A 72,089-nucleotide genomic window follows, 5' to 3' on the forward strand; every position below is an offset into this window, starting at 1 on the left:
AAAAGAAATTAATTGAACTCCAATTAAATAATAAATAACCTCTAAGTCAATATTGCACTTTGACCCCTCTATGCATAATTAGTTACCGGATAAATATAGCCATCAATCCGACTACTTAATTAATATATTTATTTTGGTACCTTTGATTATTTCTGGCTCGATCACAATAAAACATTTGTTTGACAAAAATAATAATTTAAATAAATAAATATATAATAAATCATTTTGTCTAAAAACACACGAAGGCCTTTGAATTTACTTTGTGATCAACCATAATCAATACAAAATAAATACAAGTAGCAATAATGCAAATATTGAAAATATAACCCTCTAACTATTAATTACATAACTACCCAAAGTGTCGGTCTAAGGATCCCGAAGAATCCGTCGAACAAATCAAAGTAATTATTAATTAATAAAAGAGTCTATACTTTTCTCATGCTTAAGAGTCAAATGCCATGACGGTGATAGGGAGTAATTGCATATGACGGCTCTCGCAATATATCTCAACCTAACGCTGATCCAGTTCAAGTCTTTATTAATTATGAGTCCATCCATAATTACCGACTATGAACAATTTATAATTACTATTTATATATCATGCATTGATTGTCATCACATACATATATATAAATATTTCTTGTAATTAAATGGACACTATCAATTTCATAGTGAATCGAAACATAATACATTGAATTCACCAATTATATAAATCATAAATATTTCAGATATGTCAGGAACATATGTCACTACAATCCAGATAGGAATTTGCTATGCCAGGGCATATAAATCCCAACAGCTCCCACTTGCCCTCATAGCCAATTCAAATTGCACCTAACTCCAATGTTATCCAGATGATGATCAAAATTATTGATCAATGACACCTTTGATAATGGATCAACAAAGTTGTGTTCCAATGCAATGTTCTAACTACAAGTGCATTTTCTTGCCGGACAATATCATGTAGAACATGATACTTCCTCTCAGTGTATCTTGTTCCTCTATGGAACCTTGGGTCATTGGTTTGGACTACTTCTGCACTATTGTCACAACATAGCTCAATAGGCAGGCTAGTATACTCCACAACCTCTAAATCAGTGAGATCAAACTAATAGGCTTCCTTTGCCGCCTTTAAGGCTGCAATATATTCCACCTACAGGTTTGAGTCAGCAGTTGAAATCTGCTTAACAATCTACCAACTGATCTCCCTTCCATTAAGTGAACTTACACTGAGTCATGAACCTCATAGTATCTACTTCTGATTGAAAATCAGAACTAGCATACCTGACTAGGACCATATCATCACATCCATAAATGAATATGATATCATTGGTTCTCCTTAGGTACTTAATGATATTTTTCACAATAGACCAGTTGTCAAGTCCAGTATTGGACTGATCTCTACTGACTATCCCTACTATGTAGCGGATGTCCTGTTTGGTATAGACCATGGCATATATGAGACTCTCATATGCCGAAACATATTGTTCCAGTCTCATTTGCTCAATCTCCTTTGATAGTCTTGAAAAACTACTTACTAGAGAGAGCCATCCATATCAATAAAGCAAGAACTCATTCTTTGAGTTATGCATACCAAACCTGGTCAAAACTTTATCAATGTAGGATTATTAAGATAAGCCTATTTTCCTTTTAACCTGATCTTGCAAAAGCTTGATCCTAGGAATATAGCTTACATCTTAAAAATCCTTCATTTAAAAGTAATTGAACAACTACCTTTTTATTGATGACACAACTTCCACATCATTCTAAATGAGTAGGATGTCATCAATATATATAGAATTAGAAAAATAATGACATTCCCTTGCACACTCATGATTTATTCACTAAGAAATCTTCTGGTATCTTTTTGTAGATTAACTTGCCTTCCATAGGAATCACCCTACTAGAAAGTTCTACAAGATCCCAGAATTTATTAGAATACATCGATTCCAACTCTGATTTCATAGTAACTCACCAAAACGATCTGTATCCACATCGGTTCACGCTTCCGTGTAGCTTACTGGGTCCAACTCATGTTTAACAGGGATGTCCATAATGGTCTCACCTAAAAACATGATTCTGTCGAATTGGATGATAATCCTCCCACTACATCAATGTACCGATGCAAGAATCTGTGTAGTAGATGATGCTAACGCATCAATAGGGAATTCATATATTATTCTCAATCTCTATAATAAGTGTGTTCACATGTGGTACATCTGGTACTCATACCAAATTCTCTAACATTATGCTACTAGGTATGTGATTCATAATATGATTCTCCTATAGATAAACAGTGAGTGAAAACAATTAACTTTTATCTTTGAGATCATAAAATAATCCGTCCTAGTGACATTTAGAGTAGCTATCAAATCTAGCATGCCTATGATCTGCTTCCAACTTACTTGTCCATATCAAGCGCACATGTGCAAGACTACCCCATATGTGCATATGATTCAAACTAATATTTAGTAAAAAAACACAGCTCAACGGTATCCTTGAGACAGACTAAGATGGAATGCAGTTCATAATGCGCATCGATGTCATTAACGCTAAACTCTTAAATGAAAGAGATAATGTAGCATAGCTGATCATAGATCTACCTATGTTAAGTAGAATTCTGTTATTCCTATTTGACACCTAAATACATTTAGCGTCAATTGCGGAAAACTGGTACATAATACCCTCATTGACCATATAGTCTTTGCACTATCCCAAGAAATACTCATATCCTCGATCAGATCGAAGTGTCTTGACAAGTTTACCTAATATGTGTTCCACATCAGTCTTAACCTTCTCAGAAAATACCAAGAGTTTAAGACTTGTGTTGCATCAGATAAACTTATCCAAAACGTGAGTAATCTTGCTTGGATGTTCATAAGACCACACGTGTCAGTGTGTACCGACTCCAATTGTCCTTTATGTCTATTTCATCTGGCTGATTAAGCCCTAAGAGTTATCTATCCTTCAAAACAGGGTTCACAAGTTTGGTTTAGGCTCCCCTGCCTCACTAGGTAATTAACCTTCTTTAACCAATCTTTGAATCTTATTTTGATTGATAACAACCCAAAAATAGACATTAAAAATACAATGAGTCAGGAATAACAAATTTTCTCTTAACATTCAATCTAGAAGATGCAACATTAGTTTCTACATCCTGCAAATCTTAAGAGTTTGTGATTATAGTATATTAACCATCTTTCAATACACCAGAAGTAATCGCATATCTATTCAATTTTATAAAACCAGTTTTACAAAATAACAACACAGTTTTTATAAACCACAAGTGAAACAAGAATAAGATAGCGTCTAACTTCTGTGCATAAAAATAGTTCTCTAATACTAATATCCTCATACTCTCTATTTTCAGATGTAATACTCCCACTGACTTAGCTACAACCTTGACATCAGGTTAAGTACAAATATATTCCATATCATCAAGGCTTCTGGAATCCTGAAATCCTTACAATAAATTGCAAACATGTTTAGTGGCTCCAGAATCTATCCATCAGGAATTAATAGACACAACCACATAACATGGCTCAATGATTAAATATATATTTTCCTATGCCACGTCATTGCTTAAACAGTTCGTCCTTTAGTGTTTTAGTTAGCGACAAAAGAAACAGTTTTCTTCGCCCTCAACATACACTGCCTTATTCCCTTTAACCTTTTTGAATACCCATGTTTTGTGCTAGTCTAGTCCTATTATCATCCTTCTTCTTTGCTTTGCCCGTCCACTTGGGCCTAGAAGAAGATGGTATAGACTAGGTTAGATTGATAGGAACGCCCATACTCTTGATTATCCCTTCATCTGTTACCAATTCTATAAGAATATCAGCGAGTGTGAACTCAAACTGATTCCTTATTTAGTTCACTCTAACAGAGTCGAATGAGTTTGGTAACAAGGCAATAATCATGTCAACTTGAAACTTACCACCCAAGTCAGCCTTATTGATCTCCAGCTAATTTTTAAATAATAAACAATCATTTTCCAAAATTTGATTTCAAACTGGAGTTCATGAGGCTATCTTGATGGTATTTAAATTTGACACAGTACTCAGGCATATGCTCTATCTAATCTCACCAAAATATCTCATTGACATTTAATATGATGCTTGAAGAAAATAAAATAATACAAATGTTAGCTTTGGAGTATATTCGAGCTAAACTCTAGAATATTGCACCAAGTCATATCATTTGCCTTATCTAATTTATTAAAAGCATTAATGTCAAATTTGGTATCTCAAAGTAAAAGAGATAGGTATAGGAGTAATAAATACATTTTGTACCCTTACGTTGTGAATAAAATATCTAAGTTCATTTTCCAGTCATTATAAATAAGGTCCAATATCATAAAATATGTAAGCAAGCAGATAAACTGGAGTAGACATAATTAATCTGAATATAAATGCATTCATACAATATGCAAGGTGAACTATTAATAATGTCATGCATATTTAAAATTAAAATGAGCTTGTTAACCATATAATACAATAAATCTCAATCGAACAAGAGATCATTATCATTATTGGTGAACAATCCCTTTTAATTAATGCGGGTCCCTCGACTCTGTAGCATAATAAATCAACTAATCAATATGTCAATAACTTATCCTGTTGGAGGAGTTCATTATTACTATTATTGAGATTCATTTGCTATTAAGCGAGCACTTCCATTAAAATAATAATATGTGGGTCCTTTAACCACTGCATGAAAAATCGAATAACCAATACGCCAATAACTTATTCGGTTGGCGAAGTTCATTATTGCTATTGGCGGGCAAATCCCATCATTTCCATATCTCTTAAGACAATGCCTTGTCTATCATATGAAATGATTCTCGATTTAATTTAGCCTTTCTAAAATCACCTAGTATAGACCACTTCGTTGGGAAGCTAACACTATTGATTTTAGATTGAGTGTATAACGTTATTAAAAACTCTAACGAAAAATTAAACATTAAATATGTTGTCATTATAATCTAGACTCTTTAAATCATGTGTAGGGCCTTATTTTTAAAGATCTAATTACAATGAACATTTAATATTTGTATTTTCATGAGACAACCATTCTTGTAATATTAAGACTCTTCAAATCATGCGTGGGGCCTTATTTTTGAAGATCTAATTACAATGGTGTTAATAACAAAGGCCATGGGGCAATGTATAAAAATCCCCGCTCCCACTCAATTTTTAATCATTCATAATTAGGGTTTTCATTTTATTCATTTACATGATATAATGCATGCAAAACGTCTTGATTTTAATCCAATTAAATTTAGAAAATATTTGGACTTTAAACGATTCACTAATATTTAATTTGAAGCACACTTTAAAAATAATTTTTCTGTTTCCCAATAAATGCCCTCAAATTAATTAGCAATCTAATCCAATTTATCTTCATAATTTAATTAATATAAATCAAGCCATTTAATTAAAAATCATGGATCCAATGCATGAACAATTATAACAACTATTAAATTATTCCATGCATCAAATAATAGACAGAAGCAATATAAATGGCCAATGGATTCAGCTTTTAACATTTAAAAACTATTCTTGCTGTACGGGCATCCTTCAACTGTCTGTAAACACCCATAGGAAGCTTGTACGCGTCAGGAGAAGTAAAACGCCGCTTGAAACGAGCCCGGAGGACCCCACACGCGCTGGCACGCGCCTAGGGCAAGCTGCACGTGCTCCCACGCGCTCCCACGCGCCGGCACGTGCCTGGGGCGCGTGGAATGCACACTCACGCGCTCCCACGCGCCTGGGGCGCGTGGGACGCGCCTCCACTCGCCTTCACGTGCGTGGAGGTCAAGCTACCTTGGCTGGCGCGTGCAATGCACGCGCCAGCATGTGCACTCTCCTGGCGCGTGTGGAACACGCGCCAGGCTCACCATCTTGACGCCACACCTGATCCGGGCCACCTCCGACGCCCCTTCTCGCCGCCGGCGAAGCTCCGGCCACCGGAAAAACGCCGAAAAAATTCCAAAAAATCCGGAAAAATCCCAGAAAATTAAATTTAGCCTCAAAAAATTCCCAAAAAATTTCAGAAAATTACTGAAGCATAATTTAACCCTTTCGGACCCTCTTGAAGCTTCATAGCATCCTTTGATGAATATTACATGGCTTTAATAAATACTTACAATTTGAAATACAATGGAAAAAATTAAATTACATCATTGAATTTTCAAACGGCTAAAACAAAGCCTTAATTACATTCATCTAAAAATAAAATTACATTCTATATACCTATAAGCTTCATCCATGGCCCAAACACACATCATCATCCATTCACAATTATACATACATCAACATGTATTAATATATATCAACATAATAAATCATACATCAACATATATCAATAATTTTATATATGTATATATAATTTGGATCCATGAATATGATTTTTATAAACACATGTTCTCTAGTAATGAATCAAACCATGTGCTCTGATACCACTGTTGGGAAACGTGCAAGTTTTAAAAACTTTTCGAGGGATTTTGATTCATAGATCTTGATTCATCACATAGAGACAAGTTTTATGCAAAAATAAAAATATGATGTATCATTCAATTAATGGATTGAATACTTACATCAAAGGTCTGAGTAAACCTTTAAAACTTTCCTCTAAAGTGAATGTTCTCACTTATTGTAGATCCCTTAGCAAGATGCCTTCTCCTTGGATCTCCATCTTCTTGGTAATTATTTTGCCTTTAGGAATCACTCATAAGCCTCCATGAATTACCTTGAAAAACTATGCTTGTGGGAGCCTCTATTAGATGAGACCATAAACCCTAATTTTCTAGAGAGAGAAAATTTATTCCTTTTTCCTTCTCATAAAAATCACCCCATAAAATATACATAGACCATGTATATTTATAGGCAACATAAAAATAAAAAAAAGGAAACAACAAATCCTTCTCCATCTCTAATTCATATGTCTCAAATCTAATATGATTCCAATATCAAGTTGGGCTATGAGTGAGAATCCATTGGGCCTATTATTTTATTGGCTACAATGAATTATTAATTGGCCCGGTCCATGGACCCAATTCAATTAATTCATAAATTAATTTCTACTCCACTAAAAGAAATTAATTGAACTCCAATTAAATAATAAATAACCTCTAAGTCAATATTGCACTTTGACCCCTCTATGCATAATTAGTTATCGGATAAATATAGCCATCAATCCGATTACTTAATTAATATATTTATTTTGGTACCTTTGATTATTTCTGGCTCGATCACAATAAAACATTTGTTTGACAAAAATAATAATTTAAATAAATAAATATATAATAAATCATTTTGTCTAAAAACACACGAAGGCCTTCGAATTTACTTTGTGATCAACCATAATCAATACAAAATAAATACAAGTAGTAATAATGCAAATATTGAAAATATAACCCTCTAACTATTAATTACATAACTACCCAAAGTGTCGGTCTAAGGATCCCGAAGAATCCGTCGAACAAATCAAAGTAATTATTAATTAATAAAAGAGTCTATACTTTTCTCATGCTTAAGAGTCAAATGCCATGACGGTGATAGGGAGTAATTGCATACGACGGCTCTCGCAATATATCTCAACCTAACGCGGATCCAGTTCAAGTCTTTATTAATTATGAGTCCATCCATAATTACCGACTATGAACAATTTATAATTACTATTTATATATCATGCATTGATTGTCATCACATACATATATATAAATATTTCTTGTAATTAAATGGACACTATCAATTTCATAGTGAATCGAAACATAATACATTGAATTCACCAATTATATAAATCATAAATATTTAAGATATGTCAGGAACATATGTCACTACAATCCAGATAGGAATTTGCTATGCTAGGGCATATAAATCCCAACAAAATGAACCTTGTTATTCAATCAAACATTCCATTTTTTTTTTTTATTGATTTCATTTTTTTTTTTAAATGTATGACCATGTGCAGTGTCCAAGTTCCTTAAACTCTCTAATCACCCCATGTAACAAGCGTTGAGCCAACGACTCCCAAACCAAATGGTCTTAGGGCGTTAAGTGTAAAGACACTCCTAAAGGCGTAATGACTCGGAATAGTTAGGCTACGAACTCAAACTAATCATACATCTTATATTCTTTCATTGTTTTCCTTTTTAATCAGTTGACATGTTGAAAGAATGCAGTTTTTTTTTTTTTTAGTGAGTGCTTTTATTTCTTTTCTTTGCAAGGTCATTTTATCAATAATGAAAGCTTTCAAAGCATACTAGCTCAATTGGGATAAACCAAGACAATAATCAACTAAGCATGTACCCCACAAATTGAATGCTAGTGTGCGCAAGTACAAGTGTAGAATTCTATAATCAACTCTCAAAGCATTTTCAACCAGCAAGATGATGTGTACCACAAGAGCAAACATGATATCAAAAATTAAAAATTTACCCTAAATGGCATCCTAGAGCATACAAGAAGTATTAGACTCTAACAACTTACTTTTCAAAGGCACTATGCTTCAAAAGTTCGAAATCATTGCCAAACACATCTCAAATCTCATCATGCACTTAAAGCTCAACTTAAAATAGAATGAATCATGATGACCTTACCCCCAAACTTAAACTGTACATTGTCCTCAATGTGCAATGAGAATAATGAAAAATAATGGAAAGAGTATACCGTGATGGCAAAGACTACGAAGTCCGGTAATGATCCAGTAGTAAAGATGTCTCCGCCAAATTTGGATGTAAAAACCTAACTGTATAACTATACTAGCAAACTCACATCAAATAGATAAGTAATGCATACAGTCCAAAATAATATATAACACGATGCAAAGAGATATGAGATGAAACCCTTTATAAAAGATTAAAACATGCAAATTCAAGTATAAGGGCATACCGATAACACATATTTTTTTATTTATTATTTATTATTATTATTATTATTAATTTTGTATGTTTTTTTTTTTTGTTTTATTGTTTTATTTATTTATTTTAAACGAAACAAAGAAAAAGAACATATATATACAACCTACAAAATAAAAAGATGAATTTTTTTTATTCATTTTTAACGTCTTCTAACAAGACAAAATGCTACAATAATTTTTTTTATTATTATTAAAATTTTATTTTATTTATTTATTTATTTTTGGTTATGTATTTTTTGGTTAATTTTTTTTTATTTTTTTGTTATTTAATTTTGTTTAATTAATTATTTAATTTTTTTTAATGTATTTTTTATTTAATTATTTTTTTTGTTATTTAATTTTGTTTTTTTTTTTTTTTTAATCAAGTGGAAGACGGCGAAGCCGAAATCGTCGGAAAGAACCCAGTTGCAATCACTGGAGAAAACAGCGATTCGCATTCTCGCCGGAAAGACCCGCAACCCATTCAAAATCGCCAGCGAGACAAGCAGCGACCAAGCTGAAATCGCCGGAAAGACAAGCGACCCAGCGAAATCGCCGGAGAACGACCTAGCTGGAATCGTCGGAAGGAACAGCGAAATCAAAATCGTCAGAAAAGAACCCAGCCGGCGCTGGAAAGACTCAGCCTCGACGCCGGAGAAGAACAACGAACAGTCACGACGCCGGAAAGATTGAACAGCCGCGATCCAGAAAAGAACCCAGCTGCGATCACCGGAGAGAAAACAGCCACGATCGCCGGAGAATAACCAGTCGCGACGCCGGAAGACAACCCAGATGCGATGCCGCTACTGTTTTTTTTATTTTATTTTTTTATTTCTTTGTTCAGACCTACAACCCGAACTCGGTGATTGTAAGTTGTGCTTGAAATGTTAGAGACGACGGCTTAAGGTTGGGGTGGGTTTGATTCGGTCGGAGCTGGTGATGGTAGTGTGGTGCTCGGCGTTGAGATATGAGAGGTGAGGGCTCAAATCCCCTGCTGTGAGTTACCCTGCAGTCCCCTGCTGTGAGCTGATGAAAGGCCTTAGTTTGGCCACGTGTGCTTCAGTTTTTAATATGTCTGTGGGCTCCACTAAAATGGTGCAAAACGCATTATTCCGTTAAATCTGCCTTCCGTTAAACATCCATCTCTCGGCATCTCTGAAAAAGCCCAAAAGAGCCGGCTCTACAAATTAATTGAGCCGTCTCCAAAAAATTGGGTTGAGCCGTCTCCACATTTCTTCTTGAGCCGGCTGTCCATTATTATTTTTTTTCTTTTATTTTTATTTTTTTTTGCTTGGCAAGGAGCCGGCTTCTAAAAATTCTGAGAGCCGGCTCCATATTTATTATGAGCCGGCTGCCAACTCAAAGAGCCAACTGCCAACTCAAAGAGCTGGCTCAACAACTTAGAGCCGGCTCCATTGAACTTCAAGAGCTGGCTCCATTAAATCCCAAGAGCTGTTAAATTTAGGTGTGAAATTAGTTTGGCAAAGGTGTGAAATTAGTTTGTTAGAACTGTGTGAATAGCTTATTTTGATGGTGAAGGTGATCAGTGTCCCTACTTATTAAACTTCACAATGTATTTTTTCTCATAAATATGACATAATAACATGTGAAATGTGTAATTGCCGCATATATGAGAAGACAAAATATTTGGATAACACATTGGTATCTAATGAAACCAACTCAGTTAAAAAAAAACAAATATGGAAGATTTTACATTCACTAGAATGGTTATTGAAGATTATAGAAGAAAATCCTACAATTAACCAAGATTTCAAATACGCTAGAATACTTAACTAATGTCAATTTTAAGTAAAAAAAATGATAATTTACACTAACGGATGACAAATGAAAGAATTAAAAAATGTTAAATTTAGGTGTGAAATTAGTTTTACAGAACTGTGTGAATAGCTTATTTTGATGGTGAAGGTGATCAGTGTCTCTACTTATTAAACTTCACAATGTATTTTTTCTCATAAATGTGACATAATAACCTGTGAAATGTGTAATTGCCGCATACATGAGAAGACAAAATATTTGGATAACACATTGGTATCTAATGAAGCCAACTCAGTTAAAAAAAAAAACAATTATGGAAGATTTTACATTCACTAGAATGGTTATTGAAGATTATAGAAGAAAATCCTATAATTATCCAAGATTTCAAATACGTTAGAATGCTTAACCAATGCCAATTTCGAGTAAAAAGAATCATAATTTACACTGACGGATGACAAATGAAAGAATTAAAAAATGTTAAATTTAGGTGTGATATTAGTTTTGCAGAGGTGTGAAATTAGTTTAGTAGAACTGTGTAAATAGCTTATTTTGATGGTGACGGTAATCAGTGTCCCTACTTATTAAACTTCACAATGTATTTTTTCTCATAAATGTCACATAATAACCTGTGAAATCTGTAATTGCCGCATACATGAGAAGAAAAAATATTTGGATAACAAATTGGTACCTAATGAAACCAACTCAGTTAAAAAAAACAATTATGTAAGATTTTACATTCACTAGAATGGTTATTGAAGATTATAGAAAAAAATCCTACAATTATCCAACATTTCAAATATGCTAGAATGCTTAACCAATGTCAATTTCAAGTTAAAAAATATCATAATTTACACTAACAGATGACAAATGAAAGAATTAAAAAATGTTAAATTTAGGTGTCAAATTAGTTTTACAGAGGTGTGAAATTAGTTTTACAGAACTGTGTCAATAGCTTATTTTGATGGTAACGGTGATCAGAGTTCATGTGATCAGAATTTTTAGAGCCGGCTCCTTGCCAAGCAAAAATAAATAAAAATAAAAGAAAAAAAAAATAATCGACAGCCGGCTCAAGAAGAAATGTGGAGATGGCTCAACCCAATTTTTTGGAGACGGCTCAATTAATTTGTAAAGCCGGCTCTTTTGGGCTTTTTCAGAGATGCCGAGAGATGGATGTTTAACGGAAGGCAGATTTAACGGAATAATGCGTTTTGCACGGCAGATTTAACGGAATAATGCGTTTTGCACCATTTTAGTGGAGCCCATAGACATATTACAAACTGAAGCACACGTGGCCAAACTAAGGCCTTTCATCAGCTCACAACAGGGGACTGCAGGGTAACTCACAGCAGAGGATTTGAGCCCGAGAGGTGAGGGGTGATGAGGGAAGAGTGAGGCGGCTAGGGTTATGAGGGTTAGAGAGATATGGGAAGGGCAAGATAAGGGGCTCGATCTCCTTTATTGAGGGATTGATACTTTTAGGACCCGTTTGGCATGCGTTTTACTTTAGGCGTTTTGTTTTTGGCTAAAACAGAAATAACGTTTTTACTATTAGAGTGTTTTGGCAAAAATTGGAAGCACGTTTGGGAACGATATTTTACTGTAGAAATGTCGGAAACAAAAATATGCAAAACACGTTTAGTAAGTCATGCGTTTCAAGAATTTTAAAAACAAAACATGTTTGCTAACTCCAACTGTTGTAAACAAAATAAAACAGAAATAAAAAATATGTTTGGTTATCATTGTTTTTAATTTATTTTTATAAATTTTAAATTTATTTATAAATTTATTTCTATATAAATAGTCTATATATTTTTAATAAATTTATTGAAATTTGAACACACAAACATATATATATATATATATATATATATATATATATATATATATATATAACCAAAGTGTAATTACAGAAGCAACTGCTTTAGCGAAAATGTAGAATCTTAGTTCTAATAATTGAACCAATATTTTCAACCATTTTGTATGTTATCTTGATCTGAAACTACACTTCAAGTTATTTGAAATTGCTTGGTATAGTTTGTTCCTTTGGTGATGATTGTCCATAGGTTTGTATTTCATTCATTTTGCTCATTTTTCGCATTAGCGAAAGAAGAAAAAAAAATACTACACAGCTCTGATAATAATTTTCGACTCTTGTAAGTCTGCACTGGTGGGAATTTAACTCCAAAATATAGATTCTTGCCTTCTCTTTTGTAAAAAAATGTAAACTCCCACCAAATTATATATATATTAATTTTTGCAATAACCTATTTACAAGTTATTTACAATAACCTACTTCAAATTTATTATCATTATACCTGTATAGTCCAATTCAATATTAAAAATAAATAATCTCTAGTCACATTTTACTATACTACATGAGAGTCAACATTTGTAAAAAAATTTGCAATAACCTATTAACAAGTTCTTTGCAATAACCTATTTCAATTTTATTATCATTATAACTGTATAGTCCAACTCAATATTAAAAATAAATAATCTCTAGTCACATTTTATTATACTACATGAGAGTCAACATTTGTAAAAAAAATTTGCAATAACCTATTTACAAGTTCTTTGCAATAACTTGCTTCAATTTTATTATCCTGATACCTGTATAGTCCAACACAACATTAAAATAAAAACAAACTCAATTGAAAGCATAATTGAAATAGAGTGTATAACATTTACAAGTCCTGAAATATTCAACCAACAAATTAAACACATTTAAGTTGTACATAAAATGTTTGGAACAAAGCATTAACAATACGTAGTTGTCACTAAAAATTAATAAGAAGTTCATAAAGTGGATAACAATGGTAACGACACATCATCTTCATAACAGCACATGTGGCCTTCAAGAGAGCATCAACACACTTCATATCTGCAATAATAGCATTTAAGTTGAATTATATATCTGCAAAAAATATTTATATTACATATATATATTGCAAGCTCACAATAGCAACAAATATATTACATATAAAAGAAAAAATATACCATCACCTTCAGAAGGATCAAGAGTGCTGAAGAGAATTCCAAATCTGATCAGCAATAGTATTACGCAATTAATCCATTTCTCGAAGCTGAGCCGAAGGCACATGCTCAACAATCTCATCATCTTCACCATCACTTTGAGGAAGATCATTACCATCAAATATGTCATCAGGCTGATGCTGATTTTTGATAAAATTATGTAATGTGCAACAAGCCATTACAATCAATACTTGTGTTGAAAACTTATAAGGAGGCATTGCCCTCAAAATAGCGAATCTCATCTTTAATAACCCAAAGCATCGCTCAATTATATTTCTCAAAGATGAATGCCTATGATTGAACACTTCCTCCCGACCACGAGGTTGTCTAGTCCTACGGTATTCCTGAAAGTGGTAAGTATGACCTCGAAATGGGGCCAAATAACCAGGCTTATTGGCATACCCTGAGTCCACCAAATAATACTTACCTGCCATGTTTAGAATACATAAAGATATATACAGTATGATAAACTAACCATATATTAAGTGAATTTATAAAAAAATATTCCCTGCTGGTGGAGCTGGAAAGTTCATTGCCTCATTTTCAGTATACTCATTTAGGATTCTCGAATCATTAGCTGAGCCTTCCCACCCAGCTAGCACATATGTGAACCTCATGTCAAAGTCACATATAGCCATTACATTTTGTGTGGTATAACCCTTTCTACCACGAAATGGAAGTTGTGTACTTGCTGGCAGAGTTGCAGGAATGTGGGTTCCATCTATAGCTCCCACACAATGCCTGAAGTAAGGGTAAAACCTAGAAGACTCTCTAATCTTATTCGGAATCACAGAAAAATTAGGAGGGGTAATGATATGGGTGCCCAACTGACATACTGCATGCAATACAGTATGGAAGTGTCTAGAAATGGTTTCAGTGGAGTGTTGAAATCTCTCTGCTACAACACGATTCCTTTGATTATGAGATAAAGTGAGCAAAAAGATTGCCACTTGTTCATAAACAGTTAAAAATTTAGAATCCTTCAGCCCTATACCTTTCAAGGTACTACACAATATTCTAAAAACTTCAGGGTACATCCTAAAATTTTCATAACATCTTTCTCTATGACCGTTTAAAATCTCCATAACATATGTTTCCCCTTGTAAAATGGAATCCCTACAACGCCTCTTTTGATAGAAGTTCTGCTCTTCTAAAAGAGCAGCAAATATTAAAACACTCTCATTATCCTCCTCATCGTCAGATAATTGAATTATTCTTCTTATATTGTTCCACACATCCATTGCCCTATTTAAAGATTTAATACAAGCAAAGCATTTAAGTTAATAAGCAAATCAATTAAATAATAAACAAAACATTTAAATAATAAAACAAACATTTAAATAATGGTATTAAAGTATTTCAGTACTAACAGGCATCCAAGAAATAAAAGTATTTAAGTTATTATAGCCATCCAAATGTGAGATAATAAAAGTATTTAAGTTATTACAGCAATCCAGATGTGAGATAATAAAAATATTTAAGTTATTACAGTTATCCAGATGTGAGATAATAAAAATATTTAAGTTATTATAGTCATCCAAATATGAGATAATAAAAGTATTTAAGTTATTACAGTCATCCAAATGTGAGATAGTAATAAGTTAAACGATGACACAAAACACAATCATCCATAAAGAAAAACTCAAACATTCAGTGCCCAACCAATTCTTACATCCTCAGGTGCCGAAAGAAAAAATTTCTGCCACTTCTCAAAATCATGTAATAACTTCGATACCTTAGCGAATTGGGCCATCTCAATTCCAGGTATTTTTTGTAAAAGGAGCATGGAGGCGTCAAACATTTCATAATCTCTATCCTTTTTTGAGGGAGAGAGAACTTCATCATCTCCTTTCTCACATGAAGATACACGAGTAGAAGTAGAAGATACTTTAGCTGCTTCCTCTATTGCAGCTTCTATTCTCTCAGCTCTCCTCTCAGAATTCTCATTCATGTTTGACAAGAGTGCAGCTATACCAGGAGATAAAGCATCTCTTTTGGCTTTCTTACCTTTACGTAAAGGTGGGGGACTGACCTCACAACCCTCTTCCTCATCATCGTCATCATTGGGAGTGGGCAAAATGGTTGTGGGTGGTGCTGTAGTGGATGGGTGGGCATGCATCCCTCTTGCATATGTGTCCCCAAATATAGTCGACATCTTGTCAAAATGCTTACATCCATACTTTTCATACTTATTTGCATTCGTAACAACCTACAAATTTTGGGACAATATTAACCACATAACCAATAATATACAAGATTTTATTATTTATTTATGACTAATAATTAAATTACTAACCTTGCACAACCTGTCCCATCTCTCTTCCTCAACTATAACCATGCCCGTCTCATGGTTATATCCGACGCCAGTCTCCGATAATAATTTCTTAAACTCAGTATAAATTTTCCTCAAACCATTAAACTTATTCCGAAGTTGGGTTAAACCAAATTTTCTCCCCGTTTGAACATTCATTTGTTTGACTAAATTACTCCAACCACTTTTACTAAATGTTGTGCCACTACGATTATTAGCCTTAACTTCTTCCACCATAATATTCATGAATTTTTCAATGAGTGACTCATCCCATAACAATTTTCCATCGTTCGTAACTTCAACCACTTCTTCAACTGTGAGAGAATCACCGCATTGTTCCACATTCTCAACATTCATATTCATCTAACATATTAATAACAACACTATAATTAATAACAAAAAAAAATAATATTAAACTAGGAAAAACTATTGATGGTATTAAAGTTACTCTATCACAACTACTGATTCATGAATGTTTATACTATTAGAATATGTTTATTCCCCTTTTATACATTTGCTAGAAAGAGCTTATGATTTTAGGTTTTATTTAGTTCCTAGGAAACGTACATATAGTTAATATGGCATAAGTGCTGGAGAAGTTCACACATTTAATAAAGAATACTGAATCAAAATATAAAAAATAAAGAAACACAATTTCAACTATGGGTAATCAAGAACAACACAAAACATTAGTGGTAAACTAAACAGGATTATATCATAACACTAAGCAATAGATACAATCTAACTACACAGAAATAAAAAGATGAAAATGAGTGTAATTTATGCTTAAAAATTAAAAAATAACAGGTGCATAATAATAGGAATCGAAACAGTTCTCCAAGCCAAACCTTATCTAGATAACCCACTTAGTTAAAATAACACATACTCCTGAACAAAAAGATTAGATGAATATAAATCACTATTCTCATAAGTGTTTTTTTTAAAATAATTTCTATTTTTCATAGTAAGGGTGTACAAGTGTACAACATGGAAGATAAAATTAAAGAAAGTAATACAATAATTTATTATACTATATATACTATACTTACTGTATGTTATGTACACATCAAGTTTTGAGTATTTACCTTTGAAAATTTTACAAAATCAACCTCTTCAAACCCAAACGATTCCGAACCTGAAATTATAAAAAAAATTATTCAATATTCTACATGCAATTCAATAAACACGCATATATCATCTAGTATTCAAATTTCCGATAAATACTTAAGTTCTTAAACAATTACAAAGCTAACCATTGTCATCTTTAAAGTTAACCATTGATCTTGAATTTGAACCAAAGACAAAAGGTGACTATAACAAGACCATCTTGCAATCAATCATAAAAAATGATATCAAAGTCATGAATTCTCTCTTCCCAAATTGGTAAATGAATTCTTCCTCACACAATTGGCACCCACAGAGTGTCACATATTTGTGATTTAGCCATACCTAAATCAATATAGAAATCAAGAAACTAATTTAAACGAAATAAAGATGTCTAAAAATTCAAAAATAAAAAAAAAGATTTCGGATAAAAAATCATGATAACATGATTGTAACGAGGAACGAAAAGTTCCGATGCACTCTGGTGCAAACTAATAAATCAAACGAAGATTTTACACATACACATGCATATATACATATAAAGATATATATATATAGAGAGAAGAGGGTTATACTCTTACGAGAAGAGAGCGAATAATCGAGTGTTGTAGAGGGCAATTATGCGGCTCTGTGAAACCGTGAGTGGGGGAGTAAACGGTTGCGAAGAGGAAGAGAATGTTGTGGTTTATATGGCCGCAATTGGGTAGATAGATCTGTATTGAATCCAAGGATCAATCCAATTCCATTGAGAAAATTGCAAATCGATGAACATAAGGGACCCCAAATCATTAAAGCCTGGACGTTTGAAAGGTTAGGCACACAACACTACATAATGAACCTGGGTTTCATAGCTTTAAATTATAAGGACTCAACATCAGCATCAAAATGTGAGACCTCATCGGCTTATATTAAATATCCTTCTTTTTATAAGTACCATTGTATTAGAAAGCATTCAAAAGTTTGAACGCATCCCACAAAAACAACAAGGACTAAATAGGACCCTCAGCCCCACAATATGTCTCGGCTTAAATTCAATATCAACAGCACAGTCTGCACAGCACAAATCCAAGTATAGAGTATCAACTTTACCACTTAGCACCCAATAAATTTATTATTTCAGAAATAAAAAATTGTGGTAATTTTAATAGGATAAATCAGGCATCTTGACCGCTTTAAAAAAGATGAAGCTTTCCGTTCCGCATCAAAACTAGAATTCAAGATCATTATTAGATCCACATACAAAAATAAAGAATGCACATGCCAAAATCGTAACCATCACAGAATACAATCAAGTAGCATAAGCAGCACCCAAGTAGCATAAGCAATAAATTGAAAAACAAAAATTGGTAAGAAGCAGCACCCAATTATATATAAAACCTTGCCCATTTCAGCATTCTTTTTAAGAAATTCATAAATCTAACCCGTTTCCTGCCCCCGACAAGCAATGGAAAAAAAAAATTGCGAAAAGAAAATGGATCAATTCTACTCATCGTTCATATATAGATAGGACTCTATTTGTTTATATTTCTTTCTTCATTTTCTGGTGTAACTGATCCATTGTGTAAGAAGCAAATTCTTTTTCTGCCAAACAAAATTGAAGTGCCAAATTCATAAATTGAAACAAAAACCAAAACATTTCAAATAAAAAAATCTTTGATAATTTCACAATTTGGATGAAAATTAATTTCAGAAAAGTAATTCACAGATCAAGTACATGAACAAATAGAACCTCCCCAATATCAAATCGCTACAATATTCGAGTCAGCATAAATACATATACAAAAGAAGCAAATTTTCCATAACATGAACAACCTCAAAAATAGATAGGACTTGAAATCAGAGTCAACGAGTCATACAATTTAATTTTATGTTAATTAAAATTAGAGAAGATAATAATGAAGAGCAGCAAGATATGCATAAGGAGTTGGTTTCGAATAACCTTCGTTCCAGCTTAGAATGAAATTGCAGACGAGAGAAAGACGCTGAATATTGGAGAACACACACAATCACACACATACATATATATATATATCTATGTATATTTATAAAAACTTACAAATAGCCTGCCAGAAAAAGAAATCCTTAATACAATAGAAGTGTTGCAGACCCACAACTAGATGGTCCTTTAAATGGATATTGTCTGGGGAAAGAGGTTTTCGGAAGTAAAGCAACATCAAAGGAACTTTAAACAGGAGCGAAATAGAAGAGATAGAGAGAGTACTCACAGTATCGCAGTCGCCTCTTCTCTAGGGTTTTAGAGGAGAGAGAAAAGATCGGGCCAAATGTTGCAAACGCGTTTTAAACTTACTTCCTCCGCTACAGTGCTAGACCCATTTACTTCAACCACTACAGTGCTTATTATTGGGCTACAGTTCAGAAACAACAAAAAAACACCGTTTCGGTGTTTCACTTTTGGGCCCAAATTGTGTACTGTTTAAAACAATATTTTTGTACTGTTTAAAACAAAACAAGTGCTACCAAACATGTTTTTGGCCCTGAAATGGAGCCCTGTAACAAAATCACCAAAGTAAAGCACATGCCAAATAGGCCCTTAGACAAAAAAATGGCCCCTTTACTATGTGACGAGAAAGTAAATGCACAAGTAAAGATCCACGTGGTTTAGGGATCAATTCACTTGGGCTATGGATTGATCTCTGGTTGTTTTTTTTATTTTATTTTATTATTATTTTTTTAACACAAAAAATAAAAATACTAAAGTAGAAAGAAAATATATATACTAAACTAGAAAGAAATATATATACTAAAATAAAATTAAATATATACAATGGGAGATCAATTGTTTTTATTTTTTTATTTTATTTTATTTACACAAAACTAGAAAGAAAAATATGTACTAAAATAAAAAATATATATAAATAATAATAAATTGAAATAAAATCAAATACGAACCTACACTATCAAATTAAATATATATATTTTTTTTCTTCCTAATTGAAGGATTTTTATAAATATAAATATTATAATACATGGAAATAAAGTAAGGGCATACCTTTACATACAAAACAAAGCCTTACCAAGAAGGCGAAAAAAGCACTGATCTAGAGAAAGGAAAATTACAAGACATCTTGAAGTGTTACCCCCATAACATCAAGAACCTCCCAAATCACAGTCTTAACTAACTCCAAAGAAACTTTACATATATCATTGTGCTCTCTCTTATTTCTTTCTCTCCAAATGAAATACATTCCTGTAGTGAAAAAGTATCCTCCCAAATTTATTCTTCTTCCCTCAGAACTTTTGTATAAAAGCCGTAGCCAATTCCTGAACATCACCCGCTTTCTGTAAATTCCAAGTAAAGATATCTGACATAGTGGATCACACAGCCCAAGCATAAGGACAATTACAAAACAAATGATCCAATGTTTCTACATTGCTAAAGCACAAACAGCATCGTGAAACAACAGAGAAGCCTTTGTTTTGCAAAAAAGAATGAGTAATGACAGCATTTTGCAGCACCAAAACTAAAAAAACCGACCATCGAGGTCTGCCTCCATTCCAACACAAACCTGCCCAGTAAATAGGTTGATTAGGACCTCTGCAGGCCTCCCAAGCAGCCTTAAAACTGAAAATAGAAACCCAATTAAGTTGATCTTCTCCCCCAACAACTCTATAAGTATGGAAAAACTGAATCAGATCTTGGGTAGTATTCAACAGCAACTCATCATCCCACTGACCCTCAATAATGAAATCACTCAATGTATAATGCTTATTTCTGCTAAGGGAACTCACACTCTATGATTAAATAGCTCACCTAAACACTTACCTTCACACCAAGGATCCAAAAACAGTTTGATATTATGACCATTACCAATTCTATATTTGCAATTCACTTTGATCACATCTTTGACTGCAACGATGCTTTTCCAGATAGATGAATCAACATCCCTCTGAATAATATTCCAAAATGAGGATTTTTGGAGATATTTTTTTTTGAACCAGGCCACCCAAATTCTATCTTTTGATAACAAAAAATCCCCAGTGAGACAACACTTAGAAGCCATATTAATATCCACCAATCTTTTTAGCCCCAAGCCACGTTCTTCATTAGGAGCAGTAATCTTATTCCATCTCATACCATGTAATTTCTTTCTATCTTCTACATACCCCCAAATGTAGTTCCTTATTCTCCTCTTAATTAAGTTAACAACCACAGCAGGTAGAGAATACACAGAAGTCCAATATAGGACCAAAGGAAGAATACAAGCTCTAACTAACTCTACTCTACCAGCCATTGAAACATGTAAGCCATTCCATCTAGTTGTGAGAGAAATAACTTTCTCAACCAACTTAATACAATCCCTGCTTCGGAGCATTTTATCAGAAATTAGTAAACCAAGGTAAGTGCAAGGAAGCTTCCCACTCTTACAACCGAGAGTTCTCAAAATAGTAGACCTTCTTCTAACAGAATCAGTAAGAAACATTTCTGATTTCTCTTTACTCACTGCCAAACCAGAGGTATATTCAAACTGCAATAATGTTTTTTTCAAGGTAAAAACAGTAGCCAAATTAGCTCTCACCACAATAAGCAAATCGTCAGCAAAGAACTGGTGAGTGATAGGAATGCCAGCTTGAACTGCAGCTTCAGTAGGAATAACCTTACCACATTGAACCTCAGTTTGCATCATCCCTGAAAAATACTCTGTAACTAGAGTAAAAAGCAAAGGAGATAAAGGACAGCTTTGCCTTAGATCTCTCTTAGGTTGAAAGTAACCATAAGGAAATCCATTGACAACAACAGAAAACCAAACTGAAGTTATACACTTGTGAATCCAACGGATCCATTTCTTGCCAAAACCAAACAATTGCATCAGTTTAAACAGAAAGGACCATTACATAGTATCATATGCCTTCTATATATCTATCTTCCAAGCTAGCCTAGGCTTTGCCTTTTTAGCACCAAAGCCTCTCATCAATTCATGAGCCATTATGATATTGTCCTGAATCCTTCTATTTTGTATAAGGCTATTTGTTCTTTGCCTACGATTCTACCCAAAACACTTGTAAGTCTATTAGAAAAAATTTTTGCAATGACCTTATAAATTGTATTGCATAAAGAAATTGGTCTAAAATCACTAACTTTTAAAGCCTCAGTCTTTTTCTGAATCAAAGTTATAAATGTGCTATTAATCCCTCTCCCCATTTCAAGATGATTAAAGAAATGAATAACAGCATCTGAGAATAGATCACCCACTATACTCCAAAAATGTTGAAAAAATCTTGCGCTGAACCCATCTAGACCTGGAGCACGATCAGGCCCCATAGAGAAAACAGTGTTCTTCATTTCCTCCCTGGAAACAATATCTTCTAAGCTATTCACTTCCTCAGCAACTAGAGATCTTCTGATATATTTAGCTTCAGGCTCACAAGAAACAGGTTGCGTATTGGCAAAAGCAGACTTATAATACTCAACAAACATGTCCTTAATCCTAGCTGTATCAGTGATCACCTCACCCTTTTCATGTAACGCTGTGACATTATTAGTATTTCTATGCTGCCTGATTTTCTGAAAAAAAAAAACTTAGAGCACCTGTCTTGATCCTTCAGCATCTGATTCTAGATTTTTGAGCAAGCACCATGTCTCCATTGGAAATAGCAGCCTCCAACTCACATCTACCTTTCTCCTCTTGCTTAATAAGAACTTCATTTAAAGGATCAGTGCATAACAAGTTCTGTGTATCTGCTAAGGAATTCCTGCAGGCAATAACCTATTAAAAAACAGAACCAAATTTATCATGATTCCACTTCTTCACTTCCTGCTTCACCAGCTTAAACTTATAAATAAGCTTGTTAATTGGATCCCCCGAAGTCTTAGTTTTCCACACATCCGCAATTAGATCCTTGACAGCAGGTTGTTGATTCCACACTGATAAAAATCTAAAAGGTTTTGGGCCATCAGTAATCTTCAAAGGAAAATTCGAACACAATCCCTAATGGTCAGAAGTCAATGGAGGAGTTAAAACAATTTGAGAGTCTGGAAACGTCTGCTCCCAATCCTCATTCATCAACCCACTATCCAATCTAACATAGATTCTTCTATTGGTAAATCTTTTATTACACCATGTATATACCCCATTTATCACTGGGATATCAGATAAGCACAATGAATCAATAGTATTATTGAACTTAGAAAAAACTCTAGGAGAATGGACTTTACCTCCTAATTTTTCAGAATTAGAGCGCACAATATTCCAATCCCCAATCAACATCCAAGGACCGGTTATATGTTGATGGCTCTCTACAAGGTCCTTCCATAAGACCAATCTTTCAGTAGCTGTGTTCTTTGCATATACAAAAGTAACAAATAATCTGTAATTGGACCCTTTAATATCCACCTGCAACAATATCATCTGAGCTTTGACCTCAATAGCTGTAACAATAAGCTTCCTAGGATCCCACCCACACCAAATATGACCTCCTGTATCGGCTGTATAATTACTCACCCAATTCCAATTTCTTCTTAACTTTTCTGATAACCTCTGAAATTTACCACTCTGAACTCTTGTTTCAACTAAACCACACAAAAAAAATTTTGAATTTAAAAATGCATAAATGTACAAAAGGAAAAAGAAAAAAAAATAAAAATAAAAAATAAAATAAAATAATAATAAAATGTAAATTAACATGCAATGAAGGAGAAACTCGAAAAATACTAGTGTTTAACGTCTCTAGCAAGACGGTGGGGCGACTCACTAGTCAAAAGAATCAAAAACCGGATATGAGACATCCTTATTGATCCGTTTATCTATTTTTCCTAATGGATTTTCTCTCACAACAGTATATACATCTTCCAAAAGAATAATTTGGAAAGAAATGATGGAAGATGCAATTTGGTTTCTTTCATCCACGGTCTCAAAAATAAAGTCCATAATGAGCGGCCTTGCACTAGGCAAGGTAATGTCTTTTAAAGATTCGGTTGGATTATTAGAAAACTCAATCTTTTAATCCATTTTCTCTTCCTCAATGATCACCATCTCTTCACTTTCCAAGTTAACTATGGAGTTCATTAGAGAGTTCACTTCACATGTGGAGCTTTCAATGTCAAAACTACATCCTTCATACATTTTCAAAAGGCACGCCTCAAGAGGGTCGTTGGAGATAATAAAAGGAAGGTTCTCTTTTACAAGTTCCTTATTTTCTTCTCCTACCTCTATAGTGGTCAAGAACTCTACACTCTCTAAGGTATCAATGGCCTCATGCTCAAGATTACAAGGAATGTCCTTATAATTCATTTTATTCTCTATTGGATTAGTCAGTAGCTCACTTGCCTCACCCTCTTCTATTATCATGTTTTGCTCACTTTGATTAGTCATTAATTGACTTGCCTCTTCTTCTTCTTCCTATTGACAAGAAAGAATACTTGCAATTTCCTCAACTTGAGCTTCTAGTATGGCTAGCCTATGAGAATGAGAATGAATAAGTTGTCTCCTTTCATTAAGTTCATCAACTAGAGCTAACATTTAATCTTAAAATCCGGGATAGTAAGGTGATAGAGATGGTTCTTCATAAAATGGTGGGGGAGAGTAGTAGTCATAAGAGGGATCATAAGAGTAAACAAGTCCATTATATGATGATGATTCATAAAATGCATTGGACTTACTCTCATAAGGATCATGATATGATGGAGTGTCATAAGGATAATGGTTAAAAAATTTCCCCAAACTTGGATCAAACAAGGGCTCCATTCACATTCACAATCCAAAAATCATAAAATAATTGCCTCGACAATGGTTCATGCATATAACAATAAAAATAATGGCCTCGACAAGGATCTATGCTTGGATAAAATATTTAAGCAATATGATAGCCTTAACAAGGACTATCTCGCAAGCATAAAAAAATGAACTATTAGGGTAAGAATTTCTCACAAAGGTCCTTAAACAACTTCAAATTCCAATGATAGCTTTAAGCTTTAATGAATGCTTTAAACTCCAATGTTCGCCTTTCTTGTATCAAGTACCTAATTGCACATTAGAGAGAGAAAAATAAGGAAATAATAAGAATATACAAATAATCATATAAAAACCAAAATCTAATTTAACTCCAATTAAACCAATGGTCCCCGGCAATGGCACCAAAATTTGATCAAGCCCCTTTGTGGGGGTCGTTTTTTCCTTTAATCAAAATGTGTGATGAGTGCTGAAAAGTACGCATTTAAACCCCTTAAGCTTAGGTATTCTAGAACCTTTATCTATCTTATTTTCCCGCTTTAGATTGATTTTGTATTATTTCCATTTTCAGGTACTTATCCCCAAAATAAGCTAACTTAGCTAAATAAGAGCATAATTGAAGCAATCTTGAGATGAATCAAAGAAAGGAGCAAAGTGGGAGCAAAAGGAAGCAAGTGGTGAAAATTAGTAAGTTCGATCGATCTCAGCAAATATTCGATCGATTGAAAGTACATCGATCTCAGCATTCCAAGATAAATCCAAGCTCTTTTGTCTTTATCCAAAGATTCCACAAAGTTCGATCGAAAAGATTCCATCTGATCCACTTGTACCACCCTACCTACCACATATGTCTCTTTCCAAAAAATATCTTCAAAATATCTCAGATTTGTTTTTATCCAAAAAGGCGTTGCCATAGAGGATCGATCCAGCTTAAATTCGATAGATCTCAGCCATGTTCGATCGATCTCACCACAAGTTCGATCGATCAAACTCCCCAAATCTCGAGAATATCCAAATTCCAGCTCATTAAAAGTTGTCTCATATCTAATCATTGGAAGGAATATTGGTGTACGAGCCCAGCTCATTTGGGGTGATATTTAACCTACCTATATAAGGAATATGAACCACTTTTTGAGATATACTTGAGACTTGATACCTTAGAGTAGAGAGGAGGCACAATTTTCATATTCTTAGTAAGGAAGAAAAGAAAGGAGGAGGCTAGAAACACAAGCTTGGAGTTCTTCCATCAACCAAGAAGAGGAGCAATCTCTACCATGGAGTTAGCCCTTGAGGGTTGGAGGACACCATCCATGAGTGGCTAGACATCCTTTTGAGGCTAGAGTTAGCCCTAAGTATGTTTTTTACATCTTGATTTATGTATTTTTGAGGGGATTTGTATTGTGATATGTGATACCCTTCGGATCCGAGACACGGGTTGATTAGGCCCAGGCCTAAACCCGAGGGAATATCAAACAATTAAAGTATTTTAAAGCGAACACAGATGACAAAATGAATTTAATAAATAAAGTTTAAGCTGGAAGAAACTAAAAGTAAAATCCTTTATAATTAAATACTTAGAATCCGATAATCCAAAACTCCATCAGTTTAACAACTCGGGAATCCATCTCTAGTGGACCCCTAATAAAAAAAAAAATCCCAAACTGAATGAAAGTAAAAACTGAAAATAAAATCCAAATCTAATATTTAGAAAGAAGTCCTACGTCGTCAGTAGAATGGAAGATCGTCTCTGCTCAGCACGAACAAGCTCTAGACTGGAAATGTCCGATACCTGAAAAATGATCAGTGGGTCAGGCCCACATGCAAGTTCTATAATATTACTACCCAAACAGAGACCCGATACGCATGTACATCACAACCAATCCAACAATAGCTAATAGTCCGTAGATAAATATATATATATAATCACACTACAGGACTCTCACTGGACTACAGGCCCGTCTCAACCTGACTAGTAGGCACCATGCGAAAACGCACCCAAAGGTGGGCATGACTACCTAGTCCTAGCAGGGTACACATCCAACCATCATAGCCAGCTATTCATCCCAATGCATATACGCTCCCTAACCAACGACTCTGAGACTCAGGCTCATATCGTGGCATCATAAAAATATATTTAAATTCCATTCCAAACCAAAGTGTTACTCAATTATTTATTGATCTGACATAGAAGACAGGTAGGACTTAACTTTTGTAGTTAATCCATCCCTTATTCCAGAGTATGTAGGACTTAGCATTTTTAAGCTAATCCCCCTAGTATGTCACCGTCCCATACCGGTGCATACAAAACATCCATCCAGAATTGATAATATATATATGACAGCATAACATATCAATATCAACCTACCCAATCATAAGCATAACAAGAATGTTTAACTAGCATGATTGTTCAATACATCCAGTACCTGATTCTCTAACAAATTTTAAATGCAGAGAATAAATATAACCATCCTGTAACTCACAATAAGCATAATAATAACATTAACAGTATCTATATGCTTACTTGTAATTACTCCATAACATCCCACAAGTTGACATAAATAATTGTTTTGGTAACCATCAACTAGTTCCTTATTAAGTATTAACTGAATTTATATTAGTTAATAGGCTTAATCCCATACCCCTGTTATATGATTTACATAACAAACTCCTAATTCAATTGCTAAATTAACATTAAACAACTTGAATCATCCGCACAAGGCAACCATGTAAACTTTCTTAACAGTTTCATAACGTCCCTTCTACTAACCTTCTATAGTATAATATGTATTTTCATGCCTTCTGAAGTTTTAGTAGAATTTAAACATCACTGAGAACCTCTAATTAAACTCTCAGTTGCCCCTGGAAACCCATTAACCCAAGCACAGTAGCTAGCAGTCTCGCAGAAAACCAAAAAAATGAAAACCCACAAAGGAGCCAGCTCCACCCAAAGTGGAGCTGCCTCCATCACCAAGTAGAGCCTGCTCCACTTTTTAATTGAGCCTGCTCTACTTGAAATAGAGCAGGCTCCTTCCCCAGTGCGTCGTTTTTCTAATTCCGGCGGTGTCCGGCTGTGTTGATCCTCTAAACCAAATTTCTTGCTGATTAAAATTAAGTCCTTGGGTGTTCAAAAGTTAATTAACTTCCTTGATTAATAATCACATTCAGTGGGAACAAGAATTAAACAAAATAATTTAAAAATGATTAACATGCACCTAAAAGAAAACATGATGTTCAACTTCTTCTCCAACTCCGGCAACTTTGTTCCTCCAACCCAAGTTTCTTGTTGATTTAAAAATAATTCCTAGGGTATTCCAGAGTAATTTAAATTCATCATTCATTAATTGAATTCAATTGGAACAAGAGTTACACAAAACAGCTCCTAAGTGGATTAAAATCCATACAAGAACACATACTGTTTCAGGTATATAGCCCTGCGTCCCAGATTAATTTTAAGATTTCCCATTATGTTTTAGAACTATTAAAATTCTTAATCCATCAATTGACATCATTAAAATCATGAATTAAGTAAAACAAAAGAGTAAAACAACAACACTATAAAACAAACAATTTAACCGATCATAAACATATGTTTATTAAATAATGCAAGCATGCGAACCAGATTTGTTTTAATCCTTATTTCATCCTGAGATTGTGTTAGGGATGCAAAGAACACAGGTCAAAGAGGTAGAGCTAGTTATAAAACTTGCCTGTGAGACTCGGTTCAGAAATCTCAACGTCTTTCTTCTAAGTTTTCCCGGCGCCCCTTTGGTTTTCCTCCTCTCTGTTTCTTCTGTCTCCACAACGTGGTTAGGGTTCTAAACCCTTGACAGCCTTATACAGATATATTTATAGGTTTATAAGTTTACACAAAACCCTAGTTTAATTTAAACCCTAAACTAAATCCTTAGTCGGCCCATATGAAACCTAATTAATGCTTAATTATGTCGGCTACATACGTGACTTCTAAAACCAAAACCCCTAATTAATCCTACTAACATAAAACTCTATTTTTAGAAAATTCTTTTATACTAAATTAAATCATTTAACAATTAATTCAATTTCAAGAAAAATAATTAATTCTATTTAAAGAAAATAATTACATCCAATAATTAAAACCCAATTAAATAAACAATAAAATAAAATAATCAAACAAAAACAATTCATTTAAATAATTCATAATGAAATCAACAAATTCACAACTAAATCAATAAAACATAATTTAAATAATTAAATAAATTCCAGAATTATCCTTGTTAAATTAGGGGTATTACATGATACATGTTTTGACACTTTTATATATATAGATCTTGTTTATTCAATGATTTGTATGATTTAATGCTTCCAATTGATCATTTCATTCTATCCATATGTCTATGTATGCTAGAATAGATGTTCATGTGTTTGTCTCTATTTCTTGTATTGTTGATGCATGTCTATGTGTATTAATGCTATAGATCTAGAGATTGTCAAGACATAGTACTTAATGGAATGTTCTTGTAGTTTATTTGATGGTTCATATTCATTTCTTGATGGATTGTACATCTCCCTTAGTTTAATTAGTTTAGTTTTATGTCATTAGCTTAATTGTAGTGTGGTTGTAGTTTAGGTATTAAATGGGAGGACAATCCATGCTTGTTATTTGATGTTCCATACTTATGAAAGCAAGTAACATATATCTCTGACCTTGTGATGTGTTTGGATTGTGAGCTTAAAGAAAGGATTAATGGCTTAATTTGATATATTGTACTATCCACCATGTTGCTTAAACAATATATGCTTAATTTGTCATCCATGCTTATTGAAACAACCGCACAAACACACTTTTATTGCAATACATATTTTCCCCCTCATTAATCATTCATTAAGGGTGTAGAAAAGCTATGCTTAGTGGTGATCTCTAAACCCCAAGATCTCTTTTTTATTTTCTCTCCATTACATTTAATTGCCTACTTTAGTTTAAATTGCATCTTAGTGCAGTTCAACCACCAACCAATCTTTTGATCACTCGACCTACTAACCCTAATCTTGATTCCTTAACCTAGTACGACCCACCAATCCCTTGGGATGATCCCTACTTGCCCTAACTATATTTTTAGTGAAAGGTAGTAGTGGCAATTTCTAAATATAAAACTTGGCCACATTCATCATATCTCTACACCACTATCTTATGGTGCACAAACTTTTTGGACTTTGGGGTGCGACCCCCGAAGCAAACCACTAAGTTTTTGGCGCCGTTGCCAGGGATTGATTGAAGGCAACGTTGTATTTGTGGAATCAATTAGGAATTAGTACTCTTTTGATCGTGTCTTTACTTTGTTTTCATTTTAGTTACTTATTGTGTTGGTTCTTGTTTGACTAGGAGCATTGGGCTAGAAGGTGAGCAAAAGAGCATTTCAAGCAAGGAGCTAAGCAAAAGCAAAGGAACAGGCTAAAAAATTTGCAAGGCTAAAATTGAAAATTGAATTGAAGTGCTAAAGGACCCTTTGTGAGCTCTTTCTTAACTCAATTTCTAGTTAAATCGTCGGCCCACTTAGAGGCTTGTATTTCAATTCTTAGATAAATCGTGAGCCCACGTGGAGGCAATTTACTTTTCTTGCATATTGTTGTTTAGCATAGGAGTATGGGAACATTGTATGTGGAGGAAGTTTATTGATTGTTGATTTGTTGCGAAGGTGAAGTGTTTGTTCATTACTTATTGCTTGTTGTGCATGCATGGTCGTAGATCATTGAGACCCACTCTTGTTCCTCTAAATTTTCATCTTGAATCTGTTGTTTGAAACCCTAGGGGAAGAGGAAGTTCTAGTCAATCCATTTCATCAATGGAAGGACATAATGAGGACCATGTGGAGGACCTTGGTCACATAGACCAACAAGGAATCCTCCACCCCAATGTGCATCATGATAACATGCAAGTACCATTAGGCATGCCAAGGCCATTCATTCACCTACCACAACAACAAGGCCAAGTTCTATTAGGAATGCTAAGGCCAATCTATGCTCCACCACCTCCTATCATTCAAGGCAATCAAGGTGCCCATGTTGCACCTCCAATTGCTAATCCTCCGCTTACTTTAAGAGATCACTATGTGCCTAATGAATACAATGCACACAAATGCATTCAATTGCCACCATTTAGAGCACACCACTATAAGATCAAATCACAAACCATTCAAATGCTTCCTAAGTATAATGGACTTCCAAGTGAAAAACCTTACAAGCATTTAGATGAGTTTCTTGAAGTATGTTCCACCGTGAGATACACGGACATGTAGGAAGAGGTTTTAAGGCTTAAATTTTTTCCATTCACCCTTAAAGGCAAGGCAAAATATTGGTTTAATAATCTTAGACCTTTTTCAATAACTTCTTGGGCAGAAATGCAACAAGAGTTCTTGAAGAAGTACTATCCGATTTCTAAGACCAATGCCATGAGAACCTCAATTCGAGAGTTTTCAAACGAGGATGGGGAAACGTTCTATGAGGCATGGGAAAGATTCAATGAATTGCTTAGGAAGTGTCCACATCATGACATGCCCAAATGACAATTAGTTCAATATTTCTTTGAGAGCTTATCGGACAATTACAAGGGCATAGTTGATGCTTCCATGGGTGGCTCTTACATTGATAAGCATGAGGATGACGTGTGGCGTCTTTATGAGAGCACGAGTGAGAATTCTTTACATCGAACTTTATCTTCTAAGAATGGTAGGAATTCAAGTGGAAGGAAGAGTGTTGGCTTACATCAAGTCAACCATTCCAATGAAATAGCCGCCGAGATGAAGTCCTTATCTCAAAGGTTTGATCAATTCTTGATCAACCAAAACTCGGCAAATCAAGTATCTTCTATCCCTAACCATTCTCATCATGCATTCAATGAGACATGTATGACTTGTTCAAGTATTTTACATTTTATTTTCAATTGTCCCCATGGACATGTGCAAAGTGAGCATCATGAACAAGTCAGTGCAGCTTTTGTTGATCAAGGGAACAACCCTTATGGCAATCATTATAATCCTAGTTGGAGGAATCACCCGAATTTCTCTTAGAAAAACTAAGGGGAAGGCTCAAACCCTCCCCAAGGTGGTTTCCAAGGGAAGTATGTTCCACCTCCAATACAAAGCCAAGGTTCCCAAGGATATAGACCATTTTAATCACAAGGAAACCAATTCTCTAATTCTCATTTTCCTAATCAACCATCATATTCTCAAGGAAATACTAGGAGTCTCGCTTTTGAAGAGAAAGTTTTGACCGCTCTAGGCACTCTAGAGGCTAATACTCAATTGCTTCATTCTCATTCTCAATCCATTGCTAAGCTAGAAACCCAAGTAGGGCAAATAGCTAGTACTTTAAATGCTAGAGAGAAAGGAAAAATGCCTTTGAATGCCCCACAAAAGCAACAATGTGTTGTGGAGACTTATTCCTCTTTGGAAGGTCACACAATAGAGTATGCCAATGCGGTGACAACCTTGAGAAGTGGGAAGATTGTGGACAACCAAGTGGGTATGTCCAATGAAGAGAGTGAACTGGTGCAACCACAAGTTGACACCCGTCCCGTTTCTCATCCTATTCATCCTTTATTGCATATGCATGATTTTTCAAATGAGAATATCTTGAAAAGTGACTTGAAAAGTGATTTTGAAAGAAAAATGTGCAACATGATTTCAAAATTTCTTATGTTGAAGAGATTTCAAAGAAAATGTCTGAAAAGGTTTTTGAGCCAAGAGCTCCATTCCCAGATGCCTTAAAAGGATCCATTTCAATTGACAAGCAAAAAGCCCAAACAAATGAAATTATGGATATATTTAGGCAAGTGAAAGTCAATCTTCCACTTTTGGATGCAATTAAGCAAATTCCGGCTTATGCCAAGTTCTTAAAAGACTTATGCACCCAAAGCCAAACACCTAGGAAAGTGGTCTTAACCGAGCAAGTAAGCTCAATTTTGCAGCATAACACTCTTCCAAACTTTAAGGACCCCAGTTCACCTACCACTTCATGCATCATTGGAGATCATATCATTAATTAGGCTCTTCTTGACTTAGGAGCAAGTGTTAATCTTCTTCCATACTCGGTATATGTTAAATTAGGCTTAGGAGACTTGAAACCGACGTCGGTGGTTTTGCAACTTGCCGACTGATCCACCAAAAAGCCTAGGGGTATCATTGAGGACGTATTGATTAAGATTGATAAATTCTTCTTCCCCATTGATTTCGTTGTCATTGACATGGAACTGGTCCCGAATCTTAAGAGCCAAATTCCCGTTATCCTTAGCCGTCCTTTCTTGGAAACCGCGAATGCCAACATTAATTGTAGGACGGGGATAATGAAGATCTCATTTGGCCACATGAAGGTGAAGTTGAATATCTTCAATCCGACCCCCAATTCATTTGACAAGCATGAAGAAGTGAATGTTGTAGAGAAATGTCATGACCTTAAATGTGAAGGAATAGAGTCTTTGTTTGAAACCAAAGTTCCAAAAAGCTCATCTTCAACCTTGAAACCAAAGAAAGTTGTCTCAAAGTCTTGTTTTGAAAGGGCATGGAAGCCCAAAGATTGTTTTGACCAAGGACTGAAAAATTCTATTGAGCCTAATCCAACAAGTTCCTTAAAGAACTATTTGTTGGGTGGAGTTCAAAACACTTATCACCCCATCAAGGAAGGGATGCACTACAAGATGTTTAATCCGAGTTAAAAGAGCCCAACGTCTTGCTAGAGACGTTAAAGACTAGCTATCTTTAAAAAACCCTATTGCTCCCTCATTTCTATCTTTAATTTCATTTCTTGCGAAGTCTAGATATTGGCTTTGGGTTTATATGCATTGCTAGGAACTGTGATTAGGATTGCATGCACTCTTATGTTGAAATTGAGCATTTTGCATAAGTTCGATCGATCTCAAAATTAGTTCGATCGATCTAACTTCCCACCTGCATCAAACCTGCATCCAAATCACTCTGTCCAATCGTTCGAACAAAACCTGCATATTTCAGCTCTCTGTCCCATCGTTCGAATTTGTTCCTAGATCAATCTGTAGTTCTTCGATCGATCCAACTTTATCTTGGATCAATCTACAGTTCCAACACTTAGAAAAATTTTGAACCTACATCCACCTGCATCCAATTTTGAACCTGCATCCACCTACATCTAAAAGCCTCTCTGTCTCATCGATCGAACATTTCTTCAAATATTTGCATTCTCGATCGATCGAAAGTATTCTGAGATCGATCTTGGAGAAATCGATCTTTGTTCTTTGAATTTCAATTTTGACTTTGTTTTAAATTCTTAATTTCAAAATTTCAAAAAAATATTTTATTATTTTTGTTGTCATTTTTATTTTTATTTTTATTTTCCAAAATAATAATAATAATAATAATAATAATAATAAATATAGTAATAATAAAAAAATATATAAATAATATAAATAAATAAATATTTTCCAAAAATCCTAAAAATACTTTTACTTTTATTTATTTTATTTATTTTTATTTTTCAAAAATCCAAAAAATATTTTGTCACTTAAGAGGAGAGATCGATTTCAGTTCGATCGATCGAACTGGCAAGGGAATGTTTTTAAAAAATTGATTTAGGGTCATTCGATCGATTTCACAAGAATCAAACTCAAACCCTCGTTTCACCCTTCGCCACTGCATCCCAACTCTTCTCCATCTCTGACAAAACTCCAGCAATCTTCATCTCATCCTGAATCTCTCTCTCTTCTCGGATCTAGGATCTCATCTTCATCTCACCTTCTCTTTCAATTTCGGTAAGATCCAAGATCTCATCTGTGACTTCAAGCTTTGATTTGATGAATCCATGCTTTAAATGTTAGATCTATGTTGTTTTGATGATGCATATCGCCATTATTGAAGCTTCGAACCTCTGTGTATATATATGTATATATGTTTTGAATAGTTTTTGATTTAATTTGATTTCAGGGGTCTCGGGCCGAATCAAGTGACCAATGTTGATGCTTTGTTGTGTAGATGGGCCCACGACCATGTTCGTGAAGGTCCCGTGCCATCCACGTCACATATCTGTGACTTTTCGAGTTTCACCTCACAGTTCGATCGATTGAACTTTTTCTTCGATCGATTTGTAACAGATCGATCTCACTTATTCTCGATTGATTGAACTTTCATATATCTCACAAGTTTGTGATCGATCGAACTTCACAAATATACTTCACACATTTCACACAATATCTCTTGTGTTTCCTACTATCTCATACATGCCCAATGCCTGTGTTTTCCACATTGGATGCATTCCATACTTATACTATCTAGCATGTTTTACATCATGTCACTCATTCCTTATCACTTGCATTGATTCATGTTCCTTATCTATTCTGTCTATCCTATTTGACATACATGATTCTATAAATTGTGCTTTAATTCTTTATACCACCACTGACTTCCTTTTTGCAAGTTTTCCTTTTATTTTGTAGGCCATGGCTAGGGTCAAGACTGTTGCTCATAGACATTATCACCGCAGGCCAGGCGGAGTTTAGACGACGAGGCAGGTCTATCTCACGCCCAGGACCCTATTCAGGAGGAGCCAGCAGAGCCCACTCCACCTCAGTCTCCATCCGACAGTCGACTACAGTCTTCAGCCGAGGCATCTTCTTCACAGGCTGACGCTGAGGCTGAGCACATACCATCTCCATCACTACCGCCAGCTCAGCCAGCCCAGCACTTAGACCGGCCATTACCTAGATACTTACGCCTTCGGGTGGTGCACGAGTCGATCTTTGACATAGACTGTTTCTCCCGGTCTATTCTTACCAGAGCAGCATTTGACGATATAGACCAGAGGGGCATCTCAGCCATGCTAGCCCCTGTCATATATACCTAGTATACCCGAGGTTGGTTCGGATGTTCTTCCAGAACCTCCGACTTGCCCCGAGTAACCTGGCGGAGCTGCGGACTACCATTGATGGCCACCCTATCAGTATCACGGTGGACACTCTTTCCAAATCCTGCCATTGTCCACACGTCTGCCCTCCCGATCTCCAGGATACCTATTCTACTCTATGGAGGCCTACATATGCAGACATGGCCGTTTTACTCACAGGTCACTATGCCGGTGGTGAGACCTTTGCCACCCGGACTTATCTGCCAGACAACCTGTGGTTTTTCGATTCGGTGCTATTCCGAAATATTTTTATGGCCGGCCATGAGATACAGAGGCGCAGCGACTATCTTACAGCTTTATACACCTTCTATATAGGGCACTGGTTGTCTATTCCTGCGCTCATCTGGAGCATTATGATGAAGTTGTATGTTAACCATATCAGCAAGGCCAAGCCCAAAAGGGCTAAGTATCTCCCATTCGGCCATCTCATCACACAGATTCTGATAGACCAGTGCTATCCCTTCCAGCCACAGGAGCGTACTGAGTCAGGGGCCTGTTCATTCAAGAAGAAGGATTGGGATAAGAGCTACGATACTCTTATCAAGAGTTTGCAGGACGATGCTATTGAGGCAGCTGAGGAGTTAAAGAGAGAGGAGATGGAGTAGGCAGCAGCAGAGCAGGCGGCGGATGATATACCAGTAGATCCGCCTGCGATGCACATGGATATTGACTTGGAGTAGCCTGCAGAGGACCAGGAGCATCACTCTCCAGTTGGGTCGCCCATTCATAATGAGGAGAAGGCTCAGGATCATTATTCTCCCGCTTCAGCGGTACCTGAGGCTCCAGCACAGACACTCTGCTTTGGAGAGTGACTCCAGGCTTTGGAGGATGCTCTAGTATCTATCCGTGCCTACACGGTCTCTATCCGAGAGGATGCTGTCTCCATCCGAGCTGACATTTCATCTCTCCGTACCGATGTCATGGCTGCGTTGCGAGACTTATCTCGAGATATCCGCAGAGCACGCCCTGCCCGTCCTACCTCCTTTTCCTGATATCTCTATCCCTTTACTCCTGTCATTTTATATATCTGTGATATATTATTACTGTTACTCTATTTTTGTGGCCAGCCTGTTAGCCCTGATACTGTGTTATGATGTATATTATTTCTGTTTATACATGTTATATGTTGGATGTCATACCTTGTATTGATATATCTGTTTGTGATTGACTCCATCAGGTGCATCCTAGTGACTTCAGTGATGCTCAAAATTTTTAGGACCACCCTTATACCTCTCTCTATTTTCAGTTGCTATCCCATTTACACTTATATGTCCATTGTGCACTGTTATTATCCCTCTTATTATCTGATAAGTTTTATCTAAGTGCCAAAATTTCAGGACCACAGTTAATCCCAAGTTTAGGGGGGCTATGCCACCTACTTTGGATACTTCTGTTCCGACTATTCTTTACTATAGTTGCACTGGTATACTATTTCCTTTTGTTCTCTTTGCATATTGAGGACACTGTGCCATTTAAGTTTGGGGGTAATAATGTGATTTGCAGTGTTTGCTTTAAATTCAAAATTTTGAGCATGACTTGTGTATTTGAGGGATTTTCTATGATTGGTCCATAACTAGCTATGATTTTGATCTTTTGAGGACCATATTGTTTAAAATTTAAAAATTGCTTGACTTGAGAGTCCAATACTCCTTGTATGCCTTATGGATGTCATTTAGGGGTAATTTTTCGAAAGATTGATATCATGTTTGCACTTATGGTCAACATCATCCTGATTTTGTGATTGTTTTGAGATTCACTCTAGGATTCTACACTACCACAGATGCACACTAGCATTCATTTATGGGGTACATGCTTTATTGATTATTGAATTGGTTATATCCCAATTGGACTAGTAGTGCATTGAAAACTTTCATTCTTGATAAAGGTGGATAACAACCCCTTTTCACCAAGTTGCCGGGATTCTAGCCTCATCAAGCACTGAACTTCTCGTGCCGAAAGGTGGAGGGCCCAAACTCTAGGTTAATAAATGTATTAAAAATTAAAAAAAAAAAGTTGCAAAAGTAATAAAAAGTGAGTACTTCTCCCAAAAGGTGAGAAGTGGAAAATGATTAGATGGAGGTTGTCTTGATTTGTAACCTAGTTGATTTGAGCTTGTAAGTCCTTAAGGGTGTTTGAACACCTAGTGCCCTAAAGCCGTCTGGTTTGGGAGTCATTGACCTAACACTCGACCTTATGGATCGCTAGAAAGCTTAATAGATCAATACATTGCACCATGCTTTCATCTTTGATCCTATATATAAAAAATAAAAAATAAAAAAAAAAAAAAAAATCGAGTGAAAAGAATAAGCGCACCTAGAACAATAAAGCTTTAATAAAAGGTCCACTCTTTGTCTTGATGATTGGTACTAGATTTGTGTGCTAGTTTGAGGGTAAGGATGTAATCATTTCTTTAGTTGGCTTAGATAGCAACACATTTGATGCCGATCCACTCAAAAAGGATTCTAGAGTTATTTTGATTTGCATGATCATTTTCTTGATGTGTGGAGGACCATACTTGCTTGCTTGATGTTAAAATTTTGGGAGATTGCTTGGAAAGGGTTGAAAAATTGCATACTTGAGGTAGTTTTCTCCTAATGCTTGTTTGATATATTGGTGCCTCTTTTGAAAGAATGAGTTTAATGTTTGTGGGTATCATTTCTGAAAACCCTCACAAAACTTCACTCGTCCACTAGGGATAACCTAGTGGTTTAAAAGGCTTGTTGCATATGCTAAATGTAATCGTGTTCCCTACGAAAGTGGCGTTATCCATTTATTACTTTCTAGTTCATAGTTGTATAGTTGTTCATTTCATTCCTTTACTTTCTAGTTCATTGCTAGGGACTAGCAATATTTAAGTTTGGGGGTGTGATGAGCGCTGAAAAGTGTGCTTTTAAACCCCTTAAGCTTAGGTATTCTAGAACCTTTATCTATCTTATTTTCCCACTTTAGATTGATTTTGTATTATTTCCATTTTCAGGTACTTATCCCCAAAATAAGCTAACTCAGCTAAATAAGAGCATAATTAAAGCAATCTTGAGATGGATCAAAGAAAGGAGCAAAAGGAAGCAAGTGGTGGAAATTCAGCAAGTTCGATCGATCTCAGCAAATATTCGATCGATCGAAAGTACATCGATCTCAGCATTCCAAGATGGATCCAAGCTCTTTTGTCTTTATCCAAAGATCCCACAAAGTTCGATTGATCCAACTTTATTCCGATCGATCGAAAAGATTTCATCTTATCCACTTGTACCACCCTACCTACCACATTTGTCTCTTTCCCAAAAATATCTTCAAAATATCTCAGATTTGTTTTTATCCAAAAAGGCACCACCATAGAGGATCGATCCAACTTAGATTCGATAGATCTCAGCCATGTTCGATCGATCTCACCACAAGTTCGATCGATCAAACTCCCCAAATCCCAAGAAAATCCAAATTCCAGCTCATTAAAAGTTGTCTCATATCCAATCATTGGAAGGAATATTGGTGTACGAGCCCAGCTCATTTGGGGTGATATTTAACCTACCTATATAAGGAATATGAGCCACTTTTTGAGATATACTTGAGACTTGATACCTTAGAGTAGAGAGGAGGCACAATTTTCATATTCTTAGTAATAAAGAAAAAAAAGGAGGAGGCTAGAGACACAAGCTTGGAGTTCTTCCATCAACCAAGAAGAGGAGCAATCTCTACCATGGAGTTAGCCCTTGAGGGTTGGAGGACACCATCCATGAGTGGCTAAACATCATCTTGGGGCTAGAGTTAGCCCTAAGCATGCTTTCTACATCTTGATTTATGTATTATTGAGGGGATTTGTATTGTGATACATGTTTTGACACTTTTATATATATAGATCTTGTTTATTCAATGATTTGTATGATTTAATGCTTCTAATTGATCATTTCATTCTATCCATATGTCTATGTATGCTAGAATAGATGTTCATGTGTTTGTCTCTATTTCTTGTATTGTTGATACATATCTATGTGTATTAATGCTATAGATCTAGAGATTGTCAAGACATAGTACTTAATGGAATGTTCTTGTAGTTTATTTGATGGTTCATACTCATTTCTTGGTGGATTGTACATCTCCCTTAGTTTAATTAATTTAATTTCATGTCATTAGCTTAATTGTAGTGTGGTTGTAGTTTAGGTGTTAAATAGGAGGACAATCCATGCTTGTTATTTGATGTTCCATACTTCTGAAAGCAAGTAACATATATCTCTAACCTTGTGATGTGTTTGGATTGTGAGCTTAAAGAAATGATTAATGGCTTCATTTGATATATTGTGCTATCCACCATGTTGCTTAAACAGCATATGCTTAATTTGTCATCCATGCTTATTGAAACAACCACACAAACACACTTTTGTTGCAATACATGTTTTCCCCCTCATTAATCATTCATTAAGGGTGTAGAAAAACTATGCTTAGTGGTGATCTCTAAACCCCAAGATCTCTTTTTTATTTTCTCTCCATTACATTTAATTGTCTACTTTAGTTTAAATTGCATCTTAGTGCAATTCAACCACCAACCAATCTTTTGATCACTCGACCTACTAACCCTAATATTGATTCCTCAACCTAGTACGACCCATCAATCCCTTAGGATGATCCCTACTTGCCCTAACTATATTTTTAGTGAAAGGTAGTAGTGACAATTTCTAAATGTAAAACTTGGCCACATTCATCATAGCTCTACACCACTATCTTGTGGTGCACAAACTTTTTGGACTTTGGGGTGTGACCCCTGAAGCAAACCACCAATGAGATGTTTTAATGTGTGGTTTAGGAAAAGCCTTTTTGAAAGAATTATCAAAGAGTTAAATTTAAATTTATAAAAACCATTACTGCTATAATGTAGTATATAGTAAGTAGGGATCAAACCCAAGAGACCTTTAGCTTGGATTTAAATAAGACAATTGGTTTTAACAAGTGATTACCATTAGAGAGAGAGAGAGAATAAAAGAGATGGTTGATTGATTAAGCTAGTGAACAATTAAATTAAAATGCAATGAAAATAAACTAAGTTGGAGCTAGGGGTTTAAGAGATAGAAGAGAATTCTTAGGGTTTGTTGGAATCACCACTAAGCTCATGCAATTAACCACTTACTTTCCATTAATTGGGAGAACATTATTACAATTTAAATGTGGCTTCAATCACTAAAACAACTTGCAATCAAGTATATATGAATTATCAAATATAAGTATGAATTGTCTACCTAATGACATGTAAACTAGGGTGTAGAATAACCCATCAAGCCTAAGCATACTCCATCAACCTAACCACAATTACATTTAATGAGAGCATACATTAATCAAGAGGATATTGGAATTTGCATATAATAAGTGTGGATTATCAATTCATGCATAGATTGTCTACCTAATGACAAGTAAACTAATTTGTAGCACAACCCATCAAGATAAAGTATAACCCATCAAATTAATCAGCAATCCCATCTAATAGAACCCATGCCATGGCCATCACTAAACCCAAATAACAATGAAATCTAGTGTTGAGTATAATTCTTTAATCACACATAGACATGTAATTACATAGAGAATTAATGAAAGAATTAATCTTTAACATCTAATCAAGAGCATAACCATAGATTAATTACACATAGACATATAATCAACATATAGAGTTAATGGAAGAATTAAACCAACACAAGCTATGATTTGTCAAATCAAGCATGTAAATAGGAATCACAAGGCCATAACATCAACTATATATTAATCTCCCCAAAAATAGAAATTGCAAAGGTTTATATTACAAGAGACTTAGGGCTTAACCAAGCCCTAAGTGGAGAGCTAGCCCATCATGGTTGTGGTGGTCAAGGTGTCAACAAGATCATCCTCCATGCTTTACTCCTTATTCTTCTTCTTTGATGCTCAAGAGAGATGAGTGTATAGATATTCTTCAAAAACTTGTGCCTCCACTATTCCCTCTCTTCTAACTGTCGCCTATTCTCCAGAGAGAACGTGATATTTTACGATACAGAAAAATAAAACCTAATAAAAAATAATAATATTCCCTAATTAAAATAATGAAAAACTAACCCTAAAAAGAATGGGCTTGTTTCCGTTAAGTAACAAATCCTATTAAAGCTCATAAGTTACAAAAATAAACCCAAAATAAGAAAATCCTGTAATGCTGCAAGGTGTTAGGGGATCGATCCCACAGCTTTGGGGATTGATCCCCAAAAGGCATTTTTAGTTCTGTGAATAGTGGAGATCGATCCCCCAGAGTTGGAAATTTCCTTTAAGCCTTATTTAGCTCCATTTTGGCCCCCAGTTCATTGGTTTGCTTCTTGATCTTTGGGAACATCATCAAAAACCCGAAAAAGGTAGAATTGACCGCTTTTGAAGGATGTGCACACTATACGAACAATGGGTTGCGACCTCTTTTTGCCATTTTCTGAACTTTTTCCGAATGTCTTTGCTTGTCTCCAAAAAAGCTCTAATGAACCGAAATTAGTCCATTTGAACCTTATTGACCTGAAATTAACAAAAACATAAATTAGAACTAAAACATGAAAATAAGATAGATACAAGGACCAAAATATCCTAGTTTAGGTGCTGAAATGTGCAACATTTAAGCATTTATCACCAATGCCTTGTCATGCCACACCGATAACAAGTATTATCATGTGCCTTGGGAGGTTGAGGCACATCCTTCCCTTTTACTTGTTTCATTTCATTATATCTCTGATTGCGAAAATGTGAGGATTGATATCCTTCACGATAATAAGAATGATTTCTACCACGACCATATTCATTATTGTGGTAGTTATTTTTACCACGACCATATTCATTATTATAGCCATTTCTACCACCACGACCACGTCCACGTCCACGTCCGCGTCCACAACCACGGGATGAGGCAACATATGTTTCAGGAATCGGTGTCGATCTAGTTGGACGAGACTGGTGGTTTCTTAATAAAAGTTCGTTATTTTGCTCTTCCATAAGTAAACATGATATCAGCTCTGAATATTTTTCAAATCTACGCTCTTGATATTGTTATTGCAAGAATATATTCGAGGCGTGAAATGTGGTGAATGTTTTTTCCAAAACACTAATATGGCGCCGAAGGAAAATCATGGCCTTCTCTTTGTCTTGTAATGATGCATCATTCTCTTCTTTAATTGTGTTTCCAAGACCCATGACATCTAAATGGATCTGAGCATTCAGAATCCAAGATAAATAATTTTTGCCAGAAATGTCCAAGGCCACGAATTCCAACTTTATCAAATTTGACATTTTAATAAAATAACTAGATGTGACAACAATATAAAAATATAATTTAGTATACTATATAAATAAATAAAATGGCATTAAGTGAAATAATAACATAATATGAATTATTTAAATAACAAAGGTGGTAAAACCAGTCATAGTGAATAAATTATTAAACAATAAAGGCGGTAAAACCGGCCATAAATCATTAAATAATAAAGGTGGTAGAGCTCATTAAATAATAAGGTGGTAGAACCGACCATAGTGTGAGCACATATATCATTTAAGTGAACAAATTTATTTTATGAACAATAATCCATAATTAAATTTTTTTTCGATAAAACAAACTAACTAAACAATCTATCAAAACTAATATCACAAAAGAGATATATAATTGAGATAGAAAGAGGGAGAAAGAATTTTTTCTTCAAATCTGAAATGGATAGAGCTTGTGCTGACAACGTGTAATAAATATATATGTATATATATTTATAGAGTAATATTTATTTTAGAAATGAAAATAAACTTTCACATAGAGAGAGAACGAAAAACCTTTATTTCAGTATGTCTCAAAATAGTACACATACATAACCTTATATAGGCTCGAAGTTTAGCTTTCTTGATAAGCCACAAATGTGGCCTTGAAAATGACCTCAGGGATTACTTAATTCATTTGGGTTCCACACAATTATATATACATATATAACAGTAATGTAATAATATAAAGTTGATCAAAGTTGGAATATAGAGATAGTCCTCGAAATCAGGGTTTGAGCATGCGGGTCACGAGGCACCACGTGGTGATCCGTTGTGGACCCACAATCTAGCATTGAAGGAAGGAAGCACTGTGTCTCTACTCTTTAGTCTTCTTAGCTGCTGCTTTACGAGGCCGACCCTCCTTTTTTATCGTTTATTATTATTACTATTGTATTTCTTGATTTTAAACTAAGAGGGTTTTTTTGGAACTATGCTAGTATATAATATTGAAACACTTTATGTGAAAAATAATAGCACTCACGTGCTTTTGTTTTCTTAAAATCCGATCCCTTAATCAAAGAGAATAAGAAAAATTCATGTTTAAGTGAAAATCTTATCCGGTTTGGTATAATGAGTATTGAATTGATGATATCACGTGAATTTTACGTAAAGAGTATTTATTGATTTCTTTTTTAGTACTATGTTGTTTTATTGGTTTCTTATTTAGTCTCTTGTCCTAACAGATTTCTATTTCACTCACACACACTGTCTAAAACCTTTCTTTAAAAAGTATCAATCTAATATTCCTGAATTACTGGATTGTTGATTATCTACCGGGTTTAATAATTCTCAATTTTATGGTAACAAAATATTTAAATATAACACTACATGTTAATGAGATGGTTTTTTATTTATAAATATTATTATTATTATTATCTAGTAGATTCCTAGTAGTAAAGAGCCTTAAGAGGCCATTTTGCTAGACCTGCTTTTTAGAAGTTGGATATATATATATATATATCATAATAATGAGGGTAAAGTGCAAAGAACCACCTTAACTATGTTTAAATTTGTAAAGAATTCTCCTAAACTATGTTTTATACATAAAACCCCAAAACTATCACATTTAGTTACAAAATGCCTCATTGTTTTACCTATTTTTTATTAAATGATCAAAATACCCTTTTTTTTTTTTTATTGAATTACACTATATTTTTCATATTAAAATAAATTATGAAAAAAATTCATACTAATAAATATTCTCCATTAAATTTACATAAGTTTGCCTTTAATTTTTTTAATTAATTATTTAAATAAAATCTTAAATAGAAAATTTTAAAACAATTTAAGTAATTTCTTAATTTTTATGAATATATTTCATTAGAAAGAAGATATTTTTTATTTACATAATTTATTAATTTTTCATGAATACTATTTGAAAAAGAAGATATTTTTTATACTATTTTTTTAAAAAAAGTGAGTATAATAAGTTTTATTATAATAAATTAATCATTTTAAAAAATGATAAATACAAATTTATTTATTTTTTTCATTTTTATAATCAATTGATACTAATTATAAAATTAAGATAAAATTGTATACTTAATATTTAAATAAGAGAAAATATAATAAAAAATAATTTAATAAAAAATAAAAATTTTAATAACAAAGGGTAAAATAATTTTTTGTGATGAGTTTGTCCTTAAATAATTTTTTGTACTTTATCCTAGTAATGATGAATATTGTATTTAAAAAAATGTGATGATGCTTACTTATCTTATCCGGACATCTTATATAAAAAGCAGCAAAATTTGGCAGGCATGCAATATAATCGTACAGGTTCAGGATAAAATAAAAATGATCGTACATATTAAATTATGATTGCATTCAAGTTAAAAAAAAGAAAAAGAAAAAAAAGATTAATCCTTGTCTGATGATTAATTATAGTCTATTGCCCTGCCTCCAATCACTCTCATAAAGTAATGGATGTGATTTGTTCCCAGGCAATTTAGTGTATTTCATACCCAATGTATCTTCCTTTTTAGTTTGTAGAATATATATATATATATATATACCCAATGTATCTTCCTTTTTAGTTTATATATATATATATATATATATATATATATATATATATATATATATATATATATATATTATAAGCTAGTTTAACTAGTAAGACTTTTGAAAGTATTCTTTTAGATCTCTTATAATTTATCAAACCTGATATTTGAACTTCAATTCACGTAGTTTTGGTTAATAGGGTGCATTTAGATGGTGAAAACCATTCGAGAATTTAAAATAGCGAATAGAATGTACGGTTAATTATATGGTACGATTGGAGTTTTTAAGTTTCTTTTTTGTGGAGATCAATTATTCCCTACAGTAATAATTTGATTTTTTTTTTTTTTTTAGGGTAACATATATATATATATATATATATATATAGATATATATATATATATATATATACTGCAGAATAGATTGTACGGTTAATTATATGGAACGATTGGAGTTTTTAAGTTTCTTTTTTATGGAGATCAATTATTCCCTAGAGTAATAATTTGATTTTTGTTTTTGTTATTGGTAGGTAAAAATTCGAATTCTGTGTGAACGTCTTCGTAGCTTCGTCTTAGGTCCATAATTATGAGTTTTCGTATTTCTAATTTCTAATTTAACATTCTTGTCCCAAAAAAAAAAAAAAAAGAAAGAAATTCTGCTTACACTATGGAAGTAAGATCGATTTTTTCTTTCTTTTTTTAAATATATATATATATATATATATAAAGTCGATCAATACTTTCAATTGTCAGTTGAAGCCGGTTCAATTCTAAATGGTAATAAAATAAAGCCCATTAAGTTGACCCAATCCAACAAGGCTTAACAACATAGTTCTTTCTCTTAATAGTTTCTATTCGGGCCTTTCAAACAAGGATTGGGCTCGTGTTACATGCAGAAATCTGAAATTAGGATTTGGGTTTTCATCAACAGAAACTTCCCAACTCAAAGCTCAGAAGATTGCCGGATAAAATAATAATAATAATAAAAAATTCCTAAGAAGATTGCCGGATAAAGTTTGTGTAAATATTTCCGTAGAATAATCAATTATTCTAGGTTGGCTATAAGCCTTGGTTTCCACTTTGGAACCACTGTCAGGGTCAATCCTTTTCAGAATTAGATGTTCAGTGGGAGGATGGACAGAGTGAAAAACCTTATCTTCGGATGTGGTCCATGGTTTGAGAAAATCATCCAATATGTTTATATTAACAAGAGAATGATTGGTCATGAAGAACCAAGAAACAAAAGGTATAATCATTTTGCGTTTTTGTAAAAATTCATAAAATTGGGTTTTAAAAAATTGTAATTGATTTTGGTCAAAACTTTAAAATACCAATTTCTGAATTCTTTATATTGATCCTGTTGAAATTCAGTATTAATGGCAATTCTATCGGGGACAAAATCCATTAAAACTAATATTCATGAGGGTCATTGATGTCTGTAGGATCATCAAATTGATCCTTGACAGATTCATTTCCGATTCCCATTTCAGATGGAGTTGGGCTGAATTCAATTCCAAATTGGCGACGAGACATACCTATTGGTGCTTTCTCGTAAACTCCTCTTGGAATTTGATTCTGAGATTGCTGTATTCCTTTTAGCTTGAGTCGATTAGCACCAATCACTTCAGGGAGATCTTCCTTTCGGTAATCCGACGAGATCGAATGGCGAGAAGGAGGACAAGAAACATGATAAGGAAGATGACTTCCTTTAGATGATGTAGATGTAGATCTAGGTAGATCTATGGATTTTCTGAAATTCAGAAAAACATCACCATCTTGGTCCTGAATAACACAGTCTAAGCTATGATTAGCAATTGGCTGTGCTGGAACGGCATTAGAAATCGTCCAGTGTTCAGGAAATGTTATCTCACTCCAAGGAATCATCCTTTTTGTGGCAACATTTGATGTGTACATGTTGGTATCCCATAACGCTGTTTCTCCTTTAGAGTCTTTGCGTATGGCATTGGGACACATAGTATCAAGTACTTTATAATGGATGCGATAAATAACACTTATCACTTCCGATCCAGGTAAGTAATCATACCCATAGGTCTGAACACGAAGACTAACTGCCTCATGCATGTTTTTATCTGTTAAAGATAAATTCAGACTAGGATAGACATTAAAATAAACCGGTCCATGACATAGACTGGTTTCCAGTGCACCCATCAAGGAAGGGTGAAATTTCAGGCATCGAGCATCCCTAAGGGTTGCTTGAATACAAGCATCCATACCTAACAAGGTTAAAGGTTTAAAAGCAATTTGAATTAAACCTATATGGATGTACTTATATTTATGTATGTGCCTCTGAAGGTCACGGGAAGACAATAACTTAATTATTGTATCCTTAGTGCTTAATTGCATGGTTTGTTCCATGGTTTTTACAGTCCATAGATCAGTTAAATTAAGCATTCCGATTTTGTAAATGCTCTTAGCACTTACTGGAGGAATAGTCCATTTGTTCAATTTATTTTGAACATTGGTCCATTCTACTAATTCAGTATTTTTTACCAATTCTGAATCTTGGTTTTCCTGTACTCCTGAAGAGGAGGAAGATGGTTTTAACATGGCTGTTAAATATTGTTAATGCTTAAAGGTCTGTATAGGATAAGTATTATCATATTATGTAATGAACAGTAAGTTACTATTCTGTCGTCGTTCTGCTTAAGAGAGATTCTATTACTCGTCTGTCAACGATTTACTGGAAACAATACCCTGTGGAGCAATTTAATGCAAAAGCGGGTTAAACATTCCAACGCGACTTTTGGACGACCCATAATGGAATCTGGGATAAACATAAGTTGGACAGAATAGTAGTCGTATTGTTCATAACATAATTACAATAATAATCATGCTACCAGTACCTAAGAAGCATTAACAATAGAAAATTAAGCCATCATGGCTCTGATACCAAATAAGTTGAGTTGAGGATCGATGTTATATATCAATAATAACCAATAATAAGGAAATGTAAACAGACTTACAAACAGACTTACAGAAAACTTTCTTTATTGAACTTCCAAGCTAGTACAGAGAAATATTACAAAAGAGAGAAAAGAAAATTGAAAGATACATTGAAGGGAAACTTTGCCCTCTATTTATACATAAAAATGGACTTGAAATTAATATTTTGAAGTCCGCATAGTGCATGGGATCGTGTGCTGTAAATAATGCAGTCGGTCGGCCCACCACTAAGTTCTGTCTCCTTATCTGATGGAAAAGAGACATCTGATGAAGGAAATACTGTAGAACCAAAGACTTTGGGAAAAGTTCTTTGTTTTCTTCTGTCGGCAGGTTAAGAGGAATCTTTACTTTTTAGGTGGATTCATCTTGTCCATCAAGTGACTGGTGAGAGAGTCCCAATAGTCGGCTACTGTAGGCTCATCTTCAGAAATAAGATCTTCATTGGGATCTTGTGCATAACCAGCGAGACAGGAAAATGGATTACCTTCTTGACTGGTCTGGCTAGAGACTGATACCATGGATGCATCATCTCGTACTGGAGGTGTGGAGGAATCAAAAGATTTAACAAATTTGGTCCTCATAAAATCCATGCATTTAACCATTAAATCGGCTTCGGTAATTAATGGTTGTTGTTTTCTGATCATATCTTTAACTAGTTCAAATGGGTTAAAGATTTCAGGTTCTGGAATAGTTAACTTTGGAATCTTATCCATGTATTCCAGTGTTTTCTTTCTGATCTGATGGAGGAGGGCTTGGATAGGGTCTTGAGTCATGCCGGACCACCATCTGTAAGAAAAGATCCTCTGCAGGACTGGTAACTTGTCAGTGGTATAACCACATTGGAAATCCCATTTCCAGATCCAAGGGATTCCAAATTCAGTAAAGAATAATAGGGTGGATTTCCCTACATGAATATTATCATGTCCCCTTAATTGAGGATGAAATTGTTGCCATGGCAAGTATAATTGCCTAACTGATTCTGGCAACATATCCAGATCAGGGCCAAATATAGCCCACCAGGGTATAACCCAGTTTGGGAAATCAGCCTTAACGGATTGAGGGCATATCTTGAAAAACCAAGAATGCTTATGCTTCGGATTTTGATAGAAGAACGAATATGTCCAAGCTGAGATATAATCCCAATAATTGTAACTGTGACCATAGGATATTTTCCTTGGCAAATTACGATTTAATCCCCAGTCACTAGGCCGTATAAGCCTCTTAAAGATAGCTTTACTATAAGTAAGAGGACTATCTTTGGAATTCGGAAATTGCTTCGTGTGGTTGATCTCCACAGAGGAAGTTTCAGTAAGAAAGGCTTCATAGATATATCTATGGCGACCATCCGGTGCAGCATATTGTTGAGTTTGGAAATATCTGGATTTCACTTCCCAAGGATCTGGCATCCATTGTTCATCCTGCGAATCCAGTACCAATACTGTTTGAATATACCTTTGATTAGGTATCCATGGAGTTTCTTGTTCAAGAACTTCTTTCATGGTGGGTTTCTGTTGTTTTTGTTGTGTACTGCTGCTTCCTTTAGAAGGTGTGAGCAGATCAGCAACATGTTCCAAATATGGAAATTGATCATTAGTGAGTGGTATAACCACTTTGGCCTTAGCCTTGTTTTTGCCACGAGCCTTTGGAGTATTACCCCGGCCCTGCCCATGGGGGGGCGGATTCATGAACCCTGCAAAAATTCACGAGTTAGAAAATCAGGTAAAGAATTAGAACTGCCTTTAATATATTCAATAGAAAAATCAAAAGCAGATAAATCAGCTTGCCAACCAGCAAATATCTGTTTGGAAACCAAATTCTTTACATCTTTTTCTAGTACTTGTTTAGCAGCACTACAATCAATGCGTAACAAGAATTTCTGATTGATTAAATCATCTTGGAATTTATAAATGCATTTAACCAAAGAAAGAATTTCCTTTTTGATGGTTGAATAATTTAATTGTGCATTTTTCCAAGTTCCTGAAGTGAAGCGAACAAGCTCCTCTGTTCCTGTGTTTGGATTTTTCTGTTTAAGAATACCACCGTATCCAATATTGGAGGCATCTGTTTCCACAATTTTGAACCATGAAGAATTGGCTAGAGCTAAGCAAGGAATTTGTTTTGCTCTGAGTTTAATCTTCTGGACTGCCTTGGTGTGGTCCAAAGTCCATGGGGAAGGAGATTTCCTTAACCTGGTGTACAAAATTGCTGTATCCTGTGCAAGATCTCTGTAGTGATTTCGAATATAATTCAAACTACCCAGAAACCTCTGAAGTTGAGTTTTATCCTTGATTTCATCTGGAAATTTAAAAGCAAACTCAATACTGCGATTAATAGGTCTAATTTTCCCATCACAAATTTCATGTCCAAGAAATCTGACCTTAGTTAAAAACAGTTTTAGTTTAGGAGCAGAAACTGATAAGTGCTTAAATGTTGCACATTTCAGCACCTAAGCTAAGGTATTTCAGTCTTTGCATCTATCTTAATTTTATATTTTAGTCCTAATTTATGTTTATGTGTATTTCAGGGCAATAAAGTTAAAATGAGCTAAGAACAGTCCAATTAAGCCATTTTGGAGTTAAGCAAAGATTTTCAGACAATGGCACAAAGCGGTCAATTTCGGGCCTTCGATGATGTTCCCAAAGATGGAGAAGCAAATCAAATAGCCCGGGGCAAAAATGGAGCTGAATAGGGCTTAAAGGAATTTGTCAACTCTGGGGGGATCGATCCCCAGGGTGGGGGATCGATCCCCCAGGACTTAGCAACATTACAGTTTTTATTTAATTTTTGGGCTCATTTTGGGAACTGTTGGGCTTTAATGAGATTGTTACTTAAGGCCCAGTGAGCCATTAGATTAGGGTTAGTTTTAGTTTTTATTTAGGAAAAGATTATTAGAGAAAAAAAGAGAGAAAAGTTTTATTTTATTTTTTTTTTCTGTATCGTAGTATCGTATTTTCTCTCTGGAAAAACACGCGAAGAAAGGGAAAAAGAAGAACAGGCTAGGGTTTGGAAGAAAAGTTCAGAGAAGATGAAGCAGATGATGGGGATTGTCCTATCTTCGACTCCATCAACCATGAGTGGCTGATTCTTCTACTTAGGGTTGGATAAACCCTAAGCATGTAACCTATTCTCTCTCTCTTTTCATACTTTTTGGGGATTAATTTATGTAATTAGTGTATAGTCTTGAATATTATGAATTAAATTCTTCCAATTGATTATCTGTATTAATCTCATATTGTCTTATGTGCGGTTGATTGATAAACAAATTTTACACACGAATTCTTTGTTAATTGATTCTTGTGATGGCTATGCATGGTATTGCTTAGTTGTAATTGTGTTTCAAATTGATGAAAAATGCTTACATTTGATGGATGGTACTACATGTTTAGGTTAATTTGTTGTTTAATTAGTTTTAAATTCATGTTTAATTAGTTTAATTTAAGTTTAATTAATTTAATTGCAATTCAATTATTAGGTAAGTAGACCATCCATACTTATGTTTGAATTCCATACTTTTTGTCACAATTGCATTATCTTCTAGATTAATGTGTGTTAAATTTGTAACTTGGATTGATAAATCATGCTTTGAATGGGTGAATTGCACTACACTTAGTTTAATTGTCATTAGGTAGTTGATTCATGCTTGAAATTGATGGTTTACACTTTTCATTGCTCTTGTTAGCCACATATAGATTACATAGTATTATTTCCCCAATTAGTTGAAAGTGAGTGAGTTAGGGAATGTACTTAGTGGTGAATCCTACACTCTAAGTCTCTTTCCAATCTCTTAAACTCTATTTCTTTATTGCAATCATTTAGTTTAAAATTAGTTTTAATCACAAACAAAACCCTTTTGGCAATCACAGAAGCACTAAAGTATAATTCAATTCTGGAAAACCTATAATTGTTTAGATCTCTTGGGACGATCCCTGCTCACTTCATACTCCATAGTATAAGTGTTTAGTGGTTTTATAAATTTTAAAATATGGTGCCCACTTGACATTATTTCTAAACCTAAAGTGTTGTGCATTATTTTGTGCACACGCTCGGTCGCACCATAGTTTTGGCGCCGTTGCCGGGGATCTAACGGTTTTGAAGAATTGAATTAAACATTAGTTCTTTGTTGATTGTCTACTTTTAAGTCATTTTAATTTTTAATTTTTTTTTATTTGATTTGTCAATTAGGTACTTGAAGCAAAGTGGAGCAAACGCTGGACTTAGAAGCAATTAAAAAAAAAATTTGAAGTTGCTTAAGGACCATCTGTAAGTTCTCTTTAATTTTAGTACTTTAATTGTATACCAATTTGCATGCTTTGGACAGCCCAAGTGGAGGCTTAAATTGAATTGTTTTATTTTTAAGTCCAAGCATACCTTCTTGTAGAAGGCATCGGCCCGTGTGGAGGCATTTATTTGTTTTAAGTGCATTGATATTATTGAGGAGTTTGGGAACATCGTATGTGGAGGTTGAAATTTTGAAATGTTGGTGTGTTGACTTGTTCTAGTGCATGCATGGTCGTAGATCACTTAATCGTCCTCTTGCTCCTGTAAATCAAAATCTCGAAATTTTTCTTCGGCGTTTAAGAAGTAGTACTAGGGATAGTCATCTTAATCTTTTAAATTTTGATCTTCCATCACCTTTAATGGAAGATCCAATTGAAGATCCCGTTGTAGATCTTGGTCATGTGGATCATAATGGTGTGCACCACCCACCACAAGTTCATATTGTGGATCCTCAAGGTGTGCATCCACCCTTGGGAATGCCACAACCAGTTAATCATGCGGTGCAACAACCTAATCTAGGGATGCCAAGGCCAAATGTTGTTCCCCCAATTGGTGAGCAACAACAACAATATGTTCAAATGGCATACCCTCAACAAGGTTAAATGGCATATCATCAACAAGGTCAAATGCCATATCCTCCTCTCAATCCTCCAATGGTCCTTAGGGATCGTTACACTCCAAATCAATATAATGCACCTACTTGCATTCAATTGCCAAATTTTCGTGCTCATCATTATGAGATTAAGGCTTCCACCATTAACATGTGCCCCCTTTTCTATGGGTTGAGCAATGAAGAGCCTTATAAACATTTAGATGAGTTCTTGGAAGTTTGTTCCACCGTGAAAATCACGGATGTTCCGGAAGAAGTCCTAAAAATGAAGCTTTTCCCTTTCACTCTTCGGGATAAAGCTAAATATTGGTTCAACAACTTGCGGCCAAATACAATCACCTCTTGGGCACAATTGCAACAAGAGTTCTTAAAAAAGTATTACCCCGCAAGTCGAACTGATGCCATGAGAACTTCCATTCGTGAATTTAAACAACAAGAAGGAGAACCCCTTCATGAAGCATGAGAACGTTTGAATGACTTGCTACGGAAGTGTCCACATCATGACATTCCTAAGTGGCAATTAGTTCAATGTTTCTTTTCAAGTTTATCCGATGCCAATAAGGGCATTGTTGATGCTTCTTGTGGCGGAAGCTACATTGAAAGAAATGAAGATGAAATTTGGCAACTTTTCGAAAAAATGAGTGAAAACTCAATGCATAGATCTTCATCTTCTAGGGGTAGTCACCTAGCACATATGGGAGGAAAGAAAGCTATAAATCAAATAGACTCTTCCATGGAAATTGCCGCTGAGGTCAAAAATCTTACTCAAAGGTTTGATACATTCCTTTTGAATCAAGGTCCGGCAACTCAATCATATCCTCACCATTCCAATGAAATGTGCATGACTTGTTCTAGTTACACTCACCATACTTCAAATTGCCCTCTTGGACAAATTATACCAAGTGAGTCTCAAGAACAAGCAAATGCTGCTTTCATTCATCAAGGGAACAACCCTTATTCCAATACTTACAATCCGGGGTGGAAAAATCATCCAAACTTTGCATGGAGAAATCAAGGAGACGGTGCAAACCCTCCTCAAAATCAAGGTTACCAAGCAAAGTATGTTCCCCCACATCTCCAAAATCAAAATCAGAATTCTCAAGGTTACCGTCCTTCATTCTATCCTCAGAATGTGAATCAATACTCTCAACCTCAAGCATCAAATCCTCAGTCCTACTCTCATCCTCAAGCATCAAATTCTCAATCTTACTCTAATCCAAATCAAGCGCCTCCTAAAAGTTCAGCTTTTGAGGACAAAGTCTTGCAGGCTTTAGGTAATCTTCAAAAAGATAATCAACTGTTTCATTCTCACTCTCAATCAATTGCAAAGCTTGAAGCTCAAATTGGGCAATTAGCTAATTCTTTAAATATGAGAGAGAAAGGTAAGTTGCCTAGTCAAACTGAGACCAATCCTAAAGGGCAATTTATGGCGCAAGCAAGTCCTTCATCAGAATTTTCTGGAAATGAGCAAGTTCAAGCAATTACTACCTTGAGGAGTGGTAGGAAAGTGGATAATAAGGTAGAGGTACCTAAGGAGGATAATGAATTGGCACAACCAAGTGGTTGCATCCATCCCATTCCAAATTCTATTCCAATTTCCTTGGATGCTAGTGGTTCCAAAAAGGACATTCCATTATCTTCATCATCATCTCCCCAATTAGAGAAGCCTTATGAGCCAAAAGCTCCATTTCCTCAAGCTTTGAGAGAAACTTCATCATTTGGGAGACAAGAAGGAAAAATTCATGATATGATGGAAGTGTTTAAACAAGTGAAAATCAATCTTCCTCTTCTAGATGCAATTAGGCAAATTCCACCATATGCAAAGTTCTTGAAGGACTTGTGCACACAAAAGAGGAAGAGCAAGGGAAGGGACCTTAAGAAAGTGCTTTTAACAGAACAAGTGAGTTCCATCATTCTTTCTAACACTCCTCCTAAGTTCAAGGATCCAGGTGCTCCGACTATTTCTTGTGTTATTGGAAACCAAGAAGTTCGTAGAGCTCTCCTTGATTTAGGTGCAAGTATCAATCTCATTCCATACTCTGTTTACTTGCAGTTAGGGTTAGGGGACTTGAAGCCAACATCGGTAGTAATCCAACTAGCCGATAAATCAATTAAGAAACCAAGGGGGATTGTTGAGGATATTCTAATTAAGGTTGATAAATTTTATTTCCCGGTTGATTTTGTGGTACTAGATACTGAGCCAGTCCCTAATCTCACCAATCACATTCCAGTCATCCTAGGAAGGCCATTCCTTGCCACTGCCAATGCCACCATTAATTGTAGATCCGGCATTATGGACATCTCTTTTGGCAACATGATGGTTAAGCTTAATGTATTCAATGCAAGTCAACATCCCACAGATGAAGACGAGTGTTTCCTAATAGATGTCTTGGATGAAACCATAGAGGAGACTCTTCCCTCTATTTTATCTAAGGAACCTCTTGAGGCGTGCCTTTGCGAAATGTTTGAAAGTTGTGGTTTTGACACAGAAGGATCCATAAGTGAGGTGAATGCTTTAATGGACTCTGTGGCCACTTTGGATTACCCACCTTGGAAAAGCAAGAAAGAACCTCTTCCTTCACTTTCTAGTACTCCACCAGTTCCATCTCTCATCTCTCCTCCTATTCTTGAGCTTAAGCCCCTTCCATCAAATCTGAAATACGCCTTCTTAGGCCCAAAAGAGACTCTTCCGGTCATCATTGCTTCCAATCTTGAAAATGACCAAGAGAATGATCTTTTGGAAGTGCTTAAAGCTAACAAAGAAGCCATTGGATGGAGTGTGGCTGACTTAAAAGGCATTGACCCTTTTATTTGTATGCATCGCATACACATGGAAGATGATGAAAAGCCATTTAGGGATGCTCAAAGGAGATTGAACCCAAATATGAAGGAAGTGGTCATGAAGGAGGTTGTGAAACTTCTAGACGCGGGAATCATTTATCCTATCTCTGATTCCAAGTGGGTTAGTCCAACTCAAGTGGTTCCTAAAAAGTCGGGAATCACAGTTGTTGAAAATGCTAAGGGTGATCTTATTTCGAAACGCACCGCCACTTCATGGCGTGTTTGTATAGATTACCGAAAGCTGAATTCTGCTACTAGGAAGGACCATTTTCCATTGCCTTTCATTGACCAAATCTTGGAAAGATTGGCTGGGCAACAATACTATTGCTTCCTAGATGGTTACTCGGGGTACAATCAAGTGGCCTTAGATCCATTGGATCAAGAAAAGACCACATTCACATGTCCTTTCGGTACATTTGCTTATCGACGGATGCCTTTCGGATTGTGCAATGCTCCTGCCACTTTCCAAAGGTGTATGATGTCAATTTTTTCGGACATGGTGGAGAAGTATTTAGAAGTCTTCATGGATGACTTCTCGGTTTTTGGGTCCTCATTTGATTCGTGTCTCCAAAATCTCAAAAAAGTGCTTCAAAGATGTCGTGAGACTAATCTTGTGTTAAGTTGGGAAAAGAGCTATTTCATGTTCAAGAAGGAATCGTGCTTGGACATGTCATCTCTAAAAGAGGAATAGAAGTAGATAGAGCGAAAGTTGAGCTAATTTCTGAATTGTCTCCACCTACTACGGTGAGAGAAATCCGCTCCTTTCTAGGACATGCCGGTTTTTATCGCCGATTCATCAAAGACTTTAGCAAAATTGCTAGACCCTTGTGTAACCTTCTTGCCAAGGAGACTCCATTTGTTTTTGATGAAGCATGCCTAAATGCTTTTCATCAACTTCGCACTCATCTATCATCCGCTCCTATCATGCAACCTCCAAATTGGTCCTTACCATTTGAGATTATGTGTGATGCTTCCGACTTCGCAATGGGTGCTGTTTTGGGGCAAAGGGTAGGTAAACTACCATATGCTATATACTATGCGAGTAAGACTTTCTCAGGTGCCCAATTGAACTATTCTACCACCGAGAAAGAGTTACTTGCCGTAGTATATGCCCTTGATAAATTTCGGTCATATCTCTTAGGATCCAAGGTAATTGTGTTTTCCGATCATGCCGCTCTTAGGCATCTTTTAATGAAAAAGGAAACCAAACCTCGCTTGATAAGATGGATTCTACTTCTTCAAGAATTTGACTTTGAAATCAAGGATAAAAAGGGCTCCGACAATGTCGTTACCGATCATCTGTCTAGATTAATGGTTGAATCTTCTCCAAATCTTGAAATTCATGAATCATTTCCGGATGAACAACTCTTTCAAATCTCAAATGGGACGTTGCCTTGGTTCGCCGACATTGTTAACTATCTTGCAACCAGCAAACTTCCCATTAATTGGTCAAAACAAGAAAAGGACCGATTCTTTGCTAACATCCGGAAATACTATTGGGAAGATCCCATTCTGTTTCGTTATTGCCCGGATCAAATCATCAAGAGATGTGTGCCGGAAAGTGAAGTTCCGAGCGTCCTTGCGTTTTGTCACACACTTGCTTGTGGTGGGCATTTTAGTGGAAAAAAGACCGCTTTGAAGGTTCTTCAAAGTGGGCTCTTCTGGCCCACTATCCACCGAGATGCCTATAACTTTTGTAAGGTGTGTGTTCAGTGTCAAAAGTTGGGATCAATGTCAAAGAGAGACATGATGCCCTTAACTTCAATCTTTGTAGTTGAAATCTTCGATGTATGGGGCATAGACTTTATGGGACCATTCCCAATGTCTTATGGCTTTCAATACATCCTCGTTGCTGTTGATTATGTTTCAAAGTGGGTTGAGGCTTGTGCTACCAAAACGAATGACCACTCCGTGGTAATTGCATTCGTTAAATCAAATATCTTTGCTCGTTTTGGTATGCCAAGGGCTATGATAAGTGATGGAGGAAAACATTTCTGTAATCAATTCTTGAAGCAACTTTTCTTGAAATACTCCGTCACACATAAAGTGGCCACTCCCTACCATCCCCAGACAAGTGGGCAAGTCGAGGTGTCAAATAGGGAAATCAAGCATATTCTTGAGAAAACTGTCAATCCGACCCGAAAAGATTGGTCAAGAAAATTGAACGATGCTTTGTGGGCTTACCGGACAGCTTACAAGACTCCAATAGGCATGTCTCCATATAGACTTGTTTATGGGAAGCCTTGTCATCTTCCGGTTGAGCTAGAACACAAAGCACTTTGGGCAATAAAAAGGCTCAACTTTGATCTTGATAAGGCTGGAAAAGACCGTTTACTCCAACTCAATGAGCTAGAGGAATTGAGAAATGATGCCTATGATAGTTCAAAAATTTACAAGGCAAGGACAAAAGCATTTCATGATAAACATATTGTGAAAAAGTCCTTTGAAGCCGGTCAAAAGGCTTGGTTATTCAACTCTAGGCTCAAATTTTTCCCTGGAAAGCTTCGAACCAAATGGGAAGGCCCTTATCAAATTATCTCCGTCTCACCTCATGGGGCTGTTGAACTTAAAAATCTAAAAGATGAAGGGACCTTCAAAGTTAATGGTCAAAGGCTTAAACCATATATTGATGGACAAAATTTTCAAAGAAATGTGGAATCTGCCCTCTTGGTAGATCCCATTTATTTTGAAGATTGAGAATATCTCACGTCTTTCTAGCGACGTTAAACACTAGTTGTATCGAGTTTCTCCTTCGTTGCATTTTAATTTTCATTTTATTATTATTTTATTTCTATTTTTACTTTTGTACATTTATGCATTTTTAAATAAAAAAAAAAAAATTGTAAATGAGTAATGTAGGTTGGTGTTTGATTTTTTATCTATTTTTTTATTATTATTTTTATTATTTTTGTATATATTTCATGTTAATTTTGATTTATTCAAAAACATAAAAAAAAAAATTTTAAAAAGTATTAATTAGTATAGGTTGATAAGTGATTTTATTTTAATTTTATTTATTATTATTATTATTATTATTTTTATTTTATTTTTTATCTATTTTTCATTTTAGTGTATATATTCTTTTTAGTTTTGTTTTTTTTTGTTTATTTTTATTATTATTATTATTATTATTTAAAAAAAAAAAAAAAATTGAAAAATTGAAAAAAAAAGAAAAAAAGAAAGATCGATCCCAAAACGGGTAGGAGATCGATCCCATTTTATTGGCAGAGAGCAACAAAAAAATAGGCCAAGTGGATTGATCCCCCGTCCAAATGGATCGATCCCATTTTACTTATGTTTCTCCCTTCTTATTAAACAGTGAAGGGGACATTTTTTGCCTAAAATTGTCGATCCCCCATCAAAGCAGATCGATCGCACCTTAGCCCTTGAAGCCACGAATACATTTCTCTCTGTTGCTTGAAATTCTGCTTCTTCCCCCAAAAATCTCTAAACCCAATTTCATTGTCCAACCCTCACGGTTCGCTCTTCTCTTCTCTTGGCTGTTCATAGTTCTTCTCTAGCGTCGAGGCTGAGTTTTTCCAGCGATTTAGGCTGGTGTTCTCCAGCGATCAAGGCTGTTTTGGCCTTTATTTTTCCGCCGTCAGATCTGGGTCACGGCTATTTCATATGCCGGCGAGACCCAGCAGCGGATTCGCAGCTGGGTTCATCTTTCCGGTGATCTATCTCGTCATCCGATGACGCGGTTGTTCGTTGCTTTCCTGCGTTGCATCTGGGTTCGTCTTTCCGACGCCGTTTGCCGTTTTCTGGGTTCGTTAGCCGGTAATTCCAGCTGGTGCGTTCGCGGCTCGTTATTCTCCAGCGAGGTCGCGGCTGCATCGGCATCATATTCCAGCGATCTCGGCTTCATCGGCGTCCCTTTTCTCCCAGCGATCGCGGCTGGTTTACGGCTGCATCGGCGTCGTCTCTCCGGCGATTGCTGCTGGTTCGTCCAACGGCATAGCGGTTGGGTTCTTCTCCGATCGCTGCTGGGTCGCAACTGGGTTCATTTTTCCGGCGTCGCGGGTTCGTTTCTCTCTGGCGATCTCGGCTTGGTTTCGCCGGTGAACAAGGCTGGTTCTTCTCCGGCCACGATTTCCGGTGGTTGGTTCTTCCAACAGCGGTCGCGGCTGTTCATCTTCTCCGGCGAGCTTTTGGCTTCGCCGTTCCAATTGATACCAAAAAATTTAAAAAAATAAAAAAAAAAGAAAAAGAAAAAGAAAAGAAAAAAATTAAAATAATAAAATAATAAAAAAAAAACCAAAAAAAAAAAAAATAATAATAAATAAATAAAAACATAACATAAAAATTTTAATAATTAAAAAGTATATATATATATATATATTTTGTTTGAATTGATTTATTAAAAAAAAAAAAAAATAGATAAAAAAAAGAGTAGCATTGATGTTTAAAAAAAAAAAAAAAAGGCTAAGTAGAATTTGTAGTAGTGTTTTTAGTTATTTATTTCTTTATTTATTTTTGATAAAAATAAAATAAAATTTCAGTAACATTCCGTCTTGCTAGAGACGTTAAACTTAGCCCATTTTTCTTATTTTATTTTGTTGGTTGTATATACATGTTCTTTTCCTTTGTAAACAAAAAAAAAAAAAAAACTTGCATTGATTTATTTTAGTATATATTTATTTCTTTTTAGTTTAATATATATTTTTTCTTTTTAGTTTAGAATATTTTTCTTTGTGTTAAAAAAAAAAAAAAAAAAAAAAAAAAAAAAACTGGGAAATCAATCCCATTCTTGAAATTAAAAAAAAAAAAAAAAAACATATCACCAAAATTTCAAAAATATGTGTCCCCGTTATGCCCTTCTGCTTAGTTATGCATGTTTTCATCTTTTACAAAGGGCTTGATATCATATCTCTTTACATCTTATTCTATATTGTTTTGGAATGTATGCTTTACTTATTCCATTTGATATTTGATGTGAGTTGCTAGTGTGGCTTTTCTAGTAGGTTTTTGCATCCAAGTTTGGGGAAGACCTCTTTCGTCATGGATCATTACCGGACGTCATTAACTTTTGCCATCACGGTATACTCTTTCCATTTCTTTCATTGTTCTCATTGCACATTGAGGACAATGTGCAGTTTAAGTTTGGGGGTAAAGTAGCCTTGTTACATTCTACTTTAAGTTGAGTTTTAAATGCATGATTGAGATTTGAGATATATTTGGCAATGATTTTGAACTTTTGAAGCATAGTGCCTTTAAAAAACAAGTTGTTAGAGTCTAATACTTCTTGTATGCTCTAGGATGCCATTAAGGGGTAAATTTTAATTTTTGACATCATGTTTGCTTTTGTGGTACACATCATCTTGTTGGTTGAAAATGCTTTGAGAGTTGATTCTAGAATTCTACATTTGCACTTGCGCACACTAGCATTCAATTTGTGGGGTACATGCTTAGTTGATTATTGTTTTGGTTTGTTCCAATTGAGCTAGTATGCTTTGAAAGCTTTCATTCTTGATAAAATGACCTTGCAAAGGAAAGAAAAGAAATAAATTAAAAAAAAAAAAAAAAAAACTGCATTCTTTCAACATGTCAACTGATTAAAAAGGAAGACAAGGGAAGAATGTAAGATGTATGATTAGTTTGAGTTCGTAGCCTAGCCATTCCGAGTCATTACGCCCTTAGGAGTGTCTTTACACTTAACGCCCTAAGACCATCTGGTTTGGGAGTCGTTGGCTCAACGCTTGTTACATGGGGTGATTAGAGAGCTTAAGGAACTTGGACATTGCACATGGTCATACATAAAAATAAAAAATGAAATCAATAAAAAAAAAAAAAAAAAAAAGAATGTTTGATTAAATAACAAGGTTCATTCAATGTCTTGATGTTTGGTACTATATCTGCATGCTAGTTTGAGGGTAAGGCTATGCCATTACTTTGATTTGCTAGGATAACAACACATTTTGATGCCGGTTCACTTAAAAGGATGATATAATTGATTCAATTTGCATGATTAATTGATTGATGCGTGGATGACAGTTTTTGCTTACATGATGTTGAAATATTGAGAATAGCTTAGAAATGGCAGAAATTTGCATACTTGAGGTAGTCTACTTTCAACACTTGTTTAATATGTGTCGTTACTTCTCAAGTAAGAAAGAGCTGTTGATATTTGTGGGTACCATTTCTGTAAACCTTCACGAGACTTCACTCGTCCACTAGGGGTAACCTAGGGGTTTAAAAGGCTTGTTGCATATGCTAAATGCAACCGTGATCCCTACGAAAGTGGTGTTATCTTTATTTGCTTTATTAGTTCATAATCGTATATATGTTTGTTTCATTTCCATGCTGTAGTTTATTGCTAGGGACTAGCAATATCTAAGTTTGGGGGCGTGATAAGTGCTTAAATGTTGCACATTTCAGCACCTAAGCTAAGGTATTTCAGTCTTTGCATCTATCTTAATTTTATATTTTAGTCCTAATTTATGTTTATGTGTATTTCAGGGCAATAAAGTTAAAATGAGCTAAGAACAGTCCAATTAAGCCATTTTGGAGTTAAGCAAAGATTTTCAGACAATGGCACAAAGCGGTCAATTTCGGGCCTTTGATGATGTTCCCAAAGATGGAGAAGCAAACCAAATAGCCCGGGGCAAAAATGGAGCTGAATAGGGCTTAAAGGAATTTGTCAACTCTGGGGGGATCGATCCCCAGGGTGGGGGATCGATCCCCCAGGACTTAGCAACATTACAGTTTTTATTTAATTTTTGGGCTCATTTTGGGAACTATTGGGCTTTAATGAGATTGTTACTTAAGGCCCAGTGAGCCATTAGATTAGGGTTAGTTTTAGTTTTTATTTAGGAAAAGATTATTAGAGAAAAAAAGAGAGAAAAGTTTTATTTTATTTTTTTTTTCTGTATCGTAGTATCGTATTTTCTCTCTGGAAAAACACGCGAAGAAAGGGAAAAAGAAGAACAGGCTAGGGTTTGGAAGAAAAGTTCAGAGAAGATGAAGCAGATGATGGGGATTGTCCTATCTTCGACTCCATCAACCATGAGTGGCTGATTCTTCTACTTAGGGTTGGATAAACCCTAAGCATGTAACCTATTCTCTCTCTCTTTTCATACTTTTTGGGGATTAATTTATGTAATTAGTGTATAGTCTTGAATATTATGAATTAAATTCTTCCAATTGATTATCTGTATTAATCTCATATTGTCTTATGTGCGGTTGATTGATAAACAAATTTTACACACGAATTCTTTGTTAATTGATTCTTGTGATGGCTATGCATGGTATTGCTTAGTTGTAATTGTGTTTCAAATTGATGAAAAATGCTTACATTTGATGGATGGTACTACATGTTTAGGTTAATTTGTTGTTTAATTAGTTTTAAATTCATGTTTAATTAGTTTAATTTAAGTTTAATTAATTTAATTGCAATTCAATTATTAGGTAAGTAGACCATCCATACTTATGTTTGAATTCCATACTTTTTGTCACAATTGCATTATCTTCTAGATTAATGTGTGTTAAATTTGTAACTTGGATTGATAAATCATGCTTTTAATGGGTGAATTGCACTACACTTAGTTTAATTGTCATTAGGTAGTTGATTCATGCTTGAAATTGATGGTTTACACTTTTCATTGCTCTTGTTAGACACATATAGATTACATAGTATTATTTCCCCAATTAGTTGAAAGTGAGTGAGTTAGGGAATGTGCTTAGTGGTGTATCCTACACTCTAAGTCTCTTTCCAATCTCTTAAACTCTATTTCTTTATTGCAATCATTTAGTTTAAAATTAGTTTTAATCACAAACAAAACCCTTTTGGCAATCACAGAAGCACTAAAGTATAATTCAATTCTGGAAAACCTATAATTGTTTAGATCTCTTGGGACGATCCCTGCTCACTTCATACTCCATAGTATAAGTGTTTAGTGGTTTTATAAATTTTAAAATATGGTGCCCACTTGACATTATTTCTAAACCTAAAGTGTTGTGCATTATTTTGTGCACACGCTCGGTCGCACCAGAAACTACTAAACCACTGCGGTAAATAACATCTTTGAAAATTTTCAAGTGTTTATAATGCTGATCTATTGATTTTGAAAATATGAGAATATCATCAATATAAACAATAGAAAATTCAGTGTAAGGATTAAATATGTCATTCAAAATATGTTGGAATTCTGAAGGGGCATTTTTTAATCCAAATGGCATTACTGTCCATTCATACTGTCCAAAAGGTACACAAAAAGCTGTTTTGTACCTGTCCTCTTCGGCAATCTGTACCTGGTAATATCCAGATTTCAGATCAAATTTAGAAAAGATTACAGCAGATTGTAACCTATCTAAAAGATCTTTGATGTTGGGAATTGGGTATCGAATCCAACGCAAAGTCAGATTAAGTGGTCGATAATCAATAACCAAGCGAGGAATTCCTCTTTCTTTTTCAGCATTTTTATTGACATAAAAAGCTCTGCAACTCCAGGGGGAGTAGCTAGTAGTGACAAGCTTCTTTGTCATTAAAGAGCTGATTTCAGTTTTGCATAATTCCAAGTAGTCAGCTTTCATATGGCTGGGACTAGCTTTAGAAGGAATTATGAGATCGGTAAACCCCTTTTCATAGGGTAAAGAAACAATATGCTTCTTTCTTGCCCAAAAAGCATTAGGAATCTCACTACAGATTTCCTTTAGAAAGTTTTGTCATATGGACGCAATTTTCTGTTGCTCAGTGGGTTGTACCAATCTTTGATTAATTGCTAAGGAGGATACCTCCTTTTGCAAATAATTCAGTTGCTTTTCCTTAAAGATAATATTATCTTTAAGAGTATGGATATGCTTGTTTACTGGTGGGGTCAAAAACTGAAAAGTGATTGACTGACCATGTAAATTAGAGCATATTCCATGAGAATCAATTTTCTCAATTGGCATGATCAAAGCTAAAAAGGGGGGGCCCAAAATAACTTGTTGTGCCATATTTCTGATGAGTAAGAAAGTAGATGGTAAACAAATACCTTCTTTACAAATGAAAACATGATTAAGTTTATAGTTAATCTGCATCTTACCACCACTTGCACTGGTAAGACCTTGAGTGGTTTTCTCAAAATATTGGGTAGGAACTAATCCTTCCTGGATACAGTTCATATCTGCACCACTATCCACTAAAGCAATAGCATTAGTGATAGTGTACTCTTGATTAATTACCAAATTGATAGATATATACCATTTTTGGTAAGTAACTTGATTAAAGAGTTGGAGATAATTCGTGTTTGCTGATTGAGGGACTTCAATCTGGGATGATGAAGTGTCAGTTACAGATGTTGCTTTTAAAAGAGTAATTTCCAGTTTTATATTAGTCTGACGAGACTTTAACTGACGAATTTCTTCCTTTAAAAGATTAATCTCCATCCTGAGATCAGGGAGATTAGCAGGACGAGAATTTTGTCCTTGGTGTTCTAATCTGCTTAGAACTTCTTTCATGCTGTAATGATTTTCTGCTCTCAGAAAATCTGGATTATCCGTATCCTCATTAGATCGTGCCAGAGCAGAACCTATTTCAAAGACTTTCATCTTGATTTGAGGATCCTGGATATGATCTATAAGATCCAATAAGGATTGTTGAGTCGAAGTCAAAACATTTAAGCTTAACCAATTCATCTCAACAATTGCCTTATAATAATCATCATGAGAGGGATTACAAGAACATCTAGGAGTTCTAATTTCTGCTTCAGAGAAAGAAGAAGACTGTAATTCCATAACAACATCCCCATAATCACTTGATGATTCTGATTCAGAAGAACTAGTATTAAGTAACAATTTACTTAATTGAAGTCTCAGTTCTTCTTCTAGGTGAAGACTACTGAGTTTCTCCTTAGTTCTGCACTTGTTTGCATAGTGGCCTATACGTCCACATTTGAAACATTTGGCCTCAGCCTTGGGCTTTCCTTTACCCTTTGCTTTAGGAATATATTTTCTTTTAGGCTTAATATACTGTCTAGAATTATCCTTTTCTTTTGAATAATTCTTTCTTTTGGAATACTTCCTTTTATAAGGTTTTTCAACCTTATTTCTTTTCCTAGGTTTAGGATAAGATAAGGGAGTCTGGTAGGCAAATTGATCACAAAATTCACCTACTTCCTTTCTACCAGTTAATCTTTGTGATTTTAACTGGGATTGTAACTTCAGATCATTACAGAGAGCTAGACCTTCCTGGATTACAATGTTGACTAATCCACCATAGGTATAGTTTCTGTAAGGAATAGAGATACCATTATTCATATCTCTAAGCTTTTTCCTGATTCTTTCAGCAAAGAAGGTTGGTAAACCATCTACAAATTTGGCTTTCCAGTGCTCATGATTTGCATCATTGAGTTGGAGAACCTTTGCCAAGAATACATCTTTATACCACCTGAAATGAGTTAAAGATGGACATCTTAGATTCTGTAGAAGTTCACGACTTCGTTCACTATTAGCACCTTCAGGGCCAACAAAATGTTGGATAATTGTGGTGATGAGGGTATAAACCGCATCTGGAGCAGGTCCTGATTGTTGAGTAGCTTCATCTTTAACAAGCTTGGTAGCAGAAAAGATTTCAGCTTTCTGAACGTCTGTGAGGACATTATCCCACCAACCTTTAAGGATTCCTGTAAAACCAGCAACGACAAACTTAGCAATGGTTGGGTCAGTGTTGTTGTTGATTTTACAAACTTGGCTATACATCAATATTTGATGAATAACCTCCTAAATCTGATAATCAGATTTGCCATCTATGTTCCATTCATAAATGGTCTTGCCATGAAAAGATTTCTGTGTATGGAAATAATCTTCTTCATACAAGATATCTTGAGGAGTGGGTCTGGGATAATAATATCTACTCGGAGCAGGGGCTGTATTAGAGTGGATATTCTTATCATAGACTATTCGGTTGAACTCAGGCATCTGAGTAAAATCATTTTGGAATACCTCAATATGAGGTAACACATTTTCAGAATCAGAACCAATTTCAGATTCATCATGGGATAAAGTCCGAATTTTAAGTCCTTGGATTTTTCTGTTTAAGAATACCACCGTATCCAATATTGGAGGCATCTGTTTCCACATTAATAAATAATAAATCAACATTCCCCCCGGGCCCCACCCCATAATTTTTTTAATGAATCACAAATCACATTTATGATAGATTTCTCTTAAAAAAGTGCTTCAAAGCAATTTTTTGTTTATATTTTAATGGTATTAAATCATATATTTCTTTTCTAATGGTAATTAATCACATATTTACTTTATATGATTTTCTTATTCTTCTTCTTCTATACATTACACACGCACGCAAAGATCTATATCTATGCAATCTGTACTGCTATATAAATATCAATAGCATTTTATTTTTATAAACATTTTAAATGATCATAATGTATACTAATTATTTTAAATATAAATTTTAAAAATAATAATTAAATCATTTCTGCATTTACATTCTTATTTTTTATAAACATTTTTGTAAACGGGAGATTCTGCCGAGATTGGGAATGACGCTACGTAGAGTGAATCGGTAAGCCACAACTGAATGTCAGAAGCAACTATCTTGCCTATCGTGTATAAAGGCTAGCATCGTATCTTGTAAAAAAGGAGTTATTAGAGAAGGGCACGCTTGCTGAATTCAGCAGTAAGGTCAAGTCCATGTACTTAAAATTGAATATAGCTTGATGCACCAACTCAGATACTTGAGATTACATATTTTTCCTAAAATTTATTTCACTCAGGTAGGCTGTTAGATACTCACATTAATAGATTGTAATCATCAAAATTATTTAGTTTGAATTGGCTTGAAACTTTGGAGGCAATAAACTCTACCTCTATTTATAAAACAACTTAGGTACCTATATGCCAAGTCCACATAGCAAACGCCACATCATCAATAATGGCTCACACAGCTCGGTCAAGCGGTCAACGAGCTACGCCACATCAGTAGTGATGACCCACATAACCTAGTCAACGGTCAAATTTACCGCGCCATCAACATACTTCAAACAGAAGAACGAAGACTTGAGTTGGGAGCACGACTCGGGATTTGCTGGTATATGAGGAAGTTTTGATTTGGTGGCTGAAGTTCAGGGTTTGTCGAATCGACGCTCAGCCTGACTTGTAGAGAAAGAAATACTATTATGACTCCCGAGCATTTAACCCCATCTTATTTAACATTGCTTTATAATTATTTAATAAATTAATCTCTTTTAATTCTTTTGTTAATGGACCCACATGTGATGTCATTGATGACATCACCCACCCTCACTTGGCCTATAAAAGGAAATGACCTAAGGCCAAGAAAGGGGGGTAGACAAAACAGGGGGGAAAACACCTCCTAGAGATTGAGAGCTCTAAGCCTCTCACTGAAATGGGTTGTCTTCACAACCCTTAAAGATGGATCAAGGGAGTCAATGGTTTTTGTATACTGCCATCCTCTTTCTATCTCTCTCTCTCTCTCTCTCGCTTACCTGGCTTCGACCTCCCTCAATCCACCTCAGATTCGATCATGTTGTAAGATACACCTCACCATTTGTTATGATTTGGAACCCACCTGAAAATTAGGTACATACATTTGGTGACTCCGCTGGAGAGGTATTCTCGTGTAAATCGTGGGAAGAGTCCTTTGTGGACATGAAAGAACTCAGAAGCCCTCTGTTATTTGGACTACAATCTTGCACCCACTGGCATGGGAGATGGAAGTTTTTTTTTTCTATGTGAACTTACGCTTCATACGGTGATCTCACTCCATATTCTTTCCTTGTTTCAAATATTTTTTCCTCATTACTCATGTCAAATATTACACCTTATTGCTTTTACTGTTTTGTGGTTCTTCATCCCTTGCATTTATACCATTAGAACTCTAAGCGGTTTTACAAGTAGTCTTACTGTCGTTGGCTAGCATTAACTCAAAACACAATCAATTTGTTTACCTTATTTTTCACACTTGCTTTACTTTGTGTTTCATGAATTGAATGGCTTAAACTTACACACACCGTCTTGATTTTTCTAAAAGAAGACTAGATGACTAATGCATGCTACACATGTCTCGATGGTCCTTTAATGTAAAGGTCACAATCTGCTTGAGCATTTTCTCACAAATATTATATCACAAACACAAATATCTTTCTTGCTAGAAAAAGCTCATTTCTTTAACTTTCATTTATAGCCACAAATATCTTATCACTACAACTGTTGAAAAAAGAAAAAATATCCCCTTTTTTCTTACTTTCATTTACAGCCATAAAAACCTTATCTGTTGACTAGTCATTATCTATACAGTACACATATATGTACATATATATAATGCTAGCTGCTAAAACCCACGTTTTATCTTATCAAAAAGCTGACACAGACCTGGCTTGATTTGAGCTTTATAAATCTTGTTTCATGGTGTAGAGCATCGATGATCTTTTAGTATTACAGTATATGATGTTTTGATTAGATTCTCTTATAATAAACAACCATCTAGACACCATCTACCTATCCAACGATACACTAGATCTTTGATAGACCATCGACCAACCACGTGCTTTGAGATAGCTACAACGTATATATATGTATTTTAAATATATATATTAAATATATATTTATTCACCCAAGCAGCAAGAAACCCTTGCCACACCATCCCCCAAGGAGCCCACGCTTTCTGGGTCTACACAGTGAAGCATTTTTTCCTTTTTGAAGCTAACCTTGTCAACTTCGCTTTTTATAAACCAGAGAATGCAGGACTTGCTCGATACTTATTGATTTTCCCTTGTATTTTCCTTTTCGAACCAAAGCTTGCCGCTTCTACAAATCAATGCATACAAATATGCTTGCTTCATTAACAGATACTCAAGTCTACCCGATAACAGTTGTTACCTTTCCCTCCCTTACCTTTTTATTGTTACATCCCTCAAGCTTTGTTTGATTTCTGCTGCTAATTTGTCTATTAATAAGCCACTCCCTTAAGCCGTCGATCTCATGTTGCACCACCCGTCGATCTCATGCAGTTGTTTGTTTGTTTGTTTTTTTTTTTTTTTTTTTTTTTTTTTTGAAACGTCGACGCCTGTTGATGTCAAGCAACCAATTTTAATCAACAAGGGCTCGTTGATTTCATGCAACTGTCAACGATGACACCCACCCGTCGATCTCATGCCATCGTTTCTTCTAAACGCCGACCCGTCATTTCATGCAATCGTTTTAATGGACGAGGGCAGTCGATTTCCTGCACCGGTCGTTTCGAGCAACTCAGTTTTGTTGTCAAAACACTTTGCCATCTTTGTCAGACTACCGGCCACTGTTCTGTTCATCTATAAATGGCGCTGGGCGAGATGATTTTTTGTGAAATCCTTGGATGCAGGTGCCGGGGTTACCGACGACCTCAATTTCAGGCTACTATTTTTGCAGATGCCGATGCCGACGCCCGTCGAATTCATGCCATCATTTTTATTGATGATGCTTGTCAATCTCCGATGATAGCCCATTGACTTTTCGTTGAACCATTTGGTTTGACGAATTGCCCGTCGACGACGGGACCTATCGATCTAATGCAAACCATCAATGACGAAGCCTGTCGATCTAATGTAAATCGTCAACGACGAAGTCTGTCGATTACATGCAACTTTCCCAAACGCCAATCCTCGTCGTTTTATGCAATCAATTTAATCGACGCGGCCCGTCGATTTGTTGCAATCGTCTATCAATGACGCTGGTTGATTTCATGCACACAGTGTTACGATGAGGCCTATCCACCAGTTTTGTCGACAACCAATCGATTTCAGACCCTTGTTAGGCTCTGTCAATGACGAGGCTCGTTGAATTCAGGCCTATTAATGACGCTACCCATCGATTGTATCCTACCCACCTCATCGACAAGGACTGTCGATTCCGAGCACGCAGACCCTATCGATGACCTTAGACCCATTGATAAACCAGTCGTCCACCTTGACGACCCCATCGATTGCTTGTCGAGGGGTTGGTGAGCACCCCTTTTATCTATCTTTTGATCTGTCAATGCGCGAGTACTATACTTAAAGGATGTCCAACTGATCATCACAGTCTGTGGTTAAATCCTTTTTAGCGGCTCTCTCTATGAAGCATGCCCCGTGATGGCTCGCTAAGGGCTCAATAATAAAACCACACTAGCTATAGCATGAATTCACGTAGAAAGTGGCTAAGTAAGGGTATCGATCCACAAAGATTGCGAAGCTTATGGTAATCAAATTTCAAAACTAATTCCAAGCTTGTTAATGTCACAAGATTGTTTGAAGAGTCGTTTGTTTGTTTGTCACTTAGCATAAAATTTAGATAAAAATATATCAAGTTCAAAGATTGAATTGACAAATAAAGGAGGCTAGGGAATTGAGTTCACTGAGACCTCATAATCATGCTTTAGTGTAATTAACTTGGGAAAAACAATTACATGTAATGTTAATGTGTAGAAGTGTTAACAACTACAATAACTTTTTAGAAATTTATGCAATTCAAGACTAAGCAAAACCCATCTACAGTTGATATGGATCATCTACCTAAACTAGGGTGTAGTATGAGCCATCTTCCCTAAGCATGGCCTATCAAGGTCTTGAATTTGCAAGTTTTAGCACATAAAAGCAATTATCTAGCATAAACTATCTTTGGTTGGCATGGACCATTTACCTAACTACATTAATCTATGGGTGTAGCATGGTCCATTGATGAGCACTGAATATTGCATATTCGAGCCCTTAAATATACCTATGTTAAAACCTAAAGTGATACTTCTATGCATTGTTAGACTGATTTCTGTGTATTTCGTGTTTTTAGATACTTTCCCAAAGAAACAGTTAAAACTGGGCTTTTATGATGAAAAGAATGATAATCAAGTTTACCGCGTTGTTGCCGGTCATCTGAAGCAAGCCGATAGTCAAAATAGTGAATTTTGGAAGAGCTCAAGT

General features: G+C 35.1%; 1 protein-coding gene, 1 non-coding gene and 1 pseudogene across 2 annotated transcripts; all 3 read right to left on the reverse strand.

Annotated features, from left to right (window-relative positions):
* Positions 1-14,201: 14,201 nt before the first annotated feature.
* Positions 14,202-14,951, reverse strand: LOC132266279 (protein ALP1-like). The gene has a single exon (XM_059767132.1). The coding sequence runs from the start codon at positions 14,949-14,951 to the stop codon at positions 14,202-14,204; it is 750 nt and encodes a 249-aa protein (XP_059623115.1).
* Positions 14,952-31,243: 16,292 nt separating this feature from the next.
* On the reverse strand, positions 31,244-31,342 carry LOC132267772 (small nucleolar RNA R71; annotated as a pseudogene).
* Positions 31,343-53,749: 22,407 nt separating this feature from the next.
* Positions 53,750-53,856, reverse strand: LOC132267916 (small nucleolar RNA R71). Its single transcript, XR_009469130.1, has one exon. It is a non-coding gene; the product is annotated as a small nucleolar RNA R71 (small nucleolar RNA).
* Positions 53,857-72,089: the final 18,233 nt, after the last annotated feature.

This window comes from Cornus florida, unplaced genomic scaffold, assembly GCF_030987335.1.
Source record: "Cornus florida cultivar Cherokee Brave unplaced genomic scaffold, ASM3098733v1 CherokeeBrave_3.0.0_Hap2_Chr07, whole genome shotgun sequence".
Classification (NCBI taxonomy): Eukaryota; Viridiplantae; Streptophyta; class Magnoliopsida; order Cornales; family Cornaceae; genus Cornus; species Cornus florida.

What these genes read in the sequence shown, in the direction of transcription:
- LOC132266279 (XM_059767132.1), bottom strand. Translation starts at nt 14,951, where the DNA reads ATGGATGTGTGGAACAATATAAGAAGAATAATTCAATTATCTGACGAT.